At 35.2% G+C, this 58,521-nt stretch overlaps 2 protein-coding genes and 1 long non-coding RNA gene across 13 annotated transcripts in view; 2 read left to right on the top strand and 1 right to left on the bottom strand.

Moving 5' to 3' along the window:
- Window positions 1–3,392, top strand: part of LOC130051831 (uncharacterized) — an 8,009-nt gene extending 4,617 nt beyond the window's left edge. Inside the window, exons 5-6 of the long non-coding RNA XR_008800095.1 lie at window positions 250–314; window positions 767–3,392. This is a non-coding gene — a long non-coding RNA (uncharacterized LOC130051831). The remainder of the gene's footprint in view (window positions 1–249; window positions 315–766) is intronic.
- An 11,543-nt stretch (window positions 3,393–14,935) lies between these two features.
- On the bottom strand, window positions 14,936–28,323 carry LOC125681161 (xaa-Pro aminopeptidase 3-like). Of its 7 annotated transcripts, none has more exons than XM_048921115.2 (9): window positions 27,928–28,035; window positions 26,754–27,098; window positions 24,816–24,904; window positions 22,473–23,212; window positions 21,973–22,066; window positions 20,980–21,114; window positions 19,649–19,830; window positions 19,435–19,555; window positions 14,936–15,215 (listed from the first exon to the last, which is right to left on the bottom strand). In XM_048921115.2, the coding sequence occupies exons 3-9, from the start codon at window positions 24,829–24,831 to the stop codon at window positions 14,995–14,997; spliced, it is 1,509 nt and encodes a 502-aa protein (XP_048777072.1). In that variant the 5' UTR covers window positions 24,832–24,904; window positions 26,754–27,098; window positions 27,928–28,035; the 3' UTR covers window positions 14,936–14,994. The 7 variants fall into 7 exon arrangements, with proteins under 7 accessions (XP_048777072.1, XP_056010573.1, XP_048777069.1 ...); XM_056154598.1 differs by having other exon boundaries at window positions 26,864–27,098; XM_048921112.2 differs by lacking the exon at window positions 26,754–27,098 and having other exon boundaries at window positions 27,928–28,323.
- Window positions 28,324–28,392: 69 nt separating this feature from the next.
- On the top strand, window positions 28,393–57,981 carry LOC125678943 (hsc70-interacting protein-like). 5 transcript variants are annotated; one of them, XM_048917761.2, is made up of 13 exons: window positions 28,393–28,563; window positions 40,790–40,935; window positions 45,616–45,664; window positions 45,894–45,987; window positions 47,364–47,501; window positions 49,106–49,190; window positions 50,105–50,215; window positions 50,654–50,756; window positions 51,050–51,166; window positions 52,686–52,944; window positions 53,681–53,736; window positions 56,453–56,602; window positions 57,357–57,981. In XM_048917761.2, the coding sequence occupies exons 1-13, from the start codon at window positions 28,408–28,410 to the stop codon at window positions 57,360–57,362; spliced, it is 1,470 nt and encodes a 489-aa protein (XP_048773718.2). In that variant the 5' UTR covers window positions 28,393–28,407; the 3' UTR covers window positions 57,363–57,981. The 5 variants fall into 5 exon arrangements, with proteins under 5 accessions (XP_048773718.2, XP_056010574.1, XP_056010575.1 ...); XM_056154600.1 differs by lacking the exon at window positions 28,393–28,563 and adding an exon at window positions 37,079–37,165 and having other exon boundaries at window positions 40,776–40,935; XM_048917759.2 differs by lacking the exon at window positions 28,393–28,563 and adding an exon at window positions 37,099–37,165.
- Window positions 57,982–58,521: the final 540 nt, after the last annotated feature.

Raw genomic sequence — 58,521 nt, 5'->3', positions numbered from 1 at the left:
ATGTGGCCCATGGGCCTCTTGTTACAAATCATGACCCCTGGGGGTAGGATGGGGTCACAATAGAGACCAAAGTTTTACATGCGAATATATAGGGAAAATCTTTAGAACTGGACCAGGGTGACTCAGGTGAGCGATGTGGCCCATGGGCCTCTTTGTTAACCTATATCTTTTATTTGTGTGAAGATATTCAAACATTAAGAACAGACATATATATATATAAATCTTTTTTTCTTTCATTTTTTCATCCAGGGTAGTTTAGAACTGTGTGCATTGGTTTTGGAAGAATTTGGGCTGTTTAGGCTAAAATCCATTATGTAAGTTCATCTTTGTGGTGCACAAATTCCATATGGTCATTTCAAATAGTCAACATTGCTTCTATTTTCAATCTGAAATCCTACATGTATTTTGTTTGAGAGATGAAAACAATTCTCGAAACATTATCACCGTTATCTTTAATTTTCCATCATACTTGTGTCAAAGAGTTGAACTTTCTTTACCAGTAATTTTATATTGACTTCGCATTGTGTGATATATAAAGTTTTTATGATTTTATTTTCTGTCTAAGATATTCAATATTTAAAGGAAAAAGATAATGGTAGGAGATGGTAGGATAAATTCTAATTATTCAGAGAAACTTGATAAATACTGAGTTTGAGCTTATATACTCGAGAACACAATAGAAGAATGCAATTTACTAGTTAAACTTTGATAGGATACTAAATTTAGGATGAGCCAATAAGATTATGTCTTGTTTTTCATGTTACAGGATTGGACAGAATATGAACACACACATCCAATACTTCAAAGATATTATGTTTGTGGAGGCAGAGATTTTGATTGCATCCACTGTTTAGAATACATCCTTAAGGGAAGCAGACTGCCGCCTTTACCCAATGATATAATGATTAATCATAACTATATCTGTTTTGTACCAAATAGAAAGAGCATTGATTCAGGTCATTTTCAAATCCACTGGCATACATTGTACTATACATGCAACCTTTTCAAACTTTACATTTAAGATTTTATAAAGGAAATATCTTAATGTTTCACATGTTTACCTTTCACTGTGCTATGTAATTCATTATACCTGCCATTATGCCAGTCTTCCTGAACATAATTTGTTTTCTGCAATTTCATTGGCCAAGAGGCTTAATCCTGGGTTATCAGATTGAGCATTTATATTTAGTATCCCATTGATTTTGTCAGCCCTATATAAGGAGCTGACTCAGATTTACTCACTCTGCTAGGTTAAAGAACTCTAAGGTTTGTACTTTTCACATGAATTTCGTGTTCGCCTCTTATCTTTTACATAGAGTAGGAAATGAACATAACATTGAGTTAGGGAACTATTTAGATTTTACATTATAATATGTAAATACCTTAGCAGAGTCAATTTACTTGGTTCAGGGTAGTATCAGATATTACTTTTTCAGAGTTTAAGTGTTTAGGCTATCTCAATGTTTCTATAGTTAGCCTTGTCCTATGTTACTTTTAGATGTATGGAAGCCTTTTAGTGTTATAACACTATATTTATGCCCCCATTCAAAGAAGAGGGGCATATTGGTTTGCACCTGTTGGTCGGTCGGTAGACCACATGTTGTCCGCTTAATATCTTAAGAACCATTCACTTGATCGTAATATATTTCATATGTGGGTTGGTTATGAAAAGAAGAGGACCCCAATTGTTTTTCAGGTCGAAATGTCAAGGGTCAATCTACTCTGGACATAGGAAGACACTGCCTGCTCAATATCTTGAGAAACCTTTGCTTGACAGACATCAAACTTGGTACACTGGTACATCTCAAGGAGTAGATTTAAGGTCATATGGTCAAAGGTCAAGGGGTAAACTGGACATAGTAATATATTGTCTCTTATGTTTTAAGAATTATTTGCTTGATTGACACCAAACCTGGTACAGCATAAGGAGTAGATGACCCCTATTGATTTTTAGGTCACTTGGTCAATCCACTCCTGACATAGGAAGATATTGTTTGCTCAATATTTCGAATTGATGATACTACTATCAATCAAATTATGCATATGTATAACCCTTTTCAATTTTGCACCATGGGGGCTTATATGTAATTGTTTTACAAACACCTCATGTTTTATAGTTTGTGAAAGCTTGTTAGGGTCATAACTTTAGATTTTCTTATTATGGTACTTGCCCGTCAGAGACTGGACATATTATGGTATGGTGTTGTCTGTCCGGACCTTGTAAGATGGGATACAGACTGAACCGTAAGCTCTAGAATCTTACAACTTGGTACATTTGATCACCATAAAAGGAAGATGCTTATTGTTTTTTAAGGTCAAGGTTGTAGGTTCACTTAATAGGAAAACCTTGTTCGAGAAAATTACAGATTCTTGAACTGAGTATTTTGAGGAAACATTACATAGAAAGTACATGATTTGTCAAATTTCTCCCAATATTCAACTGAGAACCTTATTCTGCAGAGTATTTGTATGGGTATGGAAAATGTGTATGTGGCTATGATTTTGATTTTTGTTAAAAAAATTTGTTGTTGAAAATTACAGGTTTAACCGAGTCAGTTTTTGAGGAAATATACATGTATTAAATAAATGACGGTTTGACCTTTTAACTCCTCTCACAGTTTTGAAGCTAGGGTCTTTGTAAATAACTTCTTTGGTGTTTTAGAATATTTACAGATTGTTGATCATGGTCAATTTTGGGGAAATATTTTCCGCAGAGCTCTAGTTGTCTATCTACCGGCCTCCTGTCACTTTTAAGTTTAGGAGCTTTTATTCATGGAAAGAAAGTATGTGACAACCTGATGATGGCTGATACTATTTAAAGCCTTTTTATACGCCCGTCTTAAGATGGGACGTATTATGGTATGGCGTTCATGTCCGTCCGTCTGTTAGCTTTTTCGTGTCCGAGCCGTAACTTAAATACTACAAGGCCTAGAATCATCAAACTTTGTCTGTAGATACATCTTGGGTAGAAGGTGTGTCGCACATTAAAACCAGGTCACTGTGACTTTTCATTAGGAAGATATGGCCATATATGGCAAAAACTTGTCCGACTCATAACTTGAAAACTATTAGACCTAGAATCACCAAAATTGGTCAACTAATGCATCTTAGGTAGAAGGTGTGTCACATCCTACTTTAAGGTCACTGTGACATTTAATTAAGGTGATATAAAAAAAATGTTTTAATGGGTACAATCTATACTGTTAACAATATGTGACGGGCATATCATGTGCCATGGCGGTGCACTTTATTCTAGAAATGGCATCAGAAAAACACCCTATGTAACCTTTTCTGCTTGTACTCATTTATTTTTATTGGAAAACTTATTACTTGTTATCAGCTACTCTAAAACAATATTGACTTGTGCTATAATAAATTTGTAAACTTTACAAGTCTTTTCATTTCAAACAAGGTGTTGAACAAGTTGTTGAACATCATCTGGGATTCACAACCAAACAGGTACAACATGGAAACAGTGTGTTCCATGATTTCTGTAGTGTAACAAGTCCAGCTGATCCCAAGTACACTGTACTATTGACAACGATTGTTTTTGATAAGCACAATAGAAGTTCTACTTTGGGAGAAGCTATAATTATTTTAGTCCTAGCATACACTGCTTCCTGTTAGAGTTAGGGTGCTGTATAACTTGGTACCTCTGAGATAAAATGCTTTATCATCAAATCATAAAGCATCTTCCCTCTAACAGATACCAGATTATAAAGCACCCTCCCTCTAACAGGTACCAGATTCTATAAAGTACCTTCCCTCTAACAGGTACCAACTTACAAAGCACACTTCCTCCAACATGTACCAGATTATAAAATATCCTCCATTTATAATCTGGTACCTGTTAGAGGGAGGTTGCCTTATAAGATGGTACCTGTTAGAGGGAGAGTGCTTTATAAGTTGGTACCTGTTAGAGGGAGAGTGCTTTATTATTTGGTACCTGTTAGAGGGAGAGTGCTTTATAAGTTGGTACCTGTTACAGGGAGGTTGCCTTATAAGTTGGTACCTGTTAGAAGGAGAGTGCTTTATTAGTTGGTACCTGTTAGAGGGAGAGTGTCTTATAAGTTGGTACCTGTTACAGGGAGGTCGCCTTATAAGTTGGTACCTGTTAGAGGGAGAGTGCTTTATAAGTTGGTACCTGTTAGAGAGAGAGTGCTTTATAATCTGGTACCTGTTAGAGGGAGAGTGCTTTATTAGTTGGTACCTGTTAGAGGGAGAGTGCTTTATAATCTGGTACCTGTTAGAGGAAGAGTGCTTTATTAGTTGGTACATGTTAGAGGGAGAGTGCTTTATAATCTGGTACCTGTTAGAGGGAGAGTGCTTTATAAGTTGGTACCTGTTACAGGGAGGTTGCCTTATAAGTTGGTACCTGTTAGAGGGAGAGTGCTTTATTAGTTGGTACCTGTTAGAGGGAGAGTGCTTTATTATTTGGTACCTGTTAGAGGGAGAGTGCTTTATAATCTGGTACCTGTTAGAGGGAGAGTGCCTTATAAGTTGGTACCTGTTAGAGGGAGAGTGCTTTATTAGTTGGTACCTGTTAGAGGGAGAGTGCTTTATAATCTGGTACCTGATAGAGGGAGAGTGCTTTATAAGTTGGTACCTGTTACAGGGAGGTTGCCTTATAAGTTGGTACCTGTTAGAGGGAGAGTGCTTTATTAGTTGGTACCTGTTAGAGGGAGAGTGTCTTATACGTTGGTACCTGTTAGAGGGAGAGTGCTTTATTAGTTGGTACCTGTTAGAGGGAGGTTGCTTTATAATCTGGTACCTGTTAGAGGGAGAGTGCTTTATAATCTGGTACCTGTTAGAGGGAGAGTGCTTTATAAGTTGGTACCTGTTACAGGGAGGTTGCCTTATAAGTTGGTACCTGTTAGAGGAAGAGTGCTTTATAATCTGGTACCTGTTAGAGGGAGAGTGCTTTATAAGTTGGTACCTGTTACAGGGAGGTTGCCTTATAAGTTGGTACCTGTTAGAAGGAGAGTGCTTTATTAGTTGGTACCTGTTAGAGGGAGAGTGTCTTATAAGTTGGTACCTGTTACAGGGAGGTCGCCTTATAAGTTGGTACCTGTTAGAGGGAGAGTGCTTTATAAGTTGGTACCTGTTAGAGAGAGAGTGCTTTATAATCTGGTACCTGTTAGAGGGAGAGTGCTTTATTAGTTGGTACCTGTTAGAGGGAGAGTGCTTTATAATCTGGTACCTGTTAGAGGGAGAGTGCTTTATAAGTTGGTACCTGTTACAGGGAGGTTGCCTTATAAGTTGGTACCTGTTAGAGGAAGAGTGCTTTATTAGTTGGTACATGTTAGAGGGAGAGTGCTTTATAATCTGGTACCTGTTAGAGGGAGAGTGCTTTATAAGTTGGTACCTGTTACAGGGAGGTTGCCTTATAAGTTGGTACCTGTTAGAGGGAGAGTGCTTTATTAGTTGGTACCTGTTAGAGGGAGAGTGCTTTATTATTTGGTACCTGTTAGAGGGAGAGTGCTTTATAATCTGGTACCTGTTAGAGGGAGAGTGCCTTATAAGTTGGTACCTGTTAGAGGGAGAGTGCTTTATTAGTTGGTACCTGTTAGAGGGAGAGTGCTTTATAATCTGGTACCTGATAGAGGGAGAGTGCTTTATAAGTTGGTACCTGTTACAGGGAGGTTGCCTTATAAGTTGGTACCTGTTAGAGGGAGAGTGCTTTATTAGTTGGTACCTGTTAGAGGGAGAGTGTCTTATACGTTGGTACCTGTTAGAGGGAGAGTGCTTTATTAGTTGGTACCTGTTAGAGGGAGGTTGCTTTATAATCTGGTACCTGTTAGAGGGAGAGTGCTTTATAATCTGGTACCTGTTAGAGGGAGAGTGCTTTATAAGTTGGTACCTGTTACAGGGAGGTTGCCTTATAAGTTGGTACCTGTTAGAGGAAGAGTGCTTTATAATCTGGTACCTGTTAGAGGGAGAGTGCTTTATAAGTTGGTACCTGTTACAGGGAGGTTGCCTTATAAGTTGGTACCTGTTAGAAGGAGAGTGCTTTATTAGTTGGTACCTGTTAGAGGGAGAGTGTCTTATAAGTTGGTACCTGTTACAGGGAGGTCGCCTTATAAGTTGGTACCTGTTAGAGGGAGAGTGCTTTATAAGTTGGTACCTGTTAGAGAGAGAGTGCTTTATAATCTGGTACCTGTTAGAGGGAGAGTGCTTTATTAGTTGGTACCTGTTAGAGGGAGAGTGCTTTATAATCTGGTACCTGTTAGAGGGAGAGTGCTTTATTAGTTGGTACCTGTTAGAGGGAGAGTGCTTTATAATCCGGTACCTGTTAGAGGGAGAGTGCTTTATAAGTTGGTACCTGTTAGAGAGAGAGTGCTTTATAATCTGGTACCTGTTAGAGGGAGAATGCTTTATTAGTTGGTACCTGTTAGAGGGAGAGTGCTTTATAATCTGGTACCTGTTAGAGGGAGAGTGCTTTATTAGTTGGTACCTGTTAGAGGGAGAGTGCTTTATAATCCGGTACCTGTTAGAGGGAGAGTGCTTTATAAGTTGGTACCTGTTAGAGAGAGAGTGCTTTATAATCTGGTACCTGTTAGAGGGAGAGTGCTTTATTAGTTGGTACCTGTTAGAGGGAGAGTGCTTTATAATCTGGTACCTGTTAGAGGAAGAGTGCTTTATTAGTTGGTACCTGTTAGAGGGAGAGTGCTTTATAATCTGGTACCTGTTAGAGGGAGAGTGCTTTATAAGTTGGTACCTGTTACAGGGAGGTTGCCTTATAAGTTGGTACCTGTTAGAGGGAGAGTGCTTTATTAGTTGGTACCTGTTAGAGGGAGAGTGCTTTATAATCTGGTACCTGTTAGAGGGAGAGTGCCTTATAAGTTGGTACCTGTTAGAGGGAGAGTGCTTTATTAGTTGGTACCTGTTAGAGGGAGAGTGCTTTATAATCTGGTACCTGATAGAGGGAGAGTGCTTTATAAGTTGGTACCTGTTACAGGGAGGTTGCCTTATAAGTTGGTACCTGTTAGAGGGAGAGTGCTTTATTAGTTGGTACCTGTTAGAGGGAGAGTGTCTTATACGTTGGTACCTGTTAGAGGGAGAGTGCTTTATTAGTTGGTACCTGTTAGAGGGAGGTTGCTTTATAATCTGGTACCTGTTAGAGGGAGAGTGCTTTATAATCTGGTACCTGTTAAGAGGGAGAGTGCTTTATAATCTGGTACCTGTTACAGGGAGGTTGCCTTATAAGTTGGTATCAGTTTTCAAACAACAAATATGTAAAAGTCTTGATATCCTCTATGGAAAATAACATTTCAAGTTGATTTAAAGTGTACACATTGTTAATTGTAATTAAGCGTATTTCATATCAATGTGCTGTCACAACATTCCGTGAAATTATGAATACTACGACGTTCTAATGGTGTATCAAGATTTTAAAATATTCTGCCCGAAATTTGTACATCAATGATTTAGAAATATCAGTCTAATACTTTGGGGAGGGTGTGATGCTAATACATCCATCATAACACACGGTACCTAATATGCATTAAAAAAAATATATATGTTTATGCATAGAATTACCATTTTTCTCAATTCACTGCAACAGTGTATCATTCTTGTTAACAATGTAGATTATTAATATTTGTCAGGGTTTTTTGATACTTGCTTATGTAATATATGTCTCTTGATTTAGACGCGGGTTGTGTCGAAAATCTGAGTTTTAAATAATCAACAGTGTTGTGCTTCTCATTTTTAGAACCGATTGATTTGAATATGATTGAAAGTATTCATGTTTCCTACGTAATTGATAATAAATATACATGTGTTTGCCAACCACAATGGAGCTCCAACATGACCTATTTTACCTAATATTGGTCTATCAAGAAATAAGTATAAAAGAATTGACACACGACGATTATTCGTACGAATCATTGTGAATTATAAATTGGCACGAGGGATAACTCGTACCTACATAAGATGAGATAACTCGTGGTCGTCACCCTGTAAGCGGTACCAGATAGCCTCGAAGAAACAGGCTATAACTTAAATTACCTGTGTATGTTAAAACTAAGCAGGGATCAGTAATCTGGCCCGTAATCAGTATTTGAGTACTGGTCATCTCAGTGTCCGAGGCACCTGGAAAAGCAGTTGCGTAGCGGACCCCGGCCAGAGACGACGTTCTCCGTCTCCGAGTCCTACAACTGCATACTACGAAAGGTGAGTACCTTAGGAAAATCCTAACACCGACATGTAACTGCACTGCGTATGCATTTGAGATATTCTGCACTCCACTACATTGGTGTCAGAAGTGGGATAATAGAATCTTTGTGGAGTGTATTTACGATTTTCAACTTCCATTTGTAAACAGCGCGGGGGTTTTCTTTATTGAAAATCGTGTCAAATTTGCATTTAATTCTTTCTTTTTTCTGCAAAAGATTTTGTTCATTTATTACCTTCAAATATATTTTGCTTTATACGTCTGACATAAATACCGTATTAAATTTTCATCGTTATAACCTCCCCTCCTCCCTTTTTTTTTTTTTTTTTTTGCGGACCAAAATGTTATTTAATTTAACGAGTCTTTGAGTCAAAATGATATGAAAGGTGGATACTTACATCACTCAAAATCAACACCAGTATATCATTTAATTCTAGGATAAATAAGACCACTGATATATATTTACAATATTTTCGTCAAATACAAGTATCACTTAAGGTGGGTCCTTAGTCCTGGATTTTTGGGGTTTAGGTAGCATTTTTTCGTTTGGAATCAATAGATTAACATTCAGAGTAATGAGAAAAGGCAAATTAGTTAAGGATTTCCAGATTTATTTTCATTACAGACACTACTGAAGTAATGCACCCTATGTAGATTTTTATGAAATTCATTGGAAACAGTTATCTGTTGTTATTTTAAAATAAAAACAACAACAAAAATTTTAAATTGCATTTATTTATCAGGAAACATGTCAAGAACTAAAACACATGTCATTTTCACTATGTTCATCAAGTTTTAGTATAATAAGTGCAAAATTATTGAATTAGCCTTACTCTCCAAAATGTTAAAAAACAAATATGGACACAATTTCCTTATAGCATGGTTTACATATCATTTTTTCTGGTTATATTAGTAGATGTACATCTGTTATAGTTATTTATGAAAAAAAATCCATACCTTTCCTTAATAATTTCAAATCTATAGCTTCCAGAGTATGTATACTCCCATAAAAACCCTAAATCTGGCACCATACAACTAAGCTATTCAAAACCACTCATGGATTAAAATTTTATGTAATTTCATGAAAAGACACAGATAATAATTCCTTATCACCTTGGTAAAATGTTTGTGAAAAATATAGGAAATCTATTGCATAATGGACTTGATAAATAATTTAATGAAAACAGAGTTATTGTCCTTGGATTCAATATTTTGAAACGCATAATTGACTATTCAAATATAACTAAGACTTTTGAAATATTTTATGGCTAACAAGATTTTTTACAATAACTATTGAAAAAGACTCCAACAAAATTTATGTTCCAGTCATTAAATTATTGACTTTGCACAATCTTATGACGTCACAGGAGTGTGGAACTACGTTAAGAATATTCTTTAACAGTATATGTAACATAAGTTTTGTTTAAGAAGAAGACAATTTGAAAGTGAAAAAGAAGTGCCAGGAAATGCTCAGAATGCAGGATTTTGCACTATTTACCCCAGAGCCCCGGCCTATTGGGAGTAATCTTTAAACCAGCTTTTTTTATGCCCCCGAGATCGAAGATCGGGGGAGGGGGGCATATTGTTTTTGTCCTGTCTGTCATTCTGTCTGAAACTTTAACCTTGCTAATAACTTTTGAACAATAAGTGATAGAGCTTTGATATTTCACATGAGTATTCCTTGTGACAAGACCTTTTCCGTGGGTACCAACATTTTTGACCCCGTGACCTTGACCTTGGAGTTTGACCTACTTATTGAAAACTTTAACCTTGCTAATAACTTTTGAACAGTAAGTGATAGAGCTTTGATATTTTACATGAGTATTCCTAGTGACAAGACCTTTCCGTGGGTACCAACATTTTTTACCCCGTGACCTTGGAGTTTGACCTACTTATTGAAAACTTTAACCTTGCTAATAACTTTTAAACAGTAAGTGATAGAGCTTTGATATTTCACATGAGTATTCTTTGTGACAAGACCTTTCCGTGGGTACCAACATTTTTGACACCTTGACCTTGGAGTTTGACCTACTTATTGAAAACTTTAACCTTGCTAATAACTTTTGAACAGCAAGTTATAAAGCTTTGATATTTCACATGAGTATTCCTTGTGACAAGACCTTTCCGTGGGTACCAACATTTTTGACCCCGTGACCTTGACCTTGGAGTTTGAACTACTTATTGAAAACTTTAACCTTGCTAATAAGTTTTGAATAGTAAGTGATATAGCTTTGATATTTCACTTGAGTATTCCTTGTGACAAGACCTTTCCGTGGGTACCAACATTTTTGACCCCGTGACCTTGGAGTTTGACCTACTTATTGAAAACTTTAACCTTGCTTATAAGTTTTGAACAATAAGTGATAGAGCTTTGATATTTCACATGAGTATTCCTTGTGACAAGACCTTTCCATGGGTATTGAACCTTTTGACCTTGACATTTGACCTACTTTTAATTTTTTTTTTTTTACATTGGTTATAACTTCTAAATGGTAAATATTAGAGCTTTCATATTGTACATGAGCATTTCTTTTGACAAGATCTTTCTACTGGTACCAAGATATTTGCCCTTGTGACCTTGGCCATCTTCGGAATTGGCCATTATCGGGGGCATTTGTGTTTCACAAACACATCTTGTTTTCTCTTTTTATTTCCACTGCAAAATAAGGTCCGAGTATGGAGATTAGAATCACTAGAACTTGGGCAAAGTTATAAATAAACTAAGCATTTTCATGTATAAAGGCTGTCTCACGATCTTCCCAAGATATTATGTACACCAGCAAAGGGGTAAATGGGGTAGGGGTAGTGAAAATACCAAGATCAAGTGCTACTACCCCCCCCCCCTTCACAAATTTCTGGATCCGCCTATGATGGGGGTTCTGCCCCACCCATTCCTCGCATAAGAAACTAGTTCTAATTGTAACGGGGACCGTTACAGATGTTCCCCAAACCTCCCCCAATTAAAAAGTGATGTCCTTGTGAATCTATATGAAAAAATCATTTTATTTTAGCCTTTAATTAAATGTAGTACGTTCAATATGGTCATTTCAGTACCAAGAAATGAAAGAAAGTGTTGCACGTGCATACACGCGCACGCGTGTATGATTCCGAATTTTTGTTGATGTCGTTCAACAGGCATTTGTATCATATACCCACAGTATGAATTTCATAACGTTTCCACCAAATATAAGGAAGTTATAGCGATTTTAAAATCGTCCAATCAGAAATCAGCACACGTGCATGCACGTGCTGAGCAGTAATTCTAACCACAGCAATTTGTAAGGAGTACCAAGATACATCTAAACCCCTAATATGAATAGAATTTGATGAAAAACAAAAACGTTATCGTCCTTTAAAAATTGAACATTTAAAAAACGTTGCACGCGCATGCGCGTGTACGTTGGAATTTTTTGTTACACCAACATATAGATACACATATTGTCTACATATGCTGTGAATATCATCTCATTCGCTTCATAAATAAGATAGTTACAAACGTTTTAGCATTATCCAATCAAAATGAAGCGCACGTGCATGCGCGTGCAAATTGGTAATTTTGACCATGTAAATCAGTTAAGGGTCTCAATATCTACCTATGATATGAATTTCAAGCCATTTCAATGAACAACAAAAAAGTTAGACTGATTCCAAAGTTAGCGTACAAATTTTGTAATGCGCGTGCACGCGCATGCGTGCGCGTGCTGGCAAAATAACTATTATTTTTCATATGTACAAATGATATACTATCATCCTATTTAGGTTTTATATCGCTTCCTTCAATATTCTGATTTTCCATTTTTTGTACCAAAATTGCAATGCACGTGCACGCGTGTGCATGCACGTGCAAACAAAATGACTATCACTATGCACATCTACAAACGCTATACTATCATCCTGGAAAGTTTCATATCGATCCCTTTTGTAGTTTCTGAGAACACTACCGGACAAAAAAGTACCGGAGAAAAAGAATAATAATAATAATAATAATAATAAGAAACAGAGTAAAAACAATATGTTCCCAAACTTTGTTTGGGGAACATAAATATAGAATATTTCTCACAGTATTCCTCCCTATAGAAAGAGGTGAACACTGTCTCGCCTCGACCACGCATAGAGAACTGCACCATCTGCTACGATGCTTTTTTCGCTGGTGTGTTTCACATGCAAGCCGTTGTCTCATCGGACTGAAGATCATTTAGAGTATGCCTGTGAGGTTTCACGGTACCTGGGGTGTTCAACCATAGAATACAAAACGCGTTTCCTGCAGGCACGTAGAATAGGGGGATGGGTGTTGCCATCCCCCAACTTTTCTCAACAACGACCTTTTTATAAAAAGATATATATTTGGTGACCCCCTTCCATTTTTTATAATAGTATTGAATGATAAAAATATGAAGTCGAAGTTATGAATTGAAGTTGTGTACATGTATTGAAAACTCCCCCTATTTAAGAAGTCGAAGTTTGGGATTATTTATGAGTCGGCATTAATAACACCCCCTGAATTCAAAATTTGTTTCGGTATTTATTTTTTTTAAGGTTACATGCGAAGAGTCACCGCCCTTCGTCCAAATAAATCAAGATACACCGAAATAAATATACAATAACTATTACTTTTAGACTAATTACACGGTCACATAATAAACCCGTAAATCACCCATACATATAATTATAAATAGTTGATGTATATTTTTAATTACCACGTATATTTCCCCTATGCGTAATTTTGGACTTGGAAAAGTGCGTACTTAACCCCCAGCATAAATAACCACTTTTACAGTATATCAGAGCTTTGCAATACTTTTTGAAACTACAAGACATGTACACACTTTGGTTTTAACTTCAGACTATCAAGTCTTTTTTACATGATGTAATACTGTAAAAATACTGGAATTCTGAAAAGCACTACCTTCATACTGAAAAGTAAGAATAACTTTTGTAGATCACAAGTAGATTCAACACAATTTAAGTCAAAACTGCAAGAATTTGTATTTTTCTTCATAATATAATGAAATATAAATAAACCAAAGAAGGAAACAATTCATTTTCATAACATGATATAACGTACTGTAAAATGTGATGGAATACAACATTTTTCATAACAAGAAATGTGTCAGAAACATGTATGCCCTCCTCCCTCCCCCCCCCCCCCCCCCCCCTCCCCTCCCCTGTGGTGCAAAATTGAAAAGGGTTATATATACATGTATGTATACATGTATCATTGAATTGATAGTACATGTATTGGCAAAACAAAAGATATCAAGCGGACATTACCTTCCTCTGTAACCTCAAAATCAAAATGAGTCATATACTTCTTACAATGTACCAGTGAACTAAGTTTGATGTCCGTCAAGCAAAGGGTTCTCAAGTGGTCAATATCTTCCTATGTCAAGAGTGGATTGTATTATTCCTATGTCCAGTTTGACCATTGACCTTAAAATCAATAGGGGTCATCTACTCCCTATGATATACATGTACCAGTGTACCAAGTTTTGATGTCTGTTAAGGAGGTACTCTACATTGTCATAGTGGCTGACTTCCTTTTAAAACATGGATGAAAATATAAGTATCAGCAATATTTGTCTATTCATTTCAAAAGTTCTTGCCTAGCTGAGTAGCTCAGTAGGTTAGCACGTCGACTGTTGAACTGTAGATCGTGTGTTCGAGTCCAGCAGGGGTTTTAAATTTTTCTCCGATTGCTTTCAACTAAAACTGCATTTTTTGACTAAATAAAGTAAATTTGAAAGTTTTCAATTTCAAACAAGAGGTACTGTGAGCAATGCTCACTAAGAATACCCCCCGCTTACCCCAATCTCCCAAAGGGTGTTGTTAATAGGTATAAATTACCTCTTTCCTGAGTGTCAAAATATGGTATGCCTTTGTAGAAGAAAATGGAAGATATAGTCCGAACACAAATCCATGGCATAAATCTATAATTTTGACATTGAGATCAAAGGTTAAGGTTATAAAGAGGTCATGAATGTACATGACACATAGTCTCATGGTGATATACCCATGTCTTATGGTATGATTATGTCAAAACCCTATAATCAATTTTGATCTTGAGGTCAAAGTTCAAGGTCATATAGAGGTCATAAAGGTACTCGACACATTGTCTCATGGTGATACACTCATGTGTCAAATATGGTATGCCTATGTCAAAAAACAAAGAAGTTATGGCCCGGACACGAATCCATTGTAAAAAAACCCTTTAATTTTGACCTTGAGGTCAAGGTCATATGGAGCTCATGAAGGTACATGACACATCATCTCATGGTAATACACTCATGTGTCAAATATGGTATGCCTATGTCAAAGAACAAAGAAGTTATGGACCGGACACAAATCCATTGTAAAAAACCTTTAATTTTTTAATAAATATTGTTGCACATATCCTCCACTTTTCATCCATATCGAATTTCTCTGGTGTAGCATACATCCTTAAGATAGGGTTCTCAAGCTATTGAGCAGACAGTATCTTCCGATGTCCAGAGTAAATTTACTCTTGACCATGTGAAGTCAAAATCAGTAGGGGTCCTTTTCTACTTATAACCAACCTACATATTATGAAATTCTGATCAAGTAAATGGTTCTCAAGATGGTGAGCAGACAACATGTGGTCTACCGACTGACATGCCAATCAACCGACAGGTGCAAAGCAATATGAACCTCATCTTTGAAAGGGGGCATAAATATCGTGATACATTTTCCCTCCATGATTCACTACTTTAGCATGCATATCAGAAAACAATAACACAAACATTGGAAAAACTTTTATTTTCTTAAAAAAAATATACAAAATTGCATTCTCTACCGCTGACCTAAATCTTTCCCTTACGCAAAGATGCCATGAAATTGTGAATGTCCACACTGGACTGAATGGAATCAGCATCACATGCAAATACTTTTTCACGAGGAGAAACACTTTGAGATAAATTGACTGGTCCACTTTTTGTCACTAGGATATTGTCTTCTAATCGTACAGCTATTCCACGGAACTGGGATAATTTATCTGGAACATACTCCGGCCGAAAATACAAACCTACCAAAGAAAAAGTAAAATCCACAAAATAATGATAGATTGCTGATAAATATCTACATGTATTAATTTTTATCATTTTATAGCAGATATGATTGTAGCACTCTATTTAAGTAGCTGAAGATTTGTAGGAATAGTTGGGAACCCCCCCCCCCCCCCCCCCCCTACAGTTCTGCAGCTATATTTAACATAATTGTTTTCGTATCAAAATTGACGAAACCATCTATAAAGTTACAAAGATCTATAAATGTCTTTCAAATTTTCCCATTCATTACTTTTGTATCAAATATGAAGTCTGTAATGTTTAATTGGTGGAAAAATATCGTACACTATTTTTATCCCATTACTTAAGCTTTGACCTTACAATTGTACACTTGCATACTGATTATGTTGATACTAGTCTGTTGAAAGATTAACATGTCATACATTTTTAAAGTCATTATCTTTATAAGTATAAATGTCTTCTTACTATCTAGTACAATGACGGAATGTTGAGAAATATTGAAAAGAAATCATATTTATTTGATAGGTGGCTTATCACTTATGACGATTACATGTACATGTATATATGAATATACATAAAATATGGCACCACTAAATAGATGAATGATATGTCCACATTAAACCATCTAAATGAAACTTTCTCTAATCTCAGGGACCAGACCAAAAGTTCAAAACCCACATGCATTTATAACTACAAATCATATAATGGTTAGGGCATTTTAAGACATTAAACAATATTTTTATTAGGGATGTCAATGAGTAGTCGAGTACTCGACTATCACTCGGTCATACCAATCATTGACTAAGTACTTCATAGTCGAGTAATGTTCATAAATTCTCTGCGAGTAAAAATCATATAAGGGTAAAGTCAAACCAGTTTTAATTCATTCATGTTCAAATAAATCATTTGAGTTCGGATGTCGATCTGTAAAATGCCTCCGAAATCTACTGTTTGGACATCCTTTAAAAGATCTCGTGATGGAAATGTGGTTTTTACATAAAGGTGAAACTAAACTTGCATGCTGTCGATGGACAACAAACATATCAGAAAAAAGCATACCCTACATTTATTTCACATGAAACAAGAGGCCCAAGGGCCTAGAATCGCTCTTCTGATAAATTGTACAACCCCACCATTTCTATTCTTAGCCTCTTAGTATTCTAAATCTTTAGTTAAATCCTAAGAATTCAAAAAAAGTAGGTCAATGTGACCTACATTTTGGTTCACACATTTTGAGAACCCAAGAAATATCAACTGACAAAGTTTGATGATTTTAAGTCAGTTAGTATCTGAATATTGAAATATAGCTGTCAAATTCCAATCGTAGGTCATGGTGACCTACTTTTTGGTCGAAACACTTCGAACATACAAGACCCAACAACTGACAAAGTTTGATGACTGTAGGTCAAATAGTATCTGAAATATATAAATATAGCCGTCCAATTCCAAAAGTAGGTCAAGGTGACCTACTTTTTGGTCGAAACCCTTCGAACATGCAAGACCCATCAACTGACAAAGCTTGATGACTGTAGGTCAAATAGTATCTGAAATATATAAATATAGCCGTCAAATTCCAAAAGTAGGTCAAGGTGACCTACTTTTTCGTCAACACCCTTCAAACATGCAAGACCCAACAACTGACAAAGTTTGATGACTGTAGGTCAAATAGTATCTGAAATTATATAAATATAGCCGTCCAATTCCAAAAGTAGGTCAAGGTGACCTACTTTTTCGTCAACACCCTTCAAACATGCAAGACCCAACAACTGACAAAGTTTGATGACTGTAGGTCAAATAGTATCTGAATTATATAAATATAGCCGTCCAATTCCAAAAGTAGGTCAAGGTGACCTACTTTTTGGTCGAAACCCTTCGAACATACAAGACCCAACAACTGACAAAGTTTGATGACTGTAGGTCAAATAGTATCTGAAATATATAAATATAGCCATCCAATTCCAAAAGTAGGTCAAGGTGACCTACTTTTTGGTCGAAACCCTTCGAACATGCAAGACCCATCAACTGACAAAGTTTGATGACTGTAGGTCAAATAGTATCTGAAAAGCCATCAAATTCCAAAAGTAGGTCAAGGTGACCTACTTTTTGGTCGACACACTCCGTAGACTCAAGATGCATCAACTGTCAAGGTTTGATGATTGTAGGTCAATTAGTGACTGAAATATATAAATATAACTGTCAAATGCCAAAAGTAGGTCACAGTGACCTACTTTTTGGTCGATACACTCCGAAGACTCAAGATGCATCAACTGACAAAGTTTGATGATTGTAGGTCAAATAGTGTCTGAAATATAGTAATTTAGCTGTCAAATACCAAAAGTAGGTCACGGTGACCTACTTTTTGGTCGACACAAACTGAAGACTGAAGACGCATCAACTGACAAAGTTTGATGATCCTAGGTTTTACAGTGCCCAAAATATGCATCTAAAATTGAAAATGTGAAATTTGAATATCTGCAAAATTCAAAAAGTAGGTCACTGTGACCTACTTTTTTTTAATAAATATGTTTCAAGGCCTCAAGATGCATCAACTTACAAGATTTGATGATTCTAAACCTCTCGGTATTTGAAATAACTTAAAATATATCTATAAATGATAAGCCATAAAATTCAGAAAGTAGGTCACGGTGACCTATTTTTCAGTTGACGCATTTCAAGGTCCCATGATCCACCAACTGACAGGTTTTGATGATCATAGGCTTCAAAGTGTCCAAGATATGCATCAAAATTAATTTTAAAATAAATACCTGCAAAATTCAAAAAGTAGGTCACCGTGACCTATTTTTGAGACAACTTGACACAAGGTCCTAAGATGCATCAACTGTCATTTGATGATCCTAGTCCTTATAATGACTAAAATATCAAAGATTTAAGGAAATATAAATTTAGGTCAACTTTGAAGTGACCTTGAGACCACGCCCTTTGCCCCAGGGTAATGCCTTGAACAATTTTTAATCTACAACATATCCTCATCCTTATGTGTAAGTTTGGTGATAATCTGCCCAGTGGTTCTTGAGAAGAAGATTTTTTAGCAACCACTACTTTTGTTTGTATTTTCCTGATTATCTCCCCTTGTTAAAGGGTCACATCCCTCTATTTAGTATGTATGAAAGCCCTTGGGCCAATGATACCCTGTAACAAATTTGAAAAAAATTGGACAAGGGGTTCTTGAGTTATAGCCCTTTTTCTAAAAAGTTTACGCACACCGCACAAATGGCCATAGCATTAGCTCTTTGAGCCTTCGGCTCAGAAGAGCTAAAAATATAATGTTATGAAATAAAATTGCATAAATATGAATAATAATTTAAAGAAATTATGTCTTATATTGCATGTTGATGTACTTTTCATGCTAGCGTACTTGAATATAAATAAAACCAAGCTTGTCTGTCGTAATATTGTATCACATTGTTATGTGCAATAAATATGATGTCTTTGATTCAATTGGATAATTTCTAAACAGCTACTCAGATAAAAAGTCATTATCGGCAGCCATTGATCCGTGAACTTGGCCATCCATGTGTGCTGAGGTGTGACTGATGAATAGGTCACTTGTACCCTGTTAGTCCGTTGGTTTTTTTTATTAACCGACTATCGCTTCACTACACCTCCGAGTATTTGACTTAGCTATGCAAGTAAAATTGACATCCCAAAATTCCATACCCCACTCATTTTTCCAACCCCAGAATCCAGCCCCCCCTCACAAGTTCAAAACCCATATGCACCACAACAAGACATATCCTATCATGTGCCACCATGGGATCATTAAATTTTTCAGTTATAGAAGAGAAGCATGGACTACATTTTTGGACTCTGTCCATCCCCATCCCCTGAGGTCAGACCCCAGGTTTGAAGCCCATATGCAGAAGTACAAGTCACCATCATATCATTTGAATCTGTTAAATTTGCAGAGAAATACAAAAAAGATTATTTCAACAGAAGACAGTATCATGGCATCATATGCAAAAAAATTTATGAAGGTGTATAAAACTGGATGTTAATATTATACATACAATTTTTTATAATGTATTTTTGAAAGTTTTGATCCCACCCTAATGGCCCTGGAGACCCAAACAATAAGGAACTTTTGAATGATTTACACGATTTTCTCCTAAACATTTTCATACAAAAATATTAGGTACATTAGACCACATGCACATCCCCTGACATAGACAATAAAGTTATGAGACGAATTCACCCTACCTGGTTCTATAGTTAGTATAGTGCCTGGTTGTAATTTCATTTCCTTGGAAACCAGAGGTGTATCATGCAAATCCATTCCTAAATAGTGACCAACATGATGTGGACAGAATAACTGTGCTCCCTAAATAAAAACAAGTAAAACAATTACATACATGATATCCAACTTTAGACACAAGAAGAGTAACCAGACAATAATTCGATATTTCTATCATACTCCATTAAACTGTCCCTCCAGCTTTGTATCCATGAATCCCAATGTTTGGACATACTCTCCAAGGACTGCCATCATTTTTCTATAGATCTCATTCAGGCTGTATTCAGGTGTGCACATCTTAATACAGGTTTCCTGTATCAACTGCACTATTCCTATGATGGCCTCTTGTTCAAAAGTCATGTCTGTGGAAATTAAAACAAAAAAAAATAGTACTTCTTAAATTTCTTAAACTTAAATAAACTACAATATTTTCATCAAAGTTTCCTTGCCAAGCAATGTGTCTCTCTTTCTTGAAGTGGGGAAAGGGGAGGGATAGAAAGTAAATGGAATTAGGGTGGGGGTGGAAAGAACTTCATATTATATTAGTTTACGTTGTAAATATACTATGCAATAGTTTAAGGTATCCAATCCATAAAAGCATTTATTATCACAAAAAGTCAATATCTGTAGCACTAAATCTTTTGTGAAAACAAATTGCCTAAGTATTAGTGAGATAAAAGATGGCAGAGAGTAGATGATGCACAAATTATTTTAAAGTGAGTGACATTTTTTTTTTACAAGTTATCTCCCCTTGTAAAAAAATATTTTAAAAAATTAAATATTTTCATAATTTGTATGGTGATCTTTATTTTTCTTTGTATACTTTGAAAGATCATGGTAAAGGGAACCTTTTCACCTTGCGCTTTCTTTGGAAATTATATTTTAATTGACTATATATGTCAGAAATGTGTTTTTCTCATATGGATTAATGTTAATCTCTATAACAGATATTTCTTATATGTCTTGTCAATTTTCAAAATTCTGTTGGTGAATCACTGTGTATCTTAATTATCTTTCATTTGATACCAAGTTTTGTATTCCATAATAATTCTTGAAAAATAAATTGGTGGTTATATGGATCAGATTCTTAAATTTTTTCTTCCTTTGAACTAGTCCAAATGATATTAGACCAAGGTCAAGAAATACTATCGTGTCCACAAGCAACCATTGTGTAAAGTATGACTGAACATTTATAGTTCAATGAATTTTTTAACTTTTTCTCGTTGTTTTTGTCCAAATGACACTGGGTCATCGTCATGACTTAACCTCAAGTCAAATTTAATTTTTGTGTCAGTATTTGCATGAAATACGACTTTATTTTTTATTTTTTAAAAAGTTATGTCCTGGACTCAACTTCTACAGACCAATGAAAACACAGGATGACACACTGATTCTTATGTATCCCCAAAATTCCTTTGCAGGGAGTATAAAAAGTAAGTATTGGGTCTTATTGAACAACATAAACATTTGTAAAAAGTTGTTTCTCAGTATATAGAATTTTCAAATTTCACCTGCAATATTGATGACTCGAGTAATGTCTGTGGTGTATCCTTTGTATTCACAGCCAGCGTCTATCAACAACAGCTCCTCTGGATTCAGTTTATTATTGTTTTGTACATAGTGAATAGTGTTTCCTCTGTTACCTCCTGTGGGAAAATATAGAAATTTTTCAACAACCAGAAACAGCTTTCAGCTTAAGGAGAAATAACTTGTTGTCATAAGTTTTTAAACAGTGATACAAAATTCAAATCAGAAATATATTTTGTCCTTTCATCAGTTGTGAGTAAGCTGGGAATCCACAGATCATGTGTTTGAATCCCAAAGGAGTTTTAAATATCATATACAATGTATCAGGTAATTTTGGCGTCGGGAATATTAAAAGGTTTTTCCTAAATATTTTTTAAAATCTTAGCACTTCATTTTGTGGTGTATTTCTAAGTTTATCATTCATATAAATTGAAAGAAATTTTGATGCTGTCTTTCAAATTTGGCAAATTTTCCCCAAACCCCAACATTTCAAGCATGCCAAAATTACCCAACATACAGTATTTTTCTTCATGATTTTACACATAAATTGCAATTTTTGGCAATGTCAGACAAACTTTCCAATTGTACAACTTTATCGCACATATTCTATATCATTTGATTCATGATAATTCTGATTGGTATATGTTATACATCCTTAAGAAAACAGAACACATCTACCATTCATCATACTGAACATACATGTATATGTACATAGTCATGTCTGCATTTTTTTATGTCTACAGTCAGTACAACAAAATTAAATCAAAACAATTTCGTTGAACAGATCAATAACTTTAAAGGGGCTAGGGGTATAAATATCGTACATCTAAGGGTTGTGTGTTTGAGTTATCGAGTGGAAACGGTTTTATAATCAAATTTAGCCCATACATTCTATTTTCTATGCCATATGTACCCCCAGTTTGTAGTTGTACATGTCTTTTGTTTCCACTCAACACTGCTGTCAGAAAACCCAATACCTGCAACAACAGGAATGTATGCTAATCTTCCTCCATTTAAAGAACAAGTATATTCCAATACTGCTTGAATTTCATATTCTGAAAGAAGTTCTTTCTGTAAGAGAGGAAAAATCCTTTGAACAGACAAATACTGATGCATGTATTTACTTGGTCAATGGTGATACAACATTCTATCTCGACACTGAACAATCAAAATGAGGCTAAGACGATCTACAGGGACACTCACGATCATCAGTGTGCACACTGATATACCAGTAAATGCTTTATTTTCAATACTGTATTGCGATAATATTGTATTTGAACTTTTATGAAATGAAGAACTATGTGTCTGTGGTATCAATGACAGTAGGTAGTAAAAGTATTGTGATTCATATCAAATCAGAAGCGAAATATCAGATATACAAAATCAAACCAAATAAGTCTTCTTATTCAATATCATGAAGGCACTGATGATTAGTGAGATTAAAGTTTCATCCTTGCAAATGATAAAATTAACTAACCTGACTCTTTGATTTCCATTCATCAATCATATCATGGACACTTCTAAACGCTGCAGAAGTTATTTCCATGCTTCTCTTCATAAGAGCAATCTCTGCCTCGGATTTCACCATGCGAAGCGATTGAACATAGTAATCAAAACTTTTTAGCTTCTTGTACTTTCCCTGTCTCAAGAAATCTGCCATGACAGATCTATGAACTTCTGAGTTAACAGTCTTTTGATAATTATACCAAAGTGTGAATTTGTTATTATCTTTTATGTATGTGGATAGGAAACTGGCAATGTCTTTTGTGAACCTTGCTTCATCGACTCCAGTTGACTCCACAATATTAGTAAAACCTTCAAACTTTTCATACCAGACTTCCTGTAAAGACTGAGGAAGAAATAACAAGGATTTAAAATCTTCCACACTTTTTCCTGGTTCTGTGAACATAAATAAAACACAATTAGCCTCCAGATAGCCACAGAGGTAGTTGAATTCTGTGTTTTGTCGAAATGGACAATGGTTGTTGACACTGAAGTATGAAAGAGGTGCTGCAGGAATACAGAGGAGATGGTTATGGACACTTTTAAGAGGTTCACTCTCCACACATAGCTGCATCAAACTCCTCCGTCTGGCTTTGTACTCTTCCACAGTGATGCCTAATGATTTCTCAGGAACTTGCTGAAGTTTTGGTGACAAAAAGGCAGTAGTCATCCTTCGGTGATGTGTCATGAAGGCCGAAATCAAACGATATCTCTCTACAAAATCAAAAACAAGAGGCCCATGGGCCACATCGCTCATCTGAGTCACCTTGTCCCATATCTAAAGACTCCCATATACAGTGCTCCCTCGATATATTGCCCCGTTATTATGCCAACCCCGCACAATGCCATATGCCACTGATTTTCAAAAACAAATGGTTGAATTTTAAAGGGTTTACCCTTGATAATAATGTGAATTACCTATAAAACCCATTAGTAATCACACCTGTGCTTTGAGAGCAGTGTGGTGAAGTGTGACAGTCTGGACAAGGTGGTCAGGTTAATTACAAATAATTGCTGAATTAAACTCAAGATTATCTAAATGTTTATACAGAATGGAGTCCTAATAAATTTACTGAATTGAATTTCTTTTGACTGCTCGGTGAATTGTCTGTGAACCTTGCTTCATCAACTCCAGTTGACTCCACAATATTAGTAAAACCTTCAAACTTTTCATACCAGACTTCCTGTAAAGACTGAGGAAGAAATAACAAGGATTTAAAATCTTCATTATATTGAATTCATTATATTGCCACCCCAGCTGTATTGCCCAAATTCGTCTTGAACAAAAGTTGGCAATATATAAAGGGAGCACTATATTCAAATGTAAAATTTTCATCCCTATTGTGGCCCCAACCTACCCCCGGGGCCATGACTTTTACAAACTTGAATCTGCACTATGTCAGGAAGCTTTCATGTAACTGTAAACTTCTTTGGGCCCAATGGTTCTTCAGAAGAAGATTTTTATAGATTTTCTCTATAAATTAGTATGTAAAACTTGGATCCCCTATTGTGGCCCCATTCTACATCCGGGTACCATGATTTTCACAAACTTGAATCTGCACAATGTCAGGATACTTTTATGTAAATTTCTACTTTCTTGGCCCAGTGGTTCTTGAGACAATTTTCCCTATATATTTGCATGTAAAACTTTGATCCCCTATTTTGGCTCCATCCTACCCCCCAAAAGCCGTGATTTCTGCACTATGTCAGGAAGCTTTCATGTGAATCTCAGCATTTCTGGCCCAATGTTTCTTGTGAAGAACATTTTTAAAGATTCTCCCTATATATTTGTATGTAAAAATATGATCCCCAATTGTGGCTCCATCCTACTCCCAGGGTGTCATGATAATAACAAACTTGAATCTGCACTTTTTTAGGAAGTTTTCATGTAAATTTCAGCTCGTTTGGCCCAGTGGCTCTTTAGAGGATTTTTAAATGACTCCACCCTATTTTTGCAATTTTGTTATTATCTCCATGGCCCTTAATTTGAACAAACTTGTTTTCACTGTACTTAATGCCTCCCAGTATATTGTCAGAATTAGAAGGTTTCACTGTACTTAATGCCTCCCAGTGTATTGTCAGAATTAGACAGGTTTCACTGTACTTATAATGCCTCCCAGTGTATTGTCAGAATTAGACAGGTTTCACTGTACTTAATGCCTCCCAGTGTATTGTCAGAATTAGACAGGTTTCACTGTACTTATAATGCCTCCCAGTGTATTGTCAGAATTAGACAGGTTTCATTGTACATGCAATCAAATAGCCAAAACAAACAGAATATATTATTCTAGAATTCCAAAGTGTAATTAAGTCTTACTTAGTAGTCCCATCATGACTGTAGCAATTTATTTTTAGTCAGAATCAATGCTCTTCATTTCCTCAATTCATTATTCAACTTGTCTTGTTCTGTAAAAAAAAAAAACCCTGTTATCTTCATAACTGAGTATAACAGCAAAACATTCACCCTCAGTCAATCATACATATGTATATTTTTGTATACAAGAAATGTATTTTAAAAATGATCAAATTCTTCCGAATGCATGTTATTTCAATCTACATCAAAATTCATAATTATAACACTTCTCATAAAACATGTATTGTTCAGATACTAACCACAGTATACTACATACTTTGATACATATTACTACTGTTTACATGTATACAAGAAATATCCTGGAATGCATGTGAACATGAAACAAAAAATTTTTTTTTAAATAAAACACACAAATTTTTGACTTGTAAATGAGCTGTAAACGTCATCAAGGTCATTTAATTCTGTGGTTCAGGATGCCTGCTCAACAGTGGAAAGTGACAACAGTATGACAAGCAAAATTAATGTCAAATTTATTGGCAAACATACACTTTACATGATACAAGGATATAGTTTTGATGCTGTATATCTATCATTATGTGTGCTATTAGCACCTTTGAATATCAATGCAACATAGCATGCTATTACACAGCGGGGTTAAGGTGTCCCGGGTAAAATAACAAGCAAAAACAGCATATTCATATAAAAGTAAAATTCTTTCAAGCGTCGCATATTTTTAGTAAAAATCGTTTGTCAATACATTAACAAACATCGTATCACGTGGGGAAATCCTTTGCTTACCTATTACGTCGTCATACAAGTGATGTAGAGCTATTTTTATCCGCTAGACTTTTAGTTGTTTATCACCTCGTTCCAGGTGAAAGATGCACTCAAACCATTTGCAGCTTGGGCTTGATATGTCGACATTAATATAGTAAATTTAAAGAGTGATACGGATCGGTACAATATCCTCTCAAATATAGCAATTTCCATAATCTCAACTCAAATGTTGGGCATTTTCCACATTCACATCCAAATCGTATCTAAACAAGGCAAAATATTGTACCTTCTGTATCAAAATCCTAAATCTGCAACTAGTTACCTTTCTGAATATGCCTAGGTCGAAATAAAATATCGTCATCTTTCACCTGTAACGAGTCGATATGTACATGCGTTGGTTTTCTTTATTCTAAATGACTATACACATCGGGGGCGATATCAAGGTCACAAAGTGATGTAAAGATTACTTTACAGTCTTTCGTTCACATATTATATATAAATATATGAGACTTATATATTATTGAAGAAATTTAGGGGGGAGGGGATCATCTGACAAACAGATTAAAACACATACAGCTTGAACACTAGATAACGGCAATAAATAGCGAGAAAATATTATGACATTTTCCCCGTGATACAACTATAGACCTGTACGTCGTGACGTACTTTTATATTGTGACGTCGTATAGTATGAAGTGCACCGAGGTACATTTTATGATGATTATTTTAACTTTACTCGGGACACCTTAACCTTGCTGCGTAGCACCTTTGAATATCAATGTAACATAGCATGCTATTAGCACCTTTGAATATCAATGTAACATAGCATGCTATTAGCACCTTTGAATATCAATGTAATAGCATGATATTAGCACCTTTGAATATCAATGTAACATAGCATGCTATTAGCACCTTTGAATATCAATGTAACATAGTGTGCTATTAGCACCTTTGAATATCAATGTAACATAGTGTGCTATTAGCACCTTTGAATATCAATGTAACATAGCATGTCATTAGCACTTTTGAATATCAATGTAACATAGCATGCTATTAGCACCTTTGAATATCAATGAAGTGGAGGACCGGAGTTAAACTACAATTTTTTAAATGTATATAATACATATTAACAAATAAAATTCATACAACATGCAGGGAAAATACCAATTTCCAACATCCAGCTTTCACTGGGTTGAAACCGCCACGGTGGCCAAGAGATTAGAGCGTTCGCCCCGCATGCAGAAGGCTGGGTTCGAATCCTGACCATGACAGACCTAAGTCGTTAAAACAGGTAGTGACAGTTCCATCGCTAAACGCTCGGCATCAGGTGTGAATGTCACGGGTCCTCAGAGATGACCTTAAAAACGGATGACCCGTGTCACAGTAGGTGTGGCACGCTAAAGAACCCTCACTGCTCAATGGCCGTAAGCGCTGAGCATAGGCCTAAATTTGAAGCTCTTCACCGGTCTTGGTGACGTCTCCATATGAGTGAAAAATTCTCCAGTGTCACTAAAACATTAAGCAAGATACAATCAATCACTGGGTTGAGTTTTAATTAGATTTACTTGGATATTATATAGAAATTCTAGGTTTGCAAAAGCCTTCAAATGCATAGCTGACAGTTGCTCTCCCAATACGTCATGTTATAGACTGAATGCAAACCGCCCAAAATTCTTAAATCTCTTACACCCCACACTTCTGCAGTTACTTACATTCTGCACCTGAGACTAGAAATTCTGTTGTTTTCAGGAATTTGTTTTACCCACAATAACCCTCCTGGAACAGTCCTCAATACACTAATATTTCTAAGTTTCATGACAGTGAAATTTCAGAGAAAGCACGAGATCTGACATCAGACTCTTTCTTGACGATTCCCTCCCTCACAGGCATCCCAGTGGATGCATTCAAGGCAAGCTGCCCACAGCCCTGCCTAGTCTAGATAACTAGCTATTTTTAAAACCACATTTTAATTGTAAATACAGTGGATTTTAGCTGCATTACCATTGCAACTTAACTAAATGTGTTCTTATTAAAAGAGCCCAGTTCAGCATTATGAAGGAGTTGTTCACGCTAATTATCTCCCTAACATCTACACACTCTCTCCCCTTATGCCATTAGTGGCCTTTGATGTATTTATCCAGGTCCAGGCCAAAAAAAAAAACCCCCACCAAAATCCACTGCCAAAAGAAATGAATATATCAATAGAACATAGGCCCTAGAGCCCTATGAAAGGGGGACTCGAATACCGTAGAAGTACCTGTATTTCCCCTTAACAGCTCTCTAAAAAGCATCTTCCCATGCAAACATGTCCATAGCTTCTAAAGTACTTAGTAATCACCTGGTACATACATACGCCTGCGTCGTGTAAGTGGAACTGTCACAATCTCAATCATGTAGCCTAATAATATCTTCTTTACTGTTTACAAGGCCGGGCTGCCATATGTTAACCATGCATGTTAACTCGTACGCAGACCAAATTTAATTTCGGTTAACTCGTACTTGGAAAAGTCAAGTTGTTCGACTTTGGGGCAAGTATCAACTAGTTTTTAGCTCACCAGAGCTGAATTTTTCTGATCATCTGTTGTCTGTCCGACTGTAAACTTTTTACATTTTCGACTACTTCTCCAGAACCACTCAAAGGACACATCTCATGTTTTCAAAGTATACAAAATTACATGCATTTCGTCTTCTTTATGCTTATAGTAATCAATTCTAATAGTTCGTTCGCCGAAATTTTGCGATTTTTGCGTTTAATTGATTAATTATGAGTTTAACATCGAATTCGACTCCAAAGTATTTAATTAAAATCGGTCCGAGAATGTCGCCTGAGCCAGTTGGAGGCGGCGAATTTCCAGTTTACGTAATGGCGCCGGTTCTGACGTTTTCCTGGCACGGTAAATATCAAAATCATAAAAAAGCCAGGAAAACGTCAGATATTTCGGACTACGTCGATATATGTTGTTACAAGGTGAAGGTCAGTTGATCCGAGTGTGTATTGAATTTGAAGAGCAAATCAGAATGTATGCTATAGGCCTACCAGTGCTTATAACTTCGATATATCCATTTTCTCGCAGTTTTTGAAAAGGTGACTGGGTGTGTTTTTAAGGTAAAGTTCTTGCTCCAACAAAAAAATTGTCCACGTCTTTTTTCTCGTACCTTCCTTCGAAAAATTGAACAATACTCAGTCTAAATCCTTTCTACCGACAACTAGTACACCCGAGCACGGCACAAAACATCTTAATGCATTATTATTTACAAGCCGTTAACGTGATAATTGGTTTTTTGTCGATTAAATCTAATCTGTTTATGAAAAGGCTAATAGATGTTTTCAAACCCGAGGGCGCATATGACGTCACATAATGGCGCGTAAAATAGAGATTTCAAGTAAATATGCACATCGCAAGATTTGAATTTCATCGCTTTCAAACTCGAAAACTACACAAAATATTTCATTTAAAACACAGTAAAAGTAGTTTTAGGCATGAAAAGAATTAATTTTGCTGAAAAAATGAAAAAGTTTAGAAACATGCGTTGTGTCTTTTAACCAATTTCAACCGAACTTGGGTGAAGGGCTTTCAAGTTTGATCAAAGGTGAGATAATCACAAAAATGTAAAAATAGGGTGAGGTCATTTAAAAATCTAATCAAGAACCATTGGGCCAGAAGAACTGTTTATATGAAAGCTTCCTGATAAAGTGCAGATTCAAGTTTGTTAAAATCATGGTCCCCGGGGATTGGATGGGGCCACAATAATATGTGGTGAAAATCTTTAAAAATCTTCTTCTCAAGAACCACTGGGCCATGAAAGTACAAATCTACATAAAAGTTTCCTGACATAGTGCAGGTTCAAGTTTCTTAACATCATGACCCCCGGGGGTAGGATGGGACTACAATAGGGGATCAAAGTTTTACATACAAATATATAGGGAAAATCTTCTCAACAACCACTGGGCCAGGAAAGTACAATTGTGTCAATCCAAATTATGGAATGGTTTTGCAGGGACTATATAATATATTTTGGCGAAAGGATTAATTAATAAAAAAGTTCTAAATCTGCGTGCTAAATTACGGTTTCTGTTTCATCTAATATAGGCTGTATTTTTATACTCCTATACCTGTAATTCAGTTTCATCATAATTCATGATACAAATAGTTGAGACTTGGAAGTAAATCAAATGTTGTAATTTATTAATTTGGTTGATATATTTTTCTTAATAGAACACCGATTCTTAAAAAAGTTAAACTGTTTAATTTACTCGAAATTTTGTATAAAAATATTTTCGCCAATAATTTCAACATTTGGTCTCCAACCCTCAATTTTAGGATCGTAAACCCTTGGCTAGAGAAGATGGTCATTCGGATGAGACCGCAAAAACCGAGGTCCCGTGGCACGATAAAGATCCAATCGAATTAAAATCAGATCACAATCGCTACAATAGGATCAGATCTTCTTACGCAAATTATACGGCGCGGATCTAAGAAGTCTGATTTACATTAGATTGGATAAAGATCCCTCCCTGCTCAACGGCCATAAACGACGAGCAAAGGCCAAAATTTTGCAGCCTAAACAATATTCAATCAATCATTAAACTCTCAAACGCAACGAACAGATACTACAGTGTACATGCACGAATAGATCATTCATATTGTGCTTGTGGAAAAATCGAAACAACAACACACCTTTTACTTGAATGTCCTCTCTTCAAAGATGTAAGATTTTTTTTTTTATCCAATAAGACCAGTAACTGTAAATATCCTTTTACATGGAGACTTAACTAAGAATTTCTCCTATAATAAAAATATTTTAAAATATGTACATCATTTTATCACTGCATCCAAAAGATTTGTAACTTAATCTTATCGAGTTTCGTTTCTATTTGTAAAGTGGTGGGATTTTTTGTTTGGAAGTTATTGTATATTCATTTCTTTCTGACCGTTATAAACATGTATGTTATGCATCTGTATATTTATATTGTGAATATGTTTATGAACTTATGTTATTACATCTCTTCAAATGTTTATTTATTTACTTGTTAAAGTTTTTTCTTTCAATTTTCTTTACTTTTTCATTTTCATCTTTGTCATGCACAAGGGCAAATGTACATTTACCATTCAAAGTTAATTCAATGAAACGGATTAATACAAGTTGCTACAACTTGTTTCCGAATCCTGTGTGCATATTATTTATTGTGTATATATATGTTGACATATGCAAATGAAATAAAGTTTAAACTAAACTCTCAAATTTGATGTCATGAATTTTTCCTATGTCAAGTGCAAAAGGGTCATTATTTATTTCCATTACTTGTATTAATTTTTTTTTATCTGTATTGTTAGAAAACATGATTATGTATCTATTTTTTTAATGATTTATTTCTGTTGTTTATATTGTGTTGACACCAACAGACAAATCGAGTTTAATTGAATAAATTTAAGTGCAAAAAGGTCATGTTTAGAACACTATAGTTCAATAACAAGCATTACGACCCCAGTTTCCTAATTCTCCTTCAACGTAGCAATTAGAAATACACTTTCCAAAAATGGCATTACTCCAAAAGTCAGGTGTGAACCTCTTTACTTCAATCATTGAATTGATGCTCTCATAATCAATAAATAGATGGGGGCATCATAATTAAATTAGTGATATCTTCAAATAATTAAAGATATCTTCATTATTTGAGTTTATGTTACTCACATTCTTTTCAAATGTTCATTAATAATTATGAATATTATGAAATACTTTGTATTTATGTTAATACCAATTGTATACAGGGGGGAGGACGGTCGAAGTTTAAAGAACCTTTGTTTATTACAATAAAATATGCATGCCAAGAAATTCTTAGCAAAATCTCCGGTATAGAAAAACCGTTATAAATCAGTGACCTCAATTAAGAGATAAGCGACGGCTACTATTAATCAGCATGTAATATGGCCCTATTGAAGCCAACGAATTCAGGACGGGATTTCTTGGCATGGTCATGATTTTTGTGTATTCAACTAAAACACTCAAATAACCCCATACCGGCTTATTTGGTCAGTTTTAAAAATTATTTTTGCACATTAATGGCAAAAATTACAAATTGTGACCCCCCCCCCCCCCTTCCCCCTTGCACTTCATCACATATTTTGAATGAATCGTTAGAGAACGTTGTAATTTATCACTTGTTTAAATTGATGCCAATAACGCGCTAATGCCGAATAATGCTGTTGGAAATGCTCATTGTTACCCGTCTCGTCTCACCGTAAAACAACATCCTACGCAGAATTTTCGAAAGTTTTTACCCGCAAACAATACTACACTCAAATCCACATGTTTTTCACATGTGTGTAAACAGCCTGAGTGCACCGCAGGAAGTAGCCTCAGCTACCAACATCAAATAGTTCCTTTGTATACAACTGATTTTTTCCGAAAATTACACAAAATTTCCTAATCAGGGGTACAAAAATTAAGAGAAAAGAAGAAGAGGAAATGAGAAGAATCGCGATGGGGGGAAAATCATTCTTTTAAATATATGGAATTACCATTGACTAAGTTCATTTTGATTAGACAATTACCGGTGTGATACCTTTACACATTAGACGATTATGGAGCGCCAAATTAACATAAACTCAAATAATTGAAGATATCTTCAATTATTTGAAGATATCATCAATTCAATTATTGCTCTCTTTAATTGAATTAATGCGCGCATTAAATCAATTATTGCTCTCATCAAATGAATTAATGCGCGCTTCAATTCAATTATTGCTCTCATCAATTGAATTAATGCGCGCATCAATTAAATTAATGAGAGCAATAATTGATTTAATGCGCGCATTAATTCAATTATTGCTCTCTTCAATTCAATTGATGCGCTCATTAATTCAATTAATGAGAGCAATAATAGATTTGATGCGTGCATTAATTCAATTATTGCTCTCTTCAATTCATTTGATGAGAGCATCAATTTAGTAGAAATATTGCTCGCAATAATTAATTTAGAGCTCGGTTTAAATAATTTGATGATCTCTTTAATTCAATTGAAGATATCTTTAAATCATTTACAATGCTTTTGTATACGGAATTAATGCGCGCATCAATTCTTTTAAAGAGATCAACAATTCAATTAAAGATATCATTAATTCAATTGTGGATATGTTGAATTGAAGATATCTTTAATTATATAGTTGCTCTCTCTAAAAGAATTATTGCTCTCTTCAAATGAATTAAAGATATCATTAATTCAATTGAAGAGAGCAATAATTGAATTAATGCGCACATTAAATCAATTATTGCTCTCATCAAATGAATTAATGCGCGCATCAATTCAATTATTGCTCTCATCAATTGATTTAATGCGCGCATTATATCAATTATTGCTCTCTTAAATTGAATTGTAGCGCGCATCAATTCAATTGTTGATATCATTAATTCATTTGAAGAGATCATTAATTCAATTAAAGCGCGCATCAAATCAGCAGAAGAATTATTGCTCTCATCAATTCAATTATTGCGCGCAATAATTCAGAATTGAAGATATCATTAATTATTTGAAGAGATCTTTAATTCAATTGTTGCGCGCATCAAATAAATTGATGATATCTTCAAATAATTGAAGATATCTTCAATTATTTGAGTTTATGTTAATTTGGCGCTCCATAGTGAACGGGATTGTAAGACCATATCTTGATTAAAATTTGCATCTAATTTTTTAATTGTATCATGCATGATTGATTTTATTCACGTGGCATGAAGCAGTCTGCTGCAGTGATGATAATAAACATATCAGAGGCGGATCCAAGATTTCCGAAGGGGGGGGGGGCACATGTGAAAGTTAAGTATTAGTTAAATAATCAGCCATTTTGGGTGCCAAATCTGGAGTTTCCATCTACATATCTTTGATAATGGCACAACAAAGCACACCCACTTTCATTGGGCGCTGTCATTACAGCTGAAACTTTGAGTACTGGGAATATTTACGGTGATTCCCATTGGTCCTCGATAGAGATCTTTAATTAAATTGTTGCGCGCATCAAATGAATTCAATTATTTGAGTTTATGTTAATTTGGCGCTCCATAGACGATCGATCCCGATCCCGGCATATTTTGTAGAATATTGAATATACCTTTCTGTCTGCAGAATGTGTATTGATACAGTAGTTCATATTTTTAAAATTATTTTTACTACCCCCCCCCCCCTCCACCCCACCCTTTCAATTTTTCCGCTCCAAACTCGGCTATATCGTACTCGTTTACCATGCCAAGAAATTCTTAGCAAAATCTCCGGTATAGAAAAACCGTTATAAATCAGTGACCGCAATTAAGAGATAAGCGACGGCTACTATTAATCAGCATGTAATATGGCCCTATTGAAGCCAACGAATTCAGACTGGACGGGATTTCTTGGCATGTTCAAACCAAACCAATTCGGAATTGAAGATAAAGGTATCATTACTTATTTGAAGAGATCTTTAATCAAATTGTTGCGCGCACTAAATGAATTGATGATATCTTTTTAAAATAATTAAAAGTATCGTCAATTATTTTATGTCGCTTTTCTCTGAAAGTGTTCGTTTCAACTGAAAGTGTCCGTTATGCCTATACTCCGTGCATTGTGAGGAGCGAGGTCTTCCTCGCTAAACAGGTTTCGTCGGAGAGCTAGAAAAAGAGAGTTTTATCCACCTTAGTGAAATAGAAGTACTTCGTCTCCATCTCGAGTATATAATTTTACTAGTACTGTTTCACATATGCATATCGTTTTAAGTAAGAAGACCTTCAATGAAAAACATAAGCTAAACCAATAGAAAACAAGGTTGATAAAAGCTACAAGTTTAATAAAAAGCAGACGACGGGTGGCTCACATGGTCGGAAACCCACAGTTGATTACGCTTCGTTCCTCTCTCCATCTCCGTGATTGTTTTCAGCAGGATAGAGTTCAGTAATAGATGTGTAGCTAACTTCCTTAATTAATGCGCTCACCAATTCAATGTATGAGAGCAAAAAATGCACACACCAACTCAATTATTGCTCTCCGGCATTTATGATTCGCGCATCATTTGGAGCTCGGTATAAATGATTTGATGATCTCTTTAATTTTACGCCAGTTTCGAGATACGAACTCTTCTGTGTAGGAGGTGCATTTAGTGGAAATTTGAATGCCTAAGTGGGACAGAGTAGACCTACAGTCAACGAGGAAGATAGTTAAATGTAGTAAAAGCGGCTTCTCTTTGAATATGTAAATGTTGGAAATGCAAAATACTATCGAAAGAAATGTTTTACTAAAGTGGAAACATAAAAACAGTGTCATATTTGCAAGTAATATCTTAGATATGGTACTTATGAGCAACGAAATAACGTGATATGATAAGAATTCTATGTATTTAATTACTCCCTAAATACTTATCACTTACTTAGTTTTTGTATCAGTCGAATTCGGGTGATCAAACAGCTTTTGAGAAACTTACTGAGTACATTCACTTACACAGTGATGGATATTTGACCCACTCCCGCGTGTAAACAAATTGTTTCGCGCCTCACTATGTACGAGAGTTCTCCAAAGGGAAATAACTCGGACATATCTCGAAAGCGGCGTAAGGCGCGCATTGATCAATACTTTTAAAGATTAATTCATTGGTGGATATGTCATTATTACATACATCTAGTTGCTCTCTCTAAAATCTTCGCCAGTTAATACAAACAGCCTTCATATATGGAGCGCCAAATTAACATAAACTTAAATAATTGAAGATATCATCAATTCCATTATTGCTCTCTTTAATTGAATTAATGCGCGCATTAAATCAATTATATTGCTCTCATCCAATGAATTAATGCGCGCTTCAATTCAATTATTGCTCCCATCAATTGAATTAATGCGCGCATTAATTGAATTAATGAGAGCAATAATTGAGCATCAATTGAATTAATGAGAGCAATAATACATTTGATGCGCGCATTGATTCAATTATTGCTCTCTTCAATTCAATTGATGAGAGCATCAATTTCGTAGAAATATTGCTCGCAATAATTAATTTAGAGCTCGGTATAAATAATTTGATGATCTCTTTAATTCAATTGAAGATATCTTTGATTATTTACAATGCTTTGTATACGGAATTAATGCGCGCATCAATTCTTTTAAAGAGAGCAAAAATTCAATTAAAGAGATCATTAATTCAATTTTGGATATGTTGAATTGAAGATATCTTTAATTATATAGTTGCTCTCTCTAAAAGAATCCTTGCTCTCTTCAAATGAATTAAAGATATCATTAATTCATTTGAAGAGATCATTAATTCAATTAAAGCGCGCAATAATTCAGAATTGAAGATATCATTAATTATTTGAAGAGATCTTTAATTCAATACGCCAGTTTCGAGATACGAACTCTTCTGTATGTGAGGTGCATTTAGTGGAACTTTGAATGCCTAAGTGGGACAGAGTGGATATGCAGCCAACGAGGAAGACGATGAAATGTATTAAAAGCGGTTTCTCTTTAAATATGTAAATGTGGGAAATACTAAATACTATCGAAAGAAATGTTTTACCGAAGAGGAAACATACAAACAATGTCATATTTGCAAGAAATATTTTGGATATACATGTAGTACTTGTGACCAGCGAAATAACGTGAAAGGATAAGAATTCTATGTATTTAATTACTCCCTAAATACTTATCAATTACTTAGTTTGTGTATCAGTCGAATTCGGGTTATCAAACAGCGTATGAGAAACTTACTGAGTACATTCACTTACGCTGTGATGAATATCTGTCCCACTCCCGCGAGTAAACAAATTCTTTCGCGCCTTACTATGTACGAGAGTTCTCCAAAGGGAAATAACTCGGACGTATCTCGAAACCGGCGTATTGTTGCGCGCATCAAATGAATTGATGATATCTTCAAATAATATTGAAGATATCTTCAATTATTTGAGTTTATGTTAATTTGGTGCTCCATATTCATATTCATTCGTAATTTGACGGTATATTTTGATCTTGTAATTTTAAACGACGTATCATCTCCTACATGTATAAACAATTGATATTTTGTGAGTATGACTTTTATCAAAGAAAGATGACAATAACGAAATGTTATCAATCTCATAAATCCGATAAAAAATACAACAACAAAAATTAATAATAATAATAATAGGACGAACACCGATTCCTGGACATACATATTTATTTTGAACAATATATGACACTGTATTTGTATATAACTATGTGTTATGTAATCACTTCTTTCTTTACTTGTATATGTATATGTAAATTATTTGTATGTATTTTCATGCTGCCCCTTGAGGGCCCTTGATTGGAAATAAATATAGTTATAGTTATAGTTGTACTATATAACCCCCCCCCCCTCTCTTTTCTCTTTAAAGGAGATAGGAGAAGTTACTTGTCTGTAATGACATCTGTCATGTATTATGCCAATGTGAGTCCTGTTTTGGCAATAAATTCTATTTTATTCTATAACCAAACTTAATCACAAGAATATTTTTTTGTTTCCCGTATGGGTATCCGTATATAATCTGGAAATTTCTGCAACGCCAACGGCGTGCGTCCTACTCTAGCTGTACTGTATCGATTCTTTATAGTAAGTATGTGACATGTGGAATGTAGAAAAAAGAACATATGTGTTTGGTGTCCACATTGCTTCAGCAGAGACATGTTCTTAATATCATTTTTTGGGTATACTGTACTTTCAGTTTCATGGCAAACTAGATCTGTGACCCCCACATGTTAGCTCTATCTAGCTAGATCTGCCTGGATTTGTTCGATCGGTAGAGTAGTGGACTGTTATACCAAAGGTCCCGGCTCTGATCCCCAATAGAGGCTGAGAGGAAAAAGCAAAAACATTCTGGGCTAGGTGTAAGCCGAGCCCCAAGTTTTTTTCTTCTTCTAAGGGCCCCATATATACTCCGTCGTCTTACCCCTCAAAATTTCTATAACGAATTTATCCAGTCGATCAATTTACGTATATATTAATATTGAAGGCACATTGACATTGTTCATTCTTGATGCTTTTTTTCTGTATACAACCAGGCGTATGATATAAGTGTCTGCAACAATGTATTCTTGAGGTACTTTATCAAATGTACAACAATGAGAAGAAGGCTGCAACATTTAAACCAACAACAATGGAATAAAAACAAGTTTTTCAACCAACTGTAAATTCAGAAATAAATTCATTTGTTTCGTACTTATATTAAGGTAATACGCAAGTTCCGAGTTACACAACAATTATTTCCCTTTGTCGAACTCTTTCGCATTTTATGACATATGGTGGGTACACAATGTATACATTATATCGTAGACTGGCATTGTACATTAACGATTACTTATTATTAATGTAATAAAAGCGTAACTTTTGTTTATTTCAACCACTGGTATGTATATTCTGGCCATATCAAGCACAATCTGTTTGAATAAGATCATCAAATTGGCTATTAAATCATTATTCGTTTCCTCTTCTACATGAGTGACGCTTTTATCAAAGAAAGATGGCAATTAACAGTATTTGTTTGAGCCATTTTGTTATCCAATACTCATAAACTCACTACAGTTGCCTTTCCCCTGAGATAGGATGGTCTCAGAAACTCTGGATATCATCTTTTAAGAAATAATACAACTATAGTCATTAGCAAATGTACCCACTGTCATCATATTTTATGTCATAATTTACGGAAGAGTTCGACAAAGGGAAATAACTCTTGGGGAACTCGGAACTTCCGTATTCCCCAGACCACGTCAAATAACGTTAGAAACGTTATTCACGAGTCACGAATGTTATCACACATTCATTGAACCCGATAGCATTTTGGTGAATTTTGTAGACCGTATTAGGACTGATTGTTCGAAAGCAAACAACAAAAATTTAGAATTGGAATACAACAACATACGAATCGCAATAATACAAACAAGCCGGTTTTATACAAGACAACACTCGGGAGAGAAAATGCTTATAGTAATATACATCGCGAAGTCGTAAACTCTCCATACACATTGCGTTATGACACACAGTCATTCAGTAATTCCCCAGAGATTTCTGCAAATATTACAGATTATGATGTTAAATCGTGTTGCCAACTTTCAGTGTATCTATTGTAGGCCATTTCTTTTGTGTGATTTCTGATCATTAATGTTGGGTAGAAATATCGAATCTCCTATTCAACAAAATGCAAATTTTTGTTTGCTACATGTACTGACAGTCACATATTTTTGTTATGTTTTCCCTATGATTTATTTAAACCTGAAAGAATATGATCGGTGTTGTCATGATCTAAATAAAATATATGCATAATCTAAAGCTATACTGACATTGTAACACCTCTCCCCCCCCCCCCCGTAAATTTCTTATATTTATTTACACGACAAAAATCGCTTTCGAGGCCCTTCGAATCCATAATAAATGTACATAGGTACATGTTGTGTCTAATGATTTCAGGGTGTTCAATTTAGATCATACGCTGACAGATTTGTCACATATTTAGGCCCTATCTCTAGGCCTAGGTGTGGTACGTTTATGTTCTTGTACGTACAGTATGGATCATGGGTGTTGTAATGTAATTTTCTCTTATCTAAAACACTTTTCTGGCTGGACATGACCTTCAATGATGTTTTGATTAAAACGACTCGGAATGTACGTGGTAGTTACATGTTGTTAACACTCACATCACATGGCTGTACATAATCGTATTGTTCAAAACTAGCAGGAACTAAAAATTACCAAGTGGGCGAGGAGTGCAGAATTCAGGTGTTTTAAAATATTCGAATTTCCCAAAATTTGTAACTTAATGAGCGTAGGTTAGTATTCTCTGAATGAGCGTTAGAAATGTAAAAATCAGTCTCATCTACATCACTTTGTTCCAACTAGATCTGGCGACATAATTTTATTTTTTCATCTAATGTGACGTCATGTCAGTGTTCATGTGATGTAGGCTATGGATTTAGTAAGCTCCATAGTAAAGTTAGGAATTTTCTAACTTCAAGCCCGATCCCTAAAGCTTACGTCAATCAATGAAAGTGGTTTTTAGCTATTTGAAGCTTTAATGTTTTAAACTGTTTTTCAAAAACCACCCTGTAATATTTCTTCAAATGGTAATATAGTAATGTAAATGATGAATGAAACATGTTTGCAGAGATAGGAATTTAAGACACCATTTTCCAATATGCGTTTTTACAAGGTTTTTAACCTAGAGGGGGTCATTGAGCTCTCAAATTATCCGATACCCTATCTACTTCTTATGTCAAATGATTGCTGGAGTGTAAAGGTAAAACATATTGAAATGTTTAAAAAATCTCCGGATATGGTAGGCTATGATTAGTCAAAATTTGACTACTATACGTGCATTTTCATCACCTTGAAACCAAGAACATGGTATAGTAGATGAAAAATTATTGAAAACCGTCAAATGCAATACATTTTCTTCAATTCATATGAAAGAAACATATTTCTATCGTTTAAATAAAGACAGTGCCTTAAAATGTATGTATATTAACACTGCTTGTTTTAAAGTGATATGTTCTATTTTGAGAAGTGGCTCTATTCTGGGAAAGGCCGATAAACATATTTTTCTTCAGGAATTTGGTCAATATACATCCTCGACAAAATACATGCAAATTTTGATAGAAATCTGTAAAGTTTTCAATACTAAGATGTGGTATGGGGAATTACCTTAAAAATGTTCTTAGTACCTATGACACTGACTAATTTCTAGTGACAGTATAAGAAATAGTACATATGTGTGGTCAGTAAACCATGTGGAAGGGGCATATATTGACAATATTTAGGTTTGTAAGATTGATTGATTGATTAAATATTGTTTAACGTCCCGCTCAAGAATCTTTCACTCATATGGAGACGTCATCACTGCTGGTGAAGGGCTGCAAAATTTAGGCCTATGCTCGGCGCTTATGGCCTTTGAGCAGGGAGGGATCTTTATCGTGCCACACTTGCTGTGACACGGAACCTTGGTTTTTGCGGTCTCATCCGAAGGACCATCCCATTTAGTCGCCTCTTACAAGTAAGGGGTACTGAGGACCTATTCTAACCCGGATCCCCACGGGATAGGTTTGTAAAAGGCATGATATCATTGTATGTAGTATTGGTTTCAGCCAATGATCTCTTTACATCAATACAAAGTTTACATATGACAACGGTTTCTAGATTGACTTTATCATTTAAAGGTTCTTGATTCTACTAGACTGGATTTTTCAGAGTGACGTAGTGAGCTGTATAATCATGAGTGCCGCTCGCATGATTCAGCAGGTGGAGCTGCTGAAGGAATTCGTAGAACTCTGTAGAAGAGACCCAGACATCGTACATCAGAAGGAACTCAAATTTTTTAAAGATTGGATTGAAAGGTAAATTTATTTACAAGTTGTATTTCTGTAATTAGATGTCGTTAATCCACTTTGTTGTGGCATACTGCATCATTTAAAGACACTCATGTCCATGTTGATGTCATTAAATTGGAAATTAAGAGTTTTCATAACTAGGCCTACCTATATATTGAATTTTCAAAAATATTGAGGAAGTTCTATATATATGAGAATAACTTGATGGATTTTAAAGGGGCATGGACGAGATCGCACAATATTCCCCAAAATTAAATTTATTCCTTATGATTTAATGCAAAATTGCAAAAGTACTATAAATCATTGTTTATCAAAATGTACACTTAATACTGAAAAATACCATCACTTGCGCCGCGCAGAGATTTACATAGCAACCACAACGAAGGATTGAGCTGTGAAGGCAGTCATCTTAGTTATACAGAACCTATTTATTAAAATTGAAACATAAGCCAAGTTATTAAAGGTGAAGTGTGCTATGAACTTTATAGCAGAAAATATATGTGTAGGCTATGCATACAAATTGCAATGTATATTTCGCTGCCCTTTTAAGATCAACTCTGAAGTTGCTCTGACAGAGTTTGAGAAAATATGGGAAATTTTGTAGTCTTTCACACCACACAAAACAAGTCTTCAAATATCACAGAATGCAATAATTCATGGATTTTGATTTTATGCAAGATTTTTACTACATCAAAAATTACTCTTACAAGCAACATTGTTGCCAATATTAAATTCAACACAGGAAAATACATGTATATAAGCAAGTGACTAATTGTGATAAACAAGTCAGTGTTGAAGGTGACGTCATCTTATAAAATGTGATGCTTTTTTTTTTTGCCTTGAAAGGCGGATCAAGCAATCCCCCCCTCCCCAGTTAGAAATATTTTTCAAAGTGAACAGGGCAAAATTTACAAATACTTGGTATACCATTAATTTGAACATAATATCTTTGATTTTATTGATTATTCAAATATCATACAGAAATGTATTGATTTTTACAACAGTGATTTGCAAACTTGTAAGTAGATTTTATATGTCTTGCTTGACATCAAGAAAACAATCTGTGTATTTAATATTATCTTATTGCACACATTGACTTTCTATTTCATGGAAGGCCTACAGCAGTGCTGCGATGTAAATTAAAAACAAAGAAAAGTAGATCTGGTTACTGGTTGTCAAGGGGGTGTGTCCCCATACCAAACCATATTATACAACTGAATTGCATACCCTAGTTTGTATTTTACCAATCAGAGACTAGATTACAAGAAGAATTAAATTATTTTCAAATATTTCACTTTTAAAAGATCACAGACTCGATAGATTTTTTCATACAATTTTCTGAAAATGAAATAAAATTACATAGTGGTGATTAAATGGGTCTTGATCTGACAAAGTGCATCAGAATTATTAAGTAATGTATGCATCTCAGTAATTGAATCATTGATAGAACATGAATCGACAAACACCGAATCATTGATAGAGCATGAACCGACAAACACCGAATCATTGATAAAGCATGAACCGACAAACACCGAATCATTGATAGAGCATGAACCGACAAACACCGAGTATCTACACAGTATCTGTCTGTTCTCATGTGGGTCCAATGAACCTTATTGACCTTTTGGTTCAGAGAAGAAACGTGCTGATCATGAGTTTTTAAATTACCCAATTAGTGTTATGATCAAACTCTACACTCGAGAAACTGGCAGGGACATAGTATCATACAAATACCCTTTGCCAGGGTCGTTCACAACCTGTATTTATCAAAACCCTGATTATTAATTTGGTAAACCAGTGTGCAAAATTAATGGTAGACTGATAGGCAATGTGTATGGAAAATATTATCGAGGCAATGTGTATGGAAAATATTATCGGTCTATATTGATCAAAACGGCAATAGACCGACTTTTCTATAGGAAATCTGACCAGATCATACAAAGTCTATGTTACGTTGATTTATTTCTGCTCATCCCTTTTTATATTAGAATGTACCACAATCTAATGACGATTCATTCGAATCAGAGTATTCCATTTTAAAAAAGAGCGGGGAATGGAACAGAATCAACTTGACATGTACATTCGCTTTCATCTTCATGTGCCCTTGGTCAGTTTTGCCAATCCAAACCTCGTTTAGTATCGAGTTGAAAAAAATAAATCCAAGTTTTCTTACCGGTAGCGAGGGAGTTGGATGGCCATTTCTATAGGAACGCATTTTTGCTCTCTGTAAGGTTGGCTGGTTGTATGTTGTTTAATGTCCTGCTCAAGAATGTTTCACTCATATGGAGACGTCACCATTGCTGGTAAAGGGCTAAAAAATTGAGGACTATGCTAGCATCGGTGCTTATGGCCATTGAGCAGAAAGGAATCTTCATCATGCCACAACTGCTGTGACATGAGAGGCCTCAGTTTTTGCAATTCCACCCAAAAGACCATCCCATTTAATTGCATCTTATGACAAGCAAGGGGTACTGAGGACCTTTTCTAACTCGGATCCCCACGGGACCTCTTTTGTAAGGATACTGGGGAACCCACCGAGCGCAAGCCTTAATTCTGAAGCTTTATCTGTTCTTTTAGAATTCTGAAAACAGCTGACGAATCAATGTTCGTAATATTTGCAAGGTTTTCAGTGATATATCTTGCATCTTCAGCTATTAGTTTTCTTGTGCTAACTTTGACTTCAAGGCCCAAAAACTAACTATGATGAGCTCATATGCTCTTTTGATCTTGTTGTATTAGAATACGCCAGTTTTGAGATACGGCCGAGTTATTTCCCTTTGGAAAACTCTTGTACTTAGTAAGGTGCAAAACAACTTGTTTACACGTGGGAGTGGGACAGATATTCATCACTGCATAAGTGAATGTACTCAGTAAGTTACTCATACGCAGTTTCATCACTCAAATTCGACTGATACATAAACTAAGTAAATGATAAAGTATGATGTTGCCCCTACCTATCATATCCAGGACATTGCTTAGAAATATGGCATTGTATTTATGTTTCCACTTTAGTAAAACATTTCTTTTGATAGTATTTTAATATTACCTACATCAATTATTTAAAAAGAAGTCGTTTTTTATACGTTTTATCATCTTTCTCATTGACTGTAGTACCACTCTGTCCCACCTAAGCATTCTAAGTTCCACTAAATGCACCTCGTACACAGGAGAGCTCTTATCTTGAAACTGGGTATTGATTGGGTGCATGCAGTTTTGAGAGAGATTGATTGGGTGCATGCAGTTTTGAGAGAGAGTATATATATATATAAGGTTGCTTGTTCATGGGAAAAAGACGAGCACCTTGTTGATTGATTAAGACAGATCTTCTTACTTTTCTTTCTTTACCTAAATGGATTCTGTTGAACTAATGACAATCCAGCAGGGAAGGCATTTAGATATTTTTTTTGGAGTTATTAGAAACCTTTCATGTAACTCATTTTTATATGTACAGTATAATTTGTCCAAACCGGCCTCTGAGTACTCCGGCGCTCTGTCAATTCCGGCCACAAAATATAGTCCCTAACATTTCTTTAACAAATCCTTTATTAATAATTCCCTGTACTCCGGATACTGCGTATTCTGTATATCGGCCGGCTTACACAGTCCCGGCTGCTATTAATTAACTTTAATTATCCTGTGGAAACCGGCCCCTCGATGATACACCACCCTAATTGTTGCGGTCAATTGTATTCGGTGTACACAAGGCCCAACTGCTCGTAATTAGCTCTAATTATCGCATTTAAACCAGCCACCCCACGATGACCAACCTGTCGGTATTCGGTCGATCACACGCGGTGTACACAAAGGGTGTCTCAAGGGAAGCCACAGGTAAGTAAAAGAGTGCAACTGGCGATGAGTCGCGATCAGTTTAAAATAAAACCTGATTTTTAGGGGATGCACTTTTCAATTATGACAGCACCACGCACGAGGTAATGGCGTCCTCCCCCTAACGACAGAGACGAGAACTGACATTAAAAGACAAAGTTCAATTAATCGATGAATTGGATACATTCTTGGAATGAAACAAAATCGGCAACAATCCCGTTATGTTTTCCAAAAGCAGGGTTTCCCCTCGTGGAATTCTCGGAGTTTTACGGCTAGTCAGACAGTGATGATATGCAGTTAGTTAGCACAACTCACCATGTCCGGTCGATCACTCGGCATTACATTAGTTTCCGTTTCACAAATTGAGACAGTTGAAAGCGATACATTTACAATGAAAGATGGGAAAGACAAATTTTAAACGAACACAACACAAACTTGACGAACGTACATAATGTAGCACTTGATAACGGCGATGATGTAGACGAAATCGACAATTTACCAACAGAAAATTGCGCGAATATTTCCCAGATTTTAAACTGTTTAATAAAAATTGAAACTTTTTCAAATGAGCACGACAATAAAACACTGACATTTATATTTTTACATTTTGAATTCTTTTGTGATAAATGTATATTAAAACGTTAGCAATCATTACACACGTATTCATAGATAGTGAATACAAGGGAATCAACTCTCATTCTTGTCAACATTCTGCACTCCGGACTCTGTGCAAACCGGCCAATTTCTTTGGAACCACACATAGCCGGTTTAGACAGATTATACTGTATATGCAAACAGCTCTCAGCCTATATGTTTTAATAAGAATCACAATACCCAACAGTTCTGATTGCTTTGTTTCAGTTTGGGAGGAACATTTCCCCCTCCCACTGAGCCAGAAGAAACACAAAAGGTAAGGTATAGCAGAAATAGGTATGGATGTACATGTATATATGTGTTAGAATCTTTTATTTAAAATAATGTTATTATAACACCAGTATCCAGTTGCACGAAGGTTAGTTAACTTTAACTGACAGTTAACTTGCCATTAACTTGAAAATTTGTATAGCGTTAACTTGAAGGTAACTGTTAGGTAGACATAACTGGGCCCAGATATTTAAATTGAATTTTCTTTAACATAGCAACCTGAACCTGAAAAAGAACCAGAGGTTAAACCAGAACCAAAGCAAGAACCAGAGCCTGAACCCGAACCAGAGAGTGAAGAAAGTGATTTAGGTAAGGGGATGCAGTCGGAAATGTTCAATAAGGAATGTGATTCAGGTAACATTGTGGGTCCATTTAGTGGCTTTGGGATTCATTTACATTCATTTAGTGATTTAAGTCGGAAATTGATGTCCAGTGAAATATCTATATACACTCAGTGATACATGTAAATATTCAATGTTCGAAATGTTTATTGTAAATGAAAGTGTATTGTACTGAAATGTTAGCTACTAATGAGGCATTGGTTGTTGATCAACCTTGGATGCAAAATATCTTTTTATTGATCATTTGGGGTCACCGTTTAAGTGATGGTTGAATCCTCCTGAATTTATGTTTAGATCCTCCTGTAGTTTACGGTTGGATGCTCCTGCAATTCTTCTTCCCAGTCTTGGAGTGCGTTCGAATTCGACGTTCCCGTTGTTCTCGTGCTCTGTTCTTAGAGTCGCAAACGACGATAACATGTGCGCATGAACGTGTTCTTTGTTCTTTGACCACACTACCTACAGAGGTGGTGTGAGTTCTTGCACTTCGAACCTGTTCTTGGGTTGCATACTCGGTGTTCGGGATGGACAGGAATTTGTAATCGTGCGAAGAACGACGATCTTGAACGCACTCTGGGTGCCATGCCTACAGATCCCCATAACATACTGTGGAATCTTCATTGTTCGTGGGGGATTGATGTTCATGGATTTCGTGGGTCACTCTTACCCACAAATTTATGTGTCCTTGAACATTTTTTAAACCAAGTAGAGCTATCTCTCCTAGTGACTTATTGTTTATCCATAAAATTACGTCCCCACGAACCAGCAAAATTTTGCTTACCCACAATTCCACAGTAAATGGGAATTATTTACATGGCCAATCACATTTTGCAATCAGAGATCTACATACATTTAGTGTTTATGGTAATGCATACATGTACATTTAATGACTCAAAAAGGAACTTTAAATTAAAAGTAAGGCATTATTAGATAATGTAAAACATATGTGAATTCCATTATGATTGTGTATACATGTGTAGATCCCATTGAGATTGTATTGGTTGACTAGAAAGAATTGCAGATTTCTTATTTTTCATTATATTATTATTTCTGTATACAGGGAAATAGTTGCTCCTTTTTTATTTTCGCTCTCATCAGTGGGTGAATTTAAGACTGGGTAAAACTGATTTTTCTCTTTCATCTAATTTTACACTTTTACACAGCAGTGTCTGGGAGAATTTAGATTGGAGTGAAACCGTCAGCAAGTGTAGGAAGGCAAAAATTGCAAGCGTAGAAAGGGTGAAATATCACAGGGTTATGATAACCATGTGTACAGAATACTATTTAAGATGCAGGCTTCTCATTTAATTCATGGTAAGGGAGTAACTGAATGTCAACTAATTTTAGAACTGGATAATACTGGTGTGATAGAGGACAATGACACGGAACTACCAGAGGATGGGGACGATTCTGCGGAGGTTACTGAAGAGATGATGGACTCGGCCAATGAAAAACGATCGGAAGCCATGGCTGCATTTTCTGATGGTAATCTTTTGCAGTTAGCTGACAATGGCAAATTTGCTTTATCAGTGGTTTGATGCTCGGGGTTAGAAATAATTATTTTTATTCACTGGTCACTTGGGACTATCAACTTAAATTTTTACTGATCAATTGATGACTTTTACTGTCCTGTCGGACAAGTTGATATGATAATGATTGGCCCGAATTCCATATTCAATAATAATGAAACATATTCATGATTAGGCCTAGTATCTTGTCTATTCACACTAGCATCAAACAGCGAGTTTTAAAAAAACATTGTAATCCTACTATTCCTATTCATATTTTTCACTTTGGAAAACTTAGAAAAGTAGCCAGCGTCATCTTCACCTTCTCATTTGTGAAAATGTAATGTCACCAAATTACCAAAGTAGTGGATAAGTAGACAGCTCATTCTAAGACACTTGCAGCTAAAGATGTGCGTTCTTGGATATACTAACTGGGAACTCCTTCTCTGGGTTGTGCCTAAAAGTTTGTGTAAAGTGTAGAAGAATCATCCGAGGATTGCCGATTGTATACTTCACGTAAGACGACTTGTTCTTAGAAACATTCGTGAATTTTTCTACATTGTGTTACTTCATAGTACAACATAACAAAAAGTGAATTTGCATGCGATAAAAACCTGGAAGCACACATGTCTAATATTTACTAGACTGATCGTTGAGAAATTTTGTTAGGTATCAAAATTAATTTGCCCCAATGTTCTTTACAAATCCAGAGTTTTTGAGATAAATAATTTCACTGGTCAAGTGGACCAGTGAATTGATGAAATTGACTGGTCTGAACAAATATTTACCGGTCAGTATTTTAGTTTATTTAATAAAAAAAAGCAACAACAAACAAAATAAAACCTCAGAACAAATTAATATTTTAATGTAAAGCCACAATATTCAAGACCTCATGACTGCGATAATAGTAAAATTAAATTCGGACCGTTTGAATGCCATCCCTGTGGCTTCAAATGCCTTATTAAATAAGCAGACTTGTTCTCCAAGGACTGCAAAGGTGTGCACATTTGTGCGAATAGCAATTAAGCCACAACCCAGAATAGGTTGCTCGCCGAATTCCATTAAATGATGCATCTGTCCACATGACAAAGTCAAATTCACGTAACAAAAGTTGTATTATTAGTGGCTTCCATCCATATCAGCTTATGATTTGAATATGATCCGGACAAATATGAAAAGGAAGGCGTCTTATTTCGCACATGCAATGTCTATTCATTTGTTTTCAATGTTTGGTAATTGATCCCAAATCAGAAAAGCGTTTGAATTTACTCATTTAAATACACAAATTAAAATGCTTTGTCAATTTCCCAACTACATTTAAAAACCATGCACATAAAGAGGTTAAAGTTCCAAATTTAAAGACTGATAGTATGCAAAAAAAAAATGGGACTTTAGAAATATTTACCAGTTTTGCTGGTGGGACCAGCGGATTTCTAAAACTCTGCAAATTACTAGCCCAAATCCTTAATTTACTGGCCCTGGACCAGCAGGTCATCGATTATTTCGAGTCCTGATACTTTAAAAGTATAAAGACTTACAAAATGATATACATGTGTATGTACTTTTTTTTCTACATTTTAGGCAATTTTGATGAAGCACTAAAGTTGTTCACTGAGGCAATTAAGATTAATCCACAGTCTGCTTTGCTTTACGCAAAAAGAGCAAGGTATACATGAAATGTGGTTATGATTTGTATATTGTTTGCAGAAGGTCATTAATTTATGCTTGATTAATAAAGACTTTAATGACTTTTGAAATGATTTTGTAAAAGGTGAAATGTTAATTTTATAAATTAATTCAATATTAGCTCACCTGAGCCCTAGGACTTCGTGACCTTTTCTGATCATCATAGTCCATTGTCTGTCTGTCTGGTGTAATCTTTTCACTTGCCAATTTTCCTCCAGAATAACTGTATATCAAATCCCTAGAATGAACAAAAATGTTAAGCTATTAATTGTAAAGAAGTGTTGCTGCTTATCAGAGCAATTAGAATGCCAAGATGTGCTGAAGAGCGAACGGTCATTTGTGATCATCAGATTTTAAAAAATTCCATGAGAAATTGAGGACAGTCATTTGTTAATGCCTTTCTCTACTACAAGCACGTTGAGCACATTCTATCTCAGAGTTGACTTTTTAAAAAAAATTTAACTCAAGATATACTCTGATAAAGGTTGTGCGAAAAGGGTAATTTACTGTTTTTAATAAACATGGATTTCCAAACATAAAAAAGATTAATTCTGATTGTCTGAGATGTTCTTAATCTTTCCTCTCCAGAATAGCCATGCACGTCCATGAAACTTCTCATAAATGGAGCGTGTTTAGTTTTAAGATGATTCAGAATAGCAGAGCTCTTTCCATGCTCATTAGAATGAAGGCTTGTTAATTTCTAATGTCACAAATATTTATTTGTTGGATTCAGTCAGATTAGAGTTATATTGCACATGGAAGAGATCAGATGAATTTCTACTTTAAAAAATTCTGATACTTATTCATGTACACTGTATATAATGGGGAGAAAATAATTATTATAGGAATCTTTCTATAAGCATTGTGACCTATGAATTCTGTTTTCTTTTGTAGTATATTTATCAAACGGAAGAAACCAAACAAAGCAATACACGATTGTACAAAGGCTATTCAGCTTAACCCAGACTCAGCCCAGCCTTACAAATGGAGAGGAAGAGCATATCAGTAAGATAAAAAAAAAAATAAGTACATTAAATGTATCGAAAACAATTTTCAGAGAGTAATTAGACTTCTGTAGTTTTTTTTGTACTTTCAAAAATAATTGTGTCCAACTAAAATTCACAGACTAATTTCTCACTTCTGAAATTATGTAGTTTCGCAATGTATATGTCTTGACACAAAATCCTAAACAGTGCAATGTTGTATAATTGTAATAAGAGAGAGAGAGGGGGGGGGGGGTCATTCATTGCTCTTTGAGAGAGAGGGGGGGGGGGGGGGGGGGTCATTCATTGCTCTTTGCCATGTTATTCCTCTGTATATATTGGTTGAGGTTATTTTTAGAGAGCAAGGTTTTGTGTGAAATTTTCTGTGTAAAGTTGTTCATTCTTTTTAAAAATGTTTAATCAGCATGGTTAATGTAAACTGGTAGTGTTTACTATGCAGACTGTTGGGCAAGTGGGAGGAGGCTTACCATGATCTGACGATGGCCTGCAAACTGGACTTTGATGATATGTCCAATGAATGGCTGCACGAAGTCACACCTAACGTACGTCTTGAACCGGAGAATTTATTGCATAATATGAATAAGAGACTGCTACTAGTGATACTGTACATAGTTGACAACCTTTATCAATCTGAAATTGGGTGATTAGTTTACTAAAAGTGGGTATGGATTTTACAAAAGAAAATACAAGGAAATCCAATTTCTTTGAGGTAAAAATAACCAGAAATTGATAAAGTTTGGAGAGTGTTGGGGGAGGATTGGTACATATGTTTAATGTGGTTCAGGGGCACACAATTTCAATCTTTTTTTATTTATGATATAGTTTTTACATGTAGGCAAAGAAAATCATGGAGCACAACAGAAAATATGAAAGGAAAAGGGAAGAAAAAGAAATTAAAGCTAGAAAGGAGAGGTTGAGAAAAGCAAAGGAGGAATACGAAAGAGCAAAGTCAGTAAGTCAATCTATGATCCTCTTGTAGTTAGAAGAGATCCATACAGCCAATGTGTTAATCATTAAGGCAATCCATGATCCTCTTGTCGTTAGAAGAGATCCATACAGCCAGTGTGTTAATCAGTAAGGCAATCTATGATCCTCTTGTCGTTAGAAGAGATCCATACAGCCAGTGTGTTAATCAGAAAGTCAATCTATGATCCTCTTGTCGTTAGAAGAGATCCATACAGCCAGTGTGTTAATCAGTAAGGCAATCTATGATCCTCTTGTCGTTACAAGAGATCCATACAGCTAGTGTGTTAATCAGAAAGGCAATTTATGGTCCTGTATACAGAAAGGATCCATACTATTAGCGTGTTATCAGTAGGGCAATCTATGGTCTTGTATACAGAAAGTATCCGTATTTCTTGTGTATAAATCAATTAAATCAGAGTTATGGCCCTTAAACTCATGAGAAAATGGATGAAAATACATTGTTCAAGTTTTGTACCTGACAGAAATCGTCCGTCCGATTCCCAGGATTGGCCGTGTCTTTTAATTGATCACTTGTGGGCAAAGTCGTCAATTTAAAATATTCAGAGTCCTGGATTAATCGGAAAATCCACTAACAAATTTGGAACTCTATCAATTTACAAAAATAATGAGTATCTGTTTGTGGTATTGGCCAAGGAAAGTATTTGAATTTTGTTTAAAAAGATTATAAAAGATTTAAAATGTCTAAAAACCCAGCCAAGAACCATAAACATGTACACGATATTAAAATGTCAGGTTTTGCAGTGTCATCAATCCATGCATACAATGTATTAATTATCTACATTTTCTCATCCAGTTTGATTATCCATGATGAGTAGAATGACCTAAGATTAACTGTAAAGTATCTATTAATTACTTGACAATTGATTGCTTTGTGGCAAAGTAGTAATCATTAATTAGGCTGATAATATTAGAGGTTTTTTGTGCTCTTTTGAATCATGGATAAAGAATTTTACGTTGCTGTGTAGTACCACAGTCTTTGGAGTCACAGTGCTTAATTTCGTAAATGGATCATTGATTAAGATACTGTATCTTGCCACCTTGTTTGTGTTTTCTCTGAAGCTACTAACATACACTGTATACAGTATGTGGTTCACTCTGTTCATTCATTTGTTTGCCTGTCTTTACAACTTCAGAATGTGAGTTCCTTGGAACTGTAATTTTAGGTGTGAGATTGGGCCTGTAAATCAAATTTGAGTTTCTATATTGACCTACTAATTGTTCATGTTGGCAGAACTATGTGTCCCTTGAAATGGAATACCAGAAAGCTGATGAGAGATCAAAATTGTGCAAATGTACACAGTTGGTGTTACTGAGAGAGATATTTGCACCATTGGTGATACTCTTTTTTTTGTTGTTGTCCATGCTTAACCATTCTTTAATGTTACCTTTGTTTTCAGATTTGTGGCATTAGCTACACTTTATATGCATAAACTTGTTATTGCATACATTTCTGCTTTCAGTTAAAAAATAATTTGTAATTGCAGTCGAGTACTAGTAGTGGTCCAGGATTTGGAGGAGCAGGAGGATTTGGAGCAGGGGGTTTTCCAGGGGGATTTCCTGGAGGAATGCCGGGAGGCATGGGAGGAATGCCTGGAGGTATGGGAGGAATGCCTGGAGGCATGGGAGGAATGCCTGGAGGCATGGGAGGAATGCCAGGAGGTATGCCTGGAGGCATGGGAGGAATGCCTGGAGGCATGGGAGGAATGCCCGGAGGCATGGGAGGAATGCCCGGAGGCATGGGAGGTATGCCTGCAAGAATAAAAGAATGAGAAATAACTGAAGAACAAACACATATAAACACTCAATACGTATAGATGTAGTAAATCAGTATTTTTATGCTCCAGTAACTGGGAATTTGGGGACATACATTGTATAATTGCTTGTCTGTCTGCAAAAACTTTAACCCAGACAATAACTTTTGAGTGGATGGTGATAGGGCTTTCATATTTCACATGCGTATTCCTTGTGACAAGGCCTTTCTCTTGGTACCAAAATGTTTGACCTTGTGACCTTGATTTTAGGGTTTGACCTACTTTTGAAAAATTGAATCTTTGCCACTTTTGAATGGTTGTTCATGGAGCGTTCATATTAAAGATGTGTATTCCTTTTGGTGAGACCTTCTTAAGATGCCGAAATTTTTTAACTCACGACTTTGACCTTATGGTTTGACCTTCTTTTGAAAAACTAACCTTAGACAGCTAGGACTATCATATTTCACAAGTGTATTCTTTTTGACAAGCCCTTTTCTTAGGGTACTAAAGTTGTTGATTTCTTGACCTTGGAGTTTGACTTACTTTTGAAAAACTTTTAACCTTGGCCATTATCAACTTTGCTGCTATACAAGAGCATCAGTGTTTCTCAAACACATCCTTGTTAAAGGAAGAGTTGAAACCACATATATTTGAATGATATTTTGTATAATGAACTTATTTGATATTTTATTCTTTTACACAAACTGATAATTGGATCTTATTTGCAGGAATGCCAGATTTGGGTAACATTCTCAATGATCCGGACATTGTACAGGCATTCTCTGTAAGTTTTCAATTTTAAGTTCAGCATGCATGTGACATTCCCTAGATTGACTGGGATGCTTCCAAAATAAAGCATTCATAAATGTGTCTAGGCGAGAGTTGAAAATCTTCCGAATCCCTTCACAAAATTCAAAAAAAAAAAAAAAAAGCATAACTACAATAAAGAATTTTAAGCTGTGTTGATGATTTTGTATAGTGCATTATATACAAAATAATGTTAGCCTAAAGCAGTAAATGATTTTAATGTTTTCAAATGTAGTCTTGGTTTTTTTTATTTTTAAAAAGAATTGATAATTACAGGGATTTATCAGTTGACTAAACATTACTGTAATTTTCAATTCAGGGTTATATTTGCAACACACCATCAGTGATGTAACTAACCTGTAACGGAGCTTGTATTACACACTGATCACTAATGTCGTAATCGGGCTTTAATTTAATCAATAGGGAATGGTTCTGATAAACTGGCTGTAAAGAACAACGAAAGGCTTTATCATCAATATTTTCTATAATACAGTAGAACTAGAGAGTGAGGATCACATTGAAGGGTGATTCTAATACCTGTAGTTGTACAAAAATCCAACACAAAATTTTTATTTTTTGATTATCCTCATGATATTTTTTCTCCTGGAGAAATAGTTATATTTATATTAAAAGTCATGTTAAACTTGATTTATAAAATTGTATTGAACATACATGTATAATGAAGCAGAGCCCTAGAGTAATCACTGTGTCCATCTGTATGTCCATTCATCAACATTTTTATGTAATACAATATATCTAATATATTTTAGTCTCCTATTGGTGAAACTTGAGAGGACCATAGGTTTTTTTTTTAGCCAAAGGCTCAGTTTAGCTATTCTGATCAAAATTTGTCATCAGTACTGTCATTAACTTTTCACATGATGCTCTATTAAAAAAATCCAAGTGTTCACTCTCTTCAATGGGGAGATAATTTAGATTCATAAAAGATTAGATGTTGCATTTTTAAAATCTTCCTATCAAGAACCGCTAGTCCAATTTCAACCAAACTTGACACAAAATATTCTTGGGTGAAAGGGGTTCATGTGTATTTAAATAAAGGACAATACCCTCTTCAAATGGGGTTAGGGGTGGTGATTAATTATGAAAATTTGGATGTTGCATTTTGAAAATCTTCTCAAGAATCACAGGGCCAATTTCAACTAAACTTAAGAGAAAGTTTCCTTTAGTGAAGGATCAAACTCTCTTCAAGGGGATGTATTGTAAATGATTGAAAATTTAATGTTATACATTTTTAAAATCTTCTCTAGAACCAAACTTAGCACAAAACATCCTTAGGTAAAGGGCTTTCAAACTTACGAAGTTTATATATCTGTGGTTTTAATTTGACTCAAGTGAGCATTGTGACCCATGGGTCTCATGCTTTCCTAGACTGTATTTGAATGAACAACTAGATATACATGTAGCATGACTATGGTCATGGTTGATCCACTTTACAAGAGTTACTGCCCTTTGCACCAAATTTGTTTTCCACACTTCGATATACTTTGAAATTATGGATATAAAACTTGTTGTGTTGCTTTAACCACTTTTACTTAGTAGACTACACAGATTACAGTTAAAATTTTTGAATCATTGAAGTTAAAAATTTCTTTAGAATCTAAAATCGGATGTCTTTGTGCTATTTATTTAAAAAATAAATTTTATTTTTACGTGCTTCTTTAAAAGTATGCAGGTGAAGCTTTGTTGTTCCTACCCTCTTGTATTTGTTTTTGAAATTTATCTTTCATATCTACTTTTTATTTTCATTTCTACCAGAATATTCTTAGCCATTAAAGAGGCATGGACACAATTTGAACTGAAAATTTTTGAATTGTATTATTCCGTTTTTATTGTTTGCAATGCTTAACTAAAGTATTTCTAATGATCAACCAAAATTTGAATATCAGTTGTTGAGTTATAAGTGAGGTACAGCACTCACAATTCTTTGTTATGTAAACAAGACTCATGCCATATTTTTGTTTACATTAGACTATTTAATAGAAAATAGCGTGTTTAAAACAAAATGAGATGTGTCAAGCACTAAAACTATTCAATTGTGTTAAGAATTCACTTATAAATTGAAAAAATCTGCTTTAAACGAAACTTTTATTAGTTTATTCAACCTATGTAAACAAAAACATGGCACGAGCCTTGTTTAAATAACAAGGACTTATATTTATCAAAATTCATACACATATTATTCACATGCATGAGGAAATGGGTATCATTTCGATTGGTAAAGATATCAAATGTAAAAACACTGGAAATGTAAATATTATGATATATCACTATACAGAACTTATACATTGTAGCTGGAGTAGCGTGGCTTTGGTCAGATTGCTACAGCTATAAGTGTCACTGAGTACAGATATTTTGAACATTGTAGCTGGAGTAGCGTGGCTTTGGTCAGATTGCTACAGCTATAAGTGTCCCAGAGTACAGATATTTTGAACATTGTAGTTGGAGTAGCGTGGCTGTGGTCAGATTGCTACAGCTATAAGTGTCACTGAGTACAGATATTTTGAACATTGTAGCTGGAGTAGCGTGGCTTTGGTCAGATTGCTACAGCTATAAGTGTCCCAGAGTACAGATATTTTGAACATTGTAGCTGGAGTAGCGTGGCTTTGGTCAGATTGCTACAGCTATAAGTTTCACAGAGTACAGATATTTTGAACATTTTTATTTTTGTGCAGGATCCAGAGGTAGCTGCAGCTTTCCAGGATATCAGCCAGAATCCTCAGAACATGATGAAGTATCAGAATAACCCTAAAGTCCAAGCTCTCATCAATAAAATGGCTACCAAATTTGGAGGCAAAACACCTGGTGGAACTGACGAGCCTCCGGTAATTAGATAGTTTCTTCTCAGTTAATTTTCCCTTAAGATGAGTAGTAAGGTGTGGTAGGAATATGTGTCATTTAATAAAGATGACAAATTGCCTCAAATACATGTAAACTGTAAAAGTTCCATATAAGTAACATTTATCTATAATAACAGTTGCATGTAAAATTTGACCTATAACCTCTCATTATGTGCACAGTGGGATCTTGGTAATCCAGATGCCATTAATAGGAACATGTCATCTTCCGGATGATTTGGGGGGGGGGGGGGGGGGGGTGAGGCAAATACCTTATTTTACGTTATATTATGAACCAGGAATTTTGTGTTGCAGATCTGGACAATAAGTTTTTATTAAAATGTTAAATTGCATTTGAAAATTATATCATTAAATTGGATGGTAATTTGATTTTTTGTCAACACCTCCTTAATTAGATGACTAACATTATCTATGTGATGGCGTGTTAATTAAACAGCACATTGCTAATCAAGACATTGTATTGTCAATTTTTGCATACTGCATCTGTAATATGTGTAGTGTTAAATTGTAAACAATAGGCAACATATTATTTGATTGTCTTGATCAATAGGTTATCAATAGCTGCAATGGTGAGAGCATGAACAGCTAGTGCATGTGCTTTTTAAAAAAAGAATTTAAAAAAAAAAACTGCTTCAGTGAAGAATTTAACATTTATACATTACATGTATTTGCATTTTTAAAAGTATTATGAACTAGTAAAATTTCTATTTCTTTATTTCAGATGTAAAGATATGAGCAATGCGAAGACTGTTTGAAAAGTGTATGCATAACTTTTGACTATATAGTTATATAGAATTGTACATAATCATACTTGTTACACACAGCAGATCAAAGTCAGGTTTGTTCTGTACTTTTTCAATCCTCACCCTTCATCTATGATTGTGCCGTGTATGTAGCGTTGTGATGTAACCAGGTCATTTGTTTGCAATTCTGCTTAACAAAAATTTAAGCTTCTTTTTCCCCCCATTATATACATGTAAAATATGACTAATGCTTTTATCATCTGTCATTAAGTAGACATTAATTATTTTGTGTGTTTATTTATAAAATTCTCATTGCAAGTTTCAAAATGCATGAAGTCTAAGCTGATTTTTTTCAGACACTGACACAACATTCTGTGAAGTTCTTGAAGTGTTTTGATAAAATACATGGTATATAGCATATATATCCATGTTTATCATGATTGAGTTGCACTCAAATTGTTTTTACACCATGCATTTACATTTTTGTTTATGGGAATTGCTTATTATGCCAACAGTTTTAATTTTATATACTCATCAATGGCATTTGATGGTTGATTTGTTTCCATTAAAGGTACATGTATGTAAATATATGGAAAAGAAGCCTTCTGATTTGCTTTGTTTTAATATCACCTCTATGTCAACTTCTGATGGAAAGATGCTTGTCTGGTGACAATAGTTTACATAAGGATGTTGCCCTTCCAGTAACCTTGCTGTAATGCTGTCTTACTAAGTAGTACTGCATTCCTTCTTGTAATAGATACATATATTTATGCAAGGTTTTAAATCCTGAAAGTTTGATAAAATATATATATATAGATATATCCATATTTCGAAATGAATATAATTTCCAATGACCTTGACCTTTTACAAATAAGAGCTAGTCATTCGAGCTTAAAGCGCGCGAAAAGTCTGAGCTGAAACTGCGCATTTGTGTAGCTATGATGTCACAGCCCACGGCATTAAGTTATGATATGCGGTGAAGCACTCTGAGGACTTGCGCACCATTGCTACACATTCGTGTAGCATTTTTATTGTTGCCACAATCTCAGAAGTCCTTCATCAAAAATGGTGGAGATTTCGCCAAGTCGCATCTCCCTGATCTCAGATTACGACCTTGCTTAAATTATCTCACTTTCATCCTAG

This window comes from Ostrea edulis, chromosome 2 (assembly GCF_947568905.1).
Source record: "Ostrea edulis chromosome 2, xbOstEdul1.1, whole genome shotgun sequence".
Classification (NCBI taxonomy): domain Eukaryota; kingdom Metazoa; phylum Mollusca; class Bivalvia; order Ostreida; family Ostreidae; genus Ostrea; species Ostrea edulis.
Note: the sequence above shows the minus strand (reverse complement) of the source record. Positions and strands in the feature narration are given on the sequence as shown.

Bases quoted from the DNA above. Each gene is read 5' to 3' on its own strand.
- LOC125681161 (XM_048921111.2), bottom strand. From the start codon at position 23,255: ATGAGCGATGTGGCCCATGGGCCTCTTGTTTTTGATTTTGTAGAGAGA. The intron at 22,067-22,472 runs GTTAGTTAATTT...CCTCTCTTACAG, and splicing joins AATGGAAATCAAAGAGTCAG to AAAGAACTTCTTTCAGAATA. The intron at 19,556-19,648 runs GTATGATAGAAA...GTTTTTATTTAG, and splicing joins TGGAGGGACAGTTTAATGGA to GGAGCACAGTTATTCTGTCC.
- LOC125678943 (XM_048917761.2), top strand. From the start codon at position 28,408: ATGTCGCCTGAGCCAGTTGGAGGCGGCGAATTTCCAGTTTACGTAATG. The intron at 28,564-40,789 runs GTCAGTTGATCC...TGGATTTTTCAG, and splicing joins TATGTTGTTACAAGGTGAAG to AGTGACGTAGTGAGCTGTAT. The intron at 45,988-47,363 runs GTAAGGGGATGC...AACTAATTTTAG, and splicing joins GAGTGAAGAAAGTGATTTAG to AACTGGATAATACTGGTGTG.